This window comes from Thalia democratica, chromosome 8, assembly GCF_965202585.1.
Source record: "Thalia democratica chromosome 8, ktThaDemo2.hap1.1, whole genome shotgun sequence".
Taxonomy (NCBI): Eukaryota; Metazoa; Chordata; class Thaliacea; order Salpida; family Salpidae; genus Thalia; species Thalia democratica.
The window spans coordinates 17,350,574-17,422,662 of record NC_139172.1 but is presented as its reverse complement, the minus strand read 5'-3'; the positions used below and the strand labels follow the sequence as shown (position 1 = coordinate 17,422,662).

Here is a 72,089-nt window from a genome sequence, read left to right as displayed (position 1 = left end):
AGTTTTTACAATAAAATTACTCTGTTTAAGTTTAAATAAAAAGCAAAATCTCTTTTTTTTTTGGTAATACAACTTTTTTGTGAGCGTGACTATTACATCTTATCAAAGTATTTAAAACTTTTATTTTATATTTGATATTTTATTTTTAAAAACTATTAATCATAATTATATGTGATTAGGGGGAGGAAGTGTATGATGTCGACCTCTCGGGTCCCGAATTTCCGCCCCAATTTCTCCGGCCCTTATCAAAATACGGCAGGGCCAGCCTTAGCGATGACGTCACTTCCGATGATGACGAAGAAGACGATGACGCCACAACTCGAAAGAGAAACGTCGCTACCACGTCCGGATGAGAAAAAAAAATACTATTATGTAAAATTTACTCAGTACTAGTACGAATGCTTAGCCAATCCTTCAATTTTTACTTTAGTATTATTTTTACTTTTTAAGGTTGTTTTAATATTCAGGTTTTTGGATTTTGTTGCTTTTAATGACACATAAATTTATAATTTGTAATTCTTAAACTTGTTTTTATGCTAACCACTACCTCGTTTGTTTTGCTGTGTAACAATATACTAATAAAATACACTATAAAAAAAAATTTATTAATTATTAAACAACTTTATTACGTTTTTTTAAGTCACGTTGTATCAGAACTTAAACAGTAACTTTATTGGAAGTTATTTATTGAATAAAGTAAGCAACTTTTAATGGAAATATTAAGGTACATTTTAATTCAAATATCTTTCTTAGTTATTATTGGAGCTTCAACCAAAAATGGTTTTTTATTGACCGTAGTTCGTTTTTAATTTCTTCCATGACAAACAAAACTGCAATACAAAATTAAGTAGCACAAAATAACAATTTGGGTTTTAATTGAAATATTTTTAATTTAAGAAAACCTATGTGATTTTATTTTGTTAAGAGCCTGTTTTATTTTTTAATTGGTACAAAGTTATGATGCTTGGTAAAATCTCTTTGTTTTTTACCTTTTACAAAGTTTTCAGATTGATCTTTTAGAAGGTAAATGCCTTAACATATATCAAGATAAAAGATGTATTTTAAAATAGTTTTGGTTGTTATTTTTTTAATATGTGTCTGTTTTTTTATATATTGCTTATAGCTAGTTGCTGTTTTACTTTTTAACATTTGTTTTTTTAATAAACTATGATTATCATGTTGATTACAATTATATAAAACTTTACTTTTAAGAAGTTCTATATGTTATTACGTATGTGATAATAAAATAGTAGTTACAGTATACATAATTAAATCAAATCTATTTTTAATTAGCTGTTAAATAGTTTTCGAAAATTAAATTAAAGTAAATTATTAAAGTACTTTAGTTATAGTGATAGTTAATGCTTGCATCCGATAAATTGATCTAAGCATTGGAATGATTTTTATAATCCTAATTTTAAAGACTTATTTTTAAAACTCAATTTGTGGTGCTTGTTGTTAATAGAAGTTGTCAATATATAATCTAATTAGGTTTTAATCAGAGGTAAATAGTCTTTTTTTATTCTTATGAAACGTTTTAACTGAAAAGTATTTATACTTCTATTATATAAGAGTTATTAGAGTATAAAATTAGAACATATATTTAGTTTTGTTTCTATAAACATATCATCTTCTTAAAAATTATATTGTATTAAATTTATGTTTAAGGTAATTTTTTGTATCAATTTTGAAAACTGTGGTAATAAACTTAGTTAGAGAAAACATTTCCGATAAGTCAGAAGCTTTTAAGTACAGCATTTTTTTAAAAGCAAGCATATTTTTTTTACTGTTTACCTTTTTCATTCAAATGAAAATACTTTTTTTACTCAAAAGTTAAAACCAAAATAAAAAAACAGTCTTTAATTAAGTGACAGTTTTTGATAGAAACATTTTTTCCCAGGAATCCTTACTAAATAATATATTTGTTGCTGAATTTTAAACACGCTTTAAACAATTTCGGTTACAAAAATAAACCGATATTTTTCAAAAATTCATATAAAAGTGATAATATACGTCCTTAATAAAATTAAATGAATAATACATAAAAATATCTGCTATTTAAAGTTGTTTTAAATATATGTTGTTGAAAAATTAAAATGGAACTGCTATTGTTAGAAATGAATACAAAAGCATTAATAATGAAAATCCTATCTAGCACAGGTTTCATTTATTTAAAAACTTTTTTTCAATTAACTAATTATTCAGTTTTGATTGGGAAAATTTATGTCTTAAGTCTCTAACACTTCTTTTTTATGATTATGAGCTTTTATATAAAACAAATCTGTATACAATAAAAGTTTTGAAAACAGTTAGCAAGTTGATTTTCTATATTTATAATTCAAATAGAGAATTTTTAAACAACTTTTTAATTTAACTTCTTGCTTTGTTTAAGCAAATGTGTCCTAAATTTCATAGCTTTTTGAGTTTATTAACCTGGTCTTTAAACAATTTATTTTCATAAAAATCAAGTTAGTAGCAGATTAATATTTTTAAACAAAAGGTTTACATTTCTAATTACTCTTTTAAATTTTTCGATTACTCTTTCAAATTTTTCAATTACTTTGATTAAGATTACTGCTTTTAACTAACGATTTACAATAAAAAGGAAAAACTTTTAAATAACTCAAATTCATATAAACTTAAAATCTTTTTTGTGCTTTGTTTTTATGGATTTTAAAGTCTTTACTCATACGCAATTTTTATAGTAACCTTTAGAAGTTATTTAAGATAGAAAACGTATGTTTAATTTAGTAATCCAAATCATAACTTAAAAAATGGATGCGGTTCCGGCCGGAATTTAATTTCAAAAGATCTAAATCCGTTAGATGACTAGTTTTGGCATATGATATCTATTTATGTAAAACGAACAATAATTATTTTCTATGTTTAAAAACATTGTTATATAAAGAAAATATCACACTAAATTTCTAATAAAACGTTCTATAAAAAGACATAAGTAAACTATCGAGCGTAAACAAATTCACAACATCAATACTTTTGAAAATTTTAGTTGATGTGTATTATAGGTTTGCAAATATTTGTTTGTGGTTTCTTGTTGCTTCAAATAAAAATGTTTGATTAATTAAAACATAGGTAAACAAACTTTCTCTTTATTGACAAACTAAAGCATACCTGTAAAAGTAAAGCATGTCAATTGAATGAATTTTATTCCTTACATGGCAAATTAATACTTTTTATTTGTTATGTTTAAATATATGTTTTTTATATGTTGTCTTCTGAACTTAAATTAGTTTTTTTCCTAAAAATGCAAGTTTTATTAAACTTTTTAAATGTTCTAAATAAGGTTAGGCCATTTATTCAGTCGGTATGGCAGTTAAATCCAAAGAAAGTTTCAATAATAGGATCCAAAAGTTAGAGAAGTTCTACTATTAAAGTTTATTAAAACACACACTGTTTTGAGCCTTAGGCACTGTTCAAAATAAAAAACTATACAAAACACAGTAGACAAAACTATTCAACTTATAACATAACTAGATTAAATAATAACGGTTCTGGATCGGGTTCCGGCTAGTTACCGTAGTTCACTATGTTTATTCTATACAGCTGCTCAGTTTATAAGTAAGTTTTTTTTTTCTTCTTGAAAACTTTGTTAGTCTAGCAATTAATGTGAACAACATCTTAAATTTACTAGATTATAATCAGCAAAATAATAAATTAATAAACTAAATCTAAAACAAAAATTACAGAAATGTTGTTCGCACTAGGTTTTGTTCATCAATCTAATTAAAATATTCAAAAAATTAAAACTCAAGCTAATTACTAAAACTTGATACGTTAAAAAGTTTTATAATAAAAAAAATTGTTTGCTGGTTTCGTCACTGATTTTTCTCTTTAAAAATCATTAAAATAAATTTATTCACTATTACTTTTTGTGTCTAATATTGTAATTAAGTTCATTTTTCTGGTATATAAAATATTCTCATTTCTAATAGAGTTTTAAAGAATGTTTTAAAAGATACTAAAACATATAACTTTTTTGTTAATTTTTACTCAGAGAGCTTTAAACGAGTTTCAATGTTTACCATTACTCCAGTTTTTTGTATTTAAACTATATTTGTTTTTCCTCTAGAAGTTAAGATTATTTGTTTTAGAAAAATCAAAATTATAATAGTATTTATACTATTATAAACATATTTTAAACTTTAACTAAATCTTTACAAAAGTTTTAAATAATTAAGAAATGAGTATGTTTTTTTAATAAAAGCCAAAAGGTGTCTAAACAGCACCTTTTTTATATTAAAACTTTTTTATGTTGTACTATTTTATAAAGTATTCGAAAGTTATGGTACACTTAGTGTTTAAAGCTAAAAGTTCGCATAAAAAAGTAAAATATTATTAAACAAATTTTGGTTTTTTTTTTTGCATTCTTTTTTTTGATTCAGTCATGAACTTTGGAAGAATGAACAAATTCTGGCCAGGAAATCAAACCATCGTTATTCTTATCTGCTTCTTCAAGAACTTTGTCTGTAGCTTCTAAAAACTTATGAAGTGTTAGAAATCAAAAACAAAAAAAAAATTCATATCAAACTAGTTTTGTTTTTTAACAATATGAATTAATTAAACCAAAAAAGTTAAAATGTTTATTAAAGCCTTTAGAAAGTCTAAACTGTTGTTAACTTTGATGACAAATAAAAAAATATTTAATTGTTAATTCAAACATCTCGGTAATTAAATTAAGTACATCTGTAACTATTTTTATTTTCAATAAAAACTATAAATGTTACTTTTTATTTAAAACAAGCTATGGTTATAACAAAAACTTTAATATAAATTACCGAAAAACCCGAAACCGCCGTTTTTTTCAATTATGTTATTTAGCTTAACTGACATTTTTATACCTTCTTAAATTATATTACATTCAAAATATAAAGCAAAAATAAAAGTAAAAATGTTTTACATAGTTTGCTGAAACCTTATAATACCAATCAGTTTTTTCGACCTCTCATATTTTGCATTGTAAAACTGAAGAAGAATTTTCTGAATGCCAAAATTTAATAATTCTTAACATTGAATAAACGTTTGTTTGTTTGTTTTAACTTAAAATTCCAAACTCGAGTAATTTTTAGCTATACGATCATCAACAACTATGGGCTGAGGTTAGTCACAGATAATTAGTATCTTGTAACTTGTTATGTTATATAGCATTAATTTTCAAACAACTAAAAATTAAGTAAGCGAAGGAAAAGTACTTGGAAATTAGAAATTTAGAGAAATCAAAATAAAATATACATCTCTTTCAAAAAACTTTTTTTTTAGTACTTGGACAATGCATAAAACATTGTTATCAAAGTTTTGTCAATAGTATACATAACACTTCTATAAGTAGAATGAAACTTGTTCAACACAATTAACGAAAATATTACAAAAGGATATATTTACATACAAAGTGCTTTAAAATAATTAAACTTTACAAAAGCATATCAAAGTAAAATTTAAAATTGTTCAAAGAAATATTTTTAAGTATATATGATAGTATATTTAAAACAGTTTTAAGAATTTTTAGTAGTTTTTAGGTGTTAAAATAGTTTAAATAATAATACACAGCTACTTATAATAGCAATAAACTAAAAATTAACTTACATTATGACCGTTGATAACTTAAAACAATGTTATTTAGTAAAATAACTATCTAGGTTGTAAACTTAATTTTGCAATAGCTTATGAACAAAAGAGACGCAAGTGTTTTTAAACTTCGCAAAAGTGTTAAACAAGTTATATTGTTTACTGTGTCTGAAAAGAAACAAGGACAACTACCTTGGTTGTACTTTTCAAAAACTTTTCTTTATTTTGTAACTTTTTGAGTCGCAGGATAGCTACCTTAAGCTTTTTGTTCAAAATAAGTACAAAATATAGTGTAGTTTTTCAAAAGACAAAAAGCTCCACTAAAAAATGTTTTGAATGCATTACGCAAATTAAAAAGCAATATACAACTTATAAGACTCAACTATAATAAATTTAACGTCGAATTTTTTTCTGTAAGGTTTAAGTTTTGTGATGTTTTTTAGATAGAGAGAGCAAAATGAAGTATTGAATAGAAATTCTTCAGCGTTTTAACTCTAAAATTATTTTTTTGTTCTTAGCAAAAAAAACTTATGCAACTTTGAATGCGTACTTAGTGCTATCATTCCATTTAAATTTAAAGAATTAAAGAATTTATATCTAATAAAACTATCTTATTAAAAACTAAGAATTCTTAACTAAACTTATTTTAACAAACCAATTAAAGCAGCTTCAATTGTTTCCCAGTCCATATTATTGCTCCTTATCAAATTTTTAGGATCAGATCGCAGTAAAGCATCAAACATTTCGTTTCCGTCCAAAAACTTATCCGAATTCAAATCATGAAGTCTATAAAAAAAAAGATTTTATACCTTTTAACAAACATTTTAATTAAAAAATAATTTAGTAATAAACATTCATTGCGGTTCAACTTAAAAGACGAGTAATATATTTTCTCCTTTTGAAAAACATTATTTTTTGTTTTATTTTAAACTTTTACAGTGATTTTCGTTAGTTTTTCTAACATTAATATTATACAAAAAATTTAAGAATGTTAATGGAATTCAAGTTAAAGTTGTATTTAAACAAGATTTTTTTTTATAAAACATTAAAAGACTAATTTTGTATAAAAAAAAAGAATATTTTGACTTATTTAATAACTTTAGAAAAAAATATTTAGTTTTGTAAAAAAAGTTAAGAGTTTTAACAAAGCAGTACTTTAAACTATAGACAAGTATTATATTTTCAAAACTATGTTCCCTTCAAAAACTAATAATAGTTTTAAAAACGAGTTCTTTGTTAGATTATATATAATTATAAAATAATTTTGTGTCAGCAAAACCTAACTTTTTTCATCAGTATTTGAATGCTTCTAAAAAGTACATTAACAACACAGCTTTATTTTACTAAAAAATAATGTATTTAAAACGGTATACTATTAAAATCCACCCGATCAAAACCCACCCGATTTTTTTATTTTTATTAATTTATTTCATATATTTTTTGCATTTTGATTTATTTATTTTTTATTTATTTTTAACTATCACTGTTACCCCTAACCCTTACCCTCGATCGGTAAGCTGGGTGGATTTTGAACGTGTCCCATTTAAAACACCTATAATTAAAAATAGTTTTTAAATATGTAGAAGGTTAAAGTGCTTCATATATAAAATCAACTTAAAAAGGTTTATGAAACAAGCATAATCACAATTTAAACTTTAGATTTATAAATTTAAGTACAACTAATAAAAAATAATAATAATATTTAAACTGGTATAAAAATTACTTGAAATAGTAGAATTCTAAATGGTCACTATCGATAATTTCTTCGTTCAAATCAAATATTCCTTCAAGATCGTGTTTCAGTAAACTGTTTATTTTTTTTCATTTGCTTTAAACATGAAACAAAAAGTAAAAAATTGTAAATTAAATACGATCAGTCAGTTATCTAGGTTTTATTATCCAAGTTTATCACGACTAAGCTTTGAAAATTGATATGATAACCTTTACTTCAAATTGCTTTTAAAAATGTTTTTAAATACTCAATAAATCAAATAAAAAACTAAAAACTATTAAACATACCTAAATATTTTAAATGTGTCACTTAAATGTAAACTGTTATAAATACTTTTTACTCAATACAAAAAAACTATAAAAAATTTTTGTTTTAACAATTCATTACTTTTATATAAATTTAACAAATTTACTTTATTATATAGCAACAAAATAAAACCAAAAACAAGAACAAACAAAGCAAAAAATAAGTTAACTTGTGCATAAGTTGTTTTTAAGATATGCTAACTAAAATTATTCAATCTTATTTGAATCGTCATGATGTGTTTTTTTTTTGTGATTCTTTAAAAACTTTGCTATGTGCTTTATATTGTTCTGATGAAACGTGTTAAACGTTGAAACTTCGTAAACAATACGAAAATTAGTTGTTTTTTTGTATTATAAATACTGTATTATATAAATATTTTATAAAATGTACTAGTAAGTGCATGTACTGCTTACTGTTTACTATTTATAAAACTAAAGACAATTCTAATAAAAGTGCAGTTTGGTATTGTTGTAATAGGAAACCATTTTGTTTACTTTGAATTACATTTATCATTATTTATGTTTGAAAACAAAAGACCTTAAAAGTTTAAATGATCTAATATTTAATTAAATATAATTTTAAAGTATTCTTTAGTCATCTTTATCTAATTTTTAATATTTGGTAATTCATTAAGTTCGGTAATAGTTTTTTTGGACTTTTTTTTATTGTTTAAAAGTTCTTCAACCTTAACATTTTTTCTTAAAATAACTGTAACGAATACTGAATATTAAATCTAAGAGTAAACTAAATAAAGTAAAACTTACTCTACATCATTTACTAAATTATCATTTTTCAGGGTTTTTTGAAAGTTATACCTTCCAGACCCGGTACTTTTTGCAGTAGAAAATAAGCAAACAGCAACTAGAAAAAATAATCTAAAGTTCATGACAGTATTCAAAGCAACAGTTAAGATACTATTTAATGAAGTAAAATTTTTACTTGAAGTATATCATGTGAAAACAACCAACTGCTAAAACGGGGAGAAAACGTTCATAGTATTAACCTCTTAATGAGGTTGCAAACACAAACAAATAAGTTAAATTTTTTCACTTTTTTATTTTTAACAATAAACTAGTAGTGTATGCTTAGTGTAATTATAAATATTTTTTTTTTCAAAATATACTTTTATTTAATTTTCTGTATATTGATTCAATTTTAACTTTCTTGATTACAAGGAAAACATTAAAAAAATCTAGCTTTATAAAACCGTTTTTTGTAACATTATGTGAAACTTTATAGTTAAATTTAACTTGTTAAATTTAGTCTAAACTGGTTTATTTTTCGAAAAACAAAAGTAACAAACAAAATAACTATAAATATTTTTCAATAATAAACTATTTTAGACTTATATACAGTTATGTAGCTCATTGTATCGTATTTCATCATCATTACAGATAATACATTACTTCTAGATAAAGGTAGTTTAGTTTAGTAAACTCTCATGCTAACTCTCGTCTGTAATTACCTTGTAAATAAACTAATAAATTCTAACTTTTATAAAAGGCAACAATCAATAATGGTTAGTTTTTAAATTTAATAAACATACTGTTAAATACACAAAAAATTTACTTACACTAATCAAATACATAGTTTTGAAGATACAAACAAAATAATAGATATGAAGACATTCACTTTTGAAGACATCCAACATAAAATTATAAACATGGATTAACAGTCAGGGCCTACCTTAGCGTTAATTTTTGTGGGATTTTTAGTGACAAAGGTCATTCCTAAGTCTATGATAAACTTAGCTACTTTAGGCATGTTAATCAACATAATCTCTATTGCTTACATTAAATTAAACAAAAACAAATAAAACTTATGCTTTTTTATAAAATATTTTTTTAAGAACCCATTAGCAAACACTCTATCTAAATAAATTTTTAATCTGCACAATGTATTGCTAAACAGGTGTTCATAAACAAATGACTGCTTTTATTTAAAAGTTTCTTCGCTTTTAAAAAAGATCTTTTTTTTAATTTAACCAGAGCTAGCAATACGTAACACGTTGCACTTCTGATATTCATTGAAATCACGAGCCAAACATTTGAAAAACGTGATGTCTAACTTATTAAGAAAGCTTTGACATGGTTATGTCTTTTTAATGTTTAAATATTTCAATTTTTTGCTTAGATAATGTATTTTTCATCCACTTACAAAGTTTTTATTTCAATTTTATTTCTAACTTTCTTCTAATTTTAACTAAACTTTAATTAAAACGAGATGTAATGAATCTTTATTTTAATTAGACTTTAAACTTTTTATACTAAAGCAGACAGCTTTTTACAAGTGTTTCTTTATCATGATGTAATATTTAAAAAAAAAACTTAAGAATATTTTCAATGTAGATAAGTTTTAAGAAAATGATTATTAAAAAACAAAATTCAATTAAAAAAAAGGCTATGAAATAAGGCATAATATAACTAAGAGTTATTAGTTTTTAACTTTTAAAGCCTAAGTATATGTTATTAAAACACAAACTTTTTTCAACACTTTAGAAAAGTACATTTTAACTGGAAAGTATTGATGTACCAGACCCGGATCCGGACTTTTTTCTCATATCAAGATCCGGCCGGATCCGGATATCAGACAAAATGGCAATATCCGGCCGGATCCGGACCCGGATAGTAAGTCCGGTACATCACTAGTTTTCACATAAAAAGTAGAGCTTACATTTGTAGATTCAAAATTTCATTTCTATAAAAGCCAAAAAAAAAACTTTGAATAACTTTAAATTTAGTATAAGGAAAATTGATAGAAAGATAAAGTACATCACAAAAAAATTTCTGGTAGCTAAGATTAAAATCTATTAAATAAGATCAACTTGTAAAAACCAAGGAGAACCCCCCTATAGTACTACCAATCTAAAATCAATTAAAATCAAGTTCTTGAAGAAAATTAACTAGAAAATCACAAAATATTGAAAACTGGATCAGCTTAAACTCATTCAAAATCTTAAAGAAAACTAGCCTGAGTTTTTCAAAAAATCTTAAAACTAGCTTAACAATTTGGTAGTAAAGTTTTTAATTTTACAACATAGGTAAAGAGTTGCATTTCTGAAATGTTTATTTCATAGTTTAAATGTAAACAAATGTAAATTAGTCACGTGTAGCGAATCACGGTTGGTGTCTAATTTTAACTGACGAAAACGACTCTTTTTAATTTACAAAGGGTTTGTTTTTGAAAAAATACTTTTCTGTATGCTCTTTTTTACTAACTAGATCCGAATCGGCCGGATCTCTGTTAGGATCCGGCCGGAACCGGATATCAGTCAAAAACGGCAATATCCGGCCGGATCCGGACCCGGATAGTGAGTCCGGTACATCACTACTGGAAAGTACATGGCGGGACGCTGTTTACTGACACCCCTAAACTATACGAAACTAATCTGAACAAATTCTTATTATTTTACAATAAGACTGTTTTTATTCAAATTTTTTGATCAATATTAGTAGAAAACGAAGATTTTCGATAATAGTAGATTATAAGTTACGTATATTACGTCATAATAGTTGGGCTACATTTACAAAAATTGAAACAATTTAATTACAAAAAGTGTGAATAAGCCTAATCTAAAGATGATTTTTTGCAATCAAAAGAACGCCAATAATCTTCAAAAGTCTTACGAAAATTTTACTAAAGAACTTAAATTAAACCCAAATAATGGAGTAGCTTATAGTAATCGAGCATTAGTTTGTTTTTTTTCTAAATAAACCAATTCAAGGTTAGATTAAAGTATCTCTTTACAAAGTAAGACTTTTTATAACTAGTATTGGCTAGCTAATTATCGTTCAGTGGAAACAATTAATAAATACTTTTTTATTCCACTAAGCATAATATAAAAAACACATTTCTTACAAAAAAACCAGCATAGAATTATTACACTTGATAGTAACTAAACAACAAATCGAAAATTAGTATTCTTTTTATTTAATCTTTTTAGGAGTTTTAGATGCCAATAGAGCGATCAAACTTTTACCACGCTGGTCTAAGGGTTATTATAGAAAAGCTCGACTGTATCAGCTCATGAATGATTACCAAACAGCACTCACAATTTACGAAGAGGGATTGAAAAACTGCTTAGGCGGCGAAAGTGTACTGAGAGACTACATGCTTAAATGCATAAAAAGTCATAGTAACTACAAAGACAAAAAGTTTTATTTTTTGATGTTTTCACAATTGCTTGTTTTATCAGTGCTTGGTGGATTGTAATTACTGATTCAAATAATGTTTTTCCTTGTTTTGAAAATTGTGGGCAGCGATGGCTTTTTGTTATGTACTTTGGTTTTGTTGGCTTTTGTGTTGTAAAGTTGTACTATTATTATAAAAACTCAACAATGCTGAGACTTAAATTTGAAATAAAAAAGAAAACTGATGATGAAGCTTCTGGTACAGAAGATTTTCCACATAACAAAAAATGTATTTAGTAAATAAAATAAAGTTATCTTATTGATAAATTTAATAACTGATTGAAAGTTTTTATACCATTGCTAAATAGGCGGTTAGTATATATTTCATTTTGAGAAATATTTGGTTTTCAAATAGAATTTTTTAAGTCATGCAACATTTGTATTTGTTTATAAGCTGACGCTATCGCCACCCTGTAATAAACTATAAACTATGACCTCGGGTTTGTAAAACCTTTAATTTTTAAGTAAGCAAAACTTTTACTTGGATTTGTGATAAAAAATGAACGATTGCAACTTATTTAAGATTTAATAAAATCTATTAGAACTTTTCTTGAGTTGAAGTATAGATGTAAATATATAGTAAATTAAACAGAAATCTAAACACCAAAAAAAAAGATCATTAACAGAATTACCGTTTATTAATATTTCAAAAAAATAGTTTAGAAATTAAAACTTATTTAAAACAACAAAGTGTTTGTAAAATCCGTAAGAGATAAACAAAAAGATAAACATATTAGAATGGGAAATTTTAGATATACACAATAAACTTCATCATAAGCTTATTTTTTGCAGCTTTAATCATATAGTGAGCTCAACTGTTGACAAATTTAGCCTTAAAACTAAATAATTCTTTTTAAAATCACAATTCTGGTATTTGCATAGATTTAAAGAATTATAAAAATTAAATTACCTCTCTACCCAAACAAGCTCATCTATCAACATGAATTATTATTTCAATCCAATTAATAACAACATGATATTGGACTGATTAAAATGTAACCAGTTTCAACCTTGGTCAACAGAAAGGCTAAAAAAAATTATATGAACCTTTTTTTTTTAAACAAGTTTGTTATTGTGTTTTTTTAATCTGTTTAAAATGACAGCGTTTTCTAAATCATATCTCGTAACTTTTGACAAAAGCTTTTTGTTTTATTGCAAAAAAAAATAAATTATTAACGTAAAGAAAGATGTATAATAAGATATTTGAGTGTTTTATTATATTATTGTTGGTTATTGTGCAACGTTTGACTCAGGAATCAAAATCTAAGCCGCTTAAACAGAGAAAACACGAAGAGTAAAAACAAAAGCAAATTTTAAGTGAAATATAAAAATATTTTAAATAAATACTTTTGGGTTCAAAAAAATTAAGAAAATAAACTCAAATGATAATAAAAATAAATCAAAAAAATTATTAGTACATAAAATGTGTGTTATATTTTAAGTAAAAAACATTATAAGATAATATGATACTTATAAAAGTACTAAAAGTTAACACAGCAAAATCTTTCAAGTTATATAGTCGGAAGCATTATTGAAAGATATAAATTTTGACAATAAATAATACGTTTAAACATTTTCTAAGTGATAGAACAAGTAAAATATTTTTATTAACAACTTGTATTCATTATTAGTAAACATATGGAAAAAGTTAAATTCTTTTGGAGGTTATGCTTTCTTTTGTGGATGTTAAGAGTTTGATACATATTAGGATTAATTATTTTTTTGTGTTTAACCATTGGTAAGAATTATCAAGAATTGTTTGTAAGTTTAATTATTCAGAAACATTTTTTTTTGTTAAAAAATTTCAACTAACTTTATAAAAGTAATTAGCTTTAAAGTATTAGTTTTGGCACAAAGTTTATTTTCATAAATTATTAAAATTTACTTCATAAAGCATGATATATAAGTTTTTACGTTAATTTCCTAATTAGTTTCTTATCATTTGCATAAAAATTTATTTCAATTTGAAAATTTCTACCTTTTAACAAGTTTCAAACAATCTGAGTTAAAATTGTAACCTATTTAAAACATTCATTTATGTGAAGCCTATATAAAAAACTAGTGAAAACCCTAATAAATTATATATAAGCTGATTTTGATGACAAAAGTAAGGTCTGTATATTGTATGTATATGCTTTAACAACTATACTCTCATCTTAATATTAACAATATATTTTCTAAGATCTTTAAATATAATAAAACGAATGTTTATGCACTGCTTTGGTTTATTACCTGGTTTCGGTGAGCGTTAGCCGACCTTGTCAAATAATTTCTCAACAGTAAATAACATCTAGACATTGGCAGTAATGTGAATCTGGACTCATTGATGCGTAAAAACATAAACTTTAAGTATTCAAATTTTAATTAAGATCTTTAAATAGAATATTAGATTTTTATATTTCTATTTAAAAATCTTAGAAGAATTTTTTGTTAGCATGATAACTATTCTCTATTGAATTACACATAGTCAACTAACTAACCTTGTTTTTAAAAGGTTTTTATTTACTGTTCGTTTACATAGACATCAGGAACACTTTAAAACATCAAGTGTATATATACATATTATTACGTGGCAATAATAACACATATCATAAACAATGATAAATAGCTTCTGAATTCAAATTGCACTTTATAAAAAAGTATTATTACTAACCAACTAGTTTATTTTATTTAATAATTTTACTCAAGTTTTGTCTCATTTAAAATCACATAAACTTAATCTTTATTTTTGGTTTATCTTATTATAATTTAAACAATTAATTTACAAAACAATGCTTATTAACTCAAATTGTCAAGCTTTAGTCTTGACGAACTAAGGTCGAAAAGGTATAATTTTTCAAACTACTACACTTAATATTAATTCACTTAAAACACCTCTACTTGAAATAAAGAGTTAAAACAAGTTTCAAGAATTAAGTAAAAATAGTTTTTTCTGGTAAGTATGCTTGTAGTTATTTATAGTGATTAAACAATGCTTTTTTAAAGTGAATTTTATTGATTGAACATTTTTATTTTAACAACAATTGAATTAAGCTAGTCTGTTTTATAAAATTTAGTTTAAACAAAATAGTCCGTAGTCCGTACTTCTAATTAAAATTGTCACCTTAGTCAGATTAAAAATAAACTAACAAAAATTACTCGAGCAAGAAATTTTAAATAAGAAAAAACAAACTTTTATTTTTTATTCAGTGTTAAAATCTATTTTTCTATGGCAGTTTTACACATAATTTTCGATATCTTAATAAAAGTTAAAAGTTTTTAAAGTTTATTGATGGTAATTACCTCATTATTTTCATAAATGATATCTAAAGTTAAACTTAAATGAAAATAGATTAAAAACTGTAATTCATTTGTTATTAAACATGTTTTAGTGAATTTTAAAAATTAGGTTTTATTTTTTGGATATTTTACATTATTTTTATTCATGATAACTTTTATGAGTAATTTAAGTTGTAGTACTTCAAAATTAATAAAATTATATTTTATTTTTATATATAGTATTTTTGAAGTTCTACTATAAATAGTAGGATTAAGAATAACATCAAACATTTTTTATTGCCATATAACTTAAATCTCGCGCTAATTTGTTTGTATGATTTAAATGTTTTTTTCAAACTTTCTCCCTGATCAAACATTTTAATGTTTTAACAAAAGGGCTTTTTGTATCATCATTCTATTTTTTTGCTACAATCAAACTAGGATCTTTTCTATTGAGGTTCTTGATAAGTTAGTGAAAATTTCACCTAGAATTTTTACATAGAGTTTTATATATCAATTATTTCTTGATAAAGTTAACAATTAGATCAGTATAAATACTGTGGTATTACGAAACTTTTATATTTTTGTTATTTATTTAATAACTGTAAATTGATTTATATATAGCTTCAATTTAGGATATTTCATTACAGCCAAGTTAATTTTGTAATTGACAAAACAATGATGCTGTCAAATTACTAAAATTTTTATATATTTGTTTTCAACTTCTTAATGTTATAATTTATTATGTACTATTAGCAATGGCAAGTTTATTACCTATTTGACTCAGAAACCTAGATTACCAAAAATATCTTCTTGCTTTATTTATTTCTGGCATAGATATTTAAGAATAATTTTGCATAATTAAAATTTATGCAAATTTAATTACTATGTGGTTTGGTTTTGAGTTAGCTAAGTTTAGAACAAATATTAACTGCACTCAAACTTGTACAGTTATTCTTTGTGTCAAAGATTATTAATACTCTTTCTATGGGTTGATGATATCAGAAATTACACTAGTTTTTGTGCTTAACTGTGGAAATATCATTCAAATATTCTTCATTATTTTATTAAACCAACATACCTAACATAGCTTTTAGTTTTTAATTAGGAAGTTCATTTTGAATCAATCTTTTGAAACTTTTGATAGACAATTTATAAAGTTGCTCTCATATTTTTCTCTTGAATAATTGTTGAAAGTTTTATTGTCATAAAAAGCTCATTTTACATGTCCACTAGAAAAAATCTTTACTGCTAAAATATAAACTATCACAACATAGCTAAAAAGCAACATTTCTAATTTTAATATATCATAAATTTGTGACTGTAAATTTTAAAAGACAGTTATAAACTTCCAGAGGCAATCTCTTGTAAATTTATTATGGTGGCAATTCAATGTAACTCAATTTCAAATATAAATAACTTTTTTCCCAGATTTAGTCTTATTTCAATGGGGTTTTATAAAGCTATAAGTTGCCTATTACAGAATAAAAAATAAGAAATAATTTTAGAGATAAAATTTGTTGTATGTCAAAGTTGGAGACTACAACCAGTTCTTGTCTACATTTTTTGAGATAACTATTTTAAATTTTCTGAAAATGTACCTTGCAATAATAAGAAAATTCTGTTGGAACAGAGTTAAAAAAAGTTTTATGACAAAAAAACTTTTATTTTTGTAGAAATAAAATTTGTATCATACAACTTTCTAATCATTGCAACAAACATTGCCTAACAGTTTGAGGAGTTTATCTCAAAAAACAAGAAAATATATTTTTTAGTTGTCATTTTTCTCACGTTTTAGTTTGCGCCTACCATAAGTAACCCTTTGTTGCCCCCGACTCTGACCTTTTATATTTTAAAAGTTTTTGGGAACTTTTTAAATCTGTATATAGCATCTTGTAGCTTCATTAAAAAACTCAATAAAATAAGATCAAATTGTAAAAAAGAAAGAATAACCCCCTATGCCCTATTGCCAATCTAAACAAAATTTTTCTGTGCCTAATTTTAACTTTAATGGTGACTCAATATAAAAATATATTTTAAAAATTAGTAAATAAAGCAAAATATCAATATGTTTGCTTTTTAAAAAAAGATTCATCAAATATGGTTATTTAATATTAACAAATATTGTTGAAATGTAATTATGCTCTCAAATATGTAAATATTTTACAGAAAAATGAAATTTAACAAGAACAAGACTTCTTCCAGGAGAAAGAACAGGAAGGCATACTTCAATGCCCCTTCCCATGTCAGAAGAACTCTCATGAGTGCTCCATTGTCTAAAGATCTCCGCCAAAAATACGGAGTCAGGTCTATGCCTATCCGCAAAGACGATGAAGTACAGGTATTAAAAAATTTTAATTTAAGCATTATTGCTTGTATATCATAATGTTAATTTCATTAACTAAATAGCTTGCAGAAAATATTTAATAACAAAAAGTTTTCTTACAAGTCTAAAATAGCTTATATTACAGAAGATATTTAATTTTAATTATTAGAATTTGACTCAACCTTTTCACTTGAAAATTTGAGTTAGCATTTTTATATGTGCAATATTGAAGCAACCAATAGAGCTGACGAACCAACCAAATTCATAGTCCACTTTAAAACAATACTTAACATTTTTCTAATAAAATTATCTTTTTATACCCAGGATTGGTTGAATTTTCAATTTTTAGCAAATATCTGGGAAACTCAAGAATTTTTTTTCATTTTTTTTAAACTCAGGGAATCTCAGGGCAGTTTTGTTTTTTTCTAAATATTTCAGGAAATTTTAAGATTTTAAAAAATTTCAGAGAAATTTTTTTCTAGATCTAGAATGAGATTTAGTTGATCCAGTTTCAATATTTCGCTCAAAACAGTTAATTTTATTTATTTTTTATTGCTAATTAAGAAATTTTTTAGCCTTGTGGCTAGTTCTTCAATATTCTTAAAATTAACGTTGTAATTTTTTAATGTAAAATAAAATTTTTAATTAATTTAAAAAAATTCTAGGAAACTCAAGATTAAGGTTACTTAAGGAAGTTTTTGGTCACTTAAAGAAATATTTTTTGACCCACTAAGTGGCAACACTAAATACCTTATAACCGATGTAATTTATATTTTGTAAATTTGCTTTTTTTAATGAATAATCATTTATCTCAAAATTTTTTGCACTTGAATCAAAACTTTTTTATTATTTGTGTGAAAACATCTAGCAAAGTAGAACATTCAGAAATACAATTTTTAGCACTGAATGCATTGTATTAAAAAAAAAATCATTTGACCTTATTAAAATAGTTTTTAATTTATGAAAAAGGAGTCTTTTTGTTTAAATATTAGTTTAAATTCATTTGGTTATTTAAAAACATGTAGACTTTTGAACTAGAGTTGAAAACAACAATATTGAACGCTGAAATTAAAAGTTTAAGAAATCTTTTCATTAAATAAGAACTATTTTACAATACTAAGCAAAATTTTAGTTAAACAATTTGAAAAAAAAAATCAGTGTTTTAATTATTTAATTGAGTTTAAAAATTGTTATTATACTGTTTGCCATCATAAGATGTCCCGGACTAGTTTTGTATGTTGAACAAAAGTTTTATTTAATTGAATTTGTGGAATGTTTGAATGGTTGTTAAAAAATATGTAAATAATTTGATGTTATTTATATTGTTTGAATGAATTTAAATGTTATGAATTTTTTAACTCTGCTACTGTTTTATACAATAATGCACATTATTAATCAACACTAAGTCAAATTCCAAAAACGTGTTTGAAATTATATTCATACTTGCTCTAATAGATTGTCAGGGGACACTTCAAAAGTCAACAAGTTGGCAAAGTACTCCAGGCTTACAGGAAAAAATATGTTGTACATATTGAAAGAATCCAACGCGAAAAGGCCAATGGAGCAACTGTACATGTAGGCATCCACCCTTCAAAAGTAAGATTTTACTTTTATTAAGTTGAACTACCATTTACTTAATTATAAGTTTTAAAGTTTTTATGAGCTGTATAGTTAAATTTTTTATAGTGGAGTTCAATTTCAATATTTAGCCTAAAAACTGTTGATGTTAAGTAAAAGTTTAGTTATAGTATCAGCTTGAATTTACCTACTTCTACTAGAAAGTGAATGCTAGTTTTTTTAAATTATTTTACAAGTTAATTATGTAATTTTTGTAAATAAGTTTGTAGTTTTTCCTGAGAAGGCAATATCACCTATTAATGGTTTAAAACCTTTTATTGTAACCCTTTTATTGGTTTAAAACTTTTATTATATGTAAAATAAACCTTTTATTAAAATTGAATTGTTTTCTAGAATGTCCCTTCTTGATCACAACTTAATTGAATATATATAACTAATATTCAAAAAAAAAAAATGGTCCAGAAGTTTTCAGTTCCATTTATTTTTTTAAAGAAAACAATTTGTTACTTTTTTAGGAGCCATATAGGGACTTTTTTTTTAATGGTATAATTACAATATCTTTTCTTACCTTAAACTTGATTAAAACTATAAATAGACCCAAAAAGAGTACTTTAAAAAACCTAATAAAAATTGCCACATACATTTGGCAACCATGTGTTTACTTAGAAAAATCAGTTTTGTTAAAGGTTTTGGTACCATGGTTAAGAAGTATAGTCTTGTTTCTTGGAATATTGAAACATTCACAAACTATATATCCTGCATTTTTACAGCAGTTTCTCCAAATTATCGGAAATATTTATGATATGGGAAAGTTGAATCATAAATACAACTTATCCAAAAAAAATTACGTTGAAAATATTCTATAAGTTTCAATATTTGTTTCTATAAAAGAATAATACTAGTCATAAAGTACAACTTCTGTCTCGTTTAATAGATGCCTGATTTATAGGGATTTAATTTATATAAATGCTGTTTATATAGTATGGTAGAAAATATATTTTAACTAGTATTTTTATGTTGGGCCATGTGTAAAGGAATTTGTTTTATAACTTTTAATTGAGAATATGTTTTATGTTTTGACTCAAATAATCTTCTTTAATTCCAAAAAAAAACTGTCATGCATAATATTTTAAAACTTATTTTGATACCTCATGTTTTAAAATATAAAAAAAGGTAAACCTGATTTAATTCTGTAAGAAGTGAACTACTAAATTATTGTAATAATCTCGTCTCTATCTTACTCGTCTCAAATCTTTTTGAAACTTTAGATTTCGTTTTAAAATTAAGAAGTTCTAACATTTTTATTAGATGTTAAAGGTCCACTTTTACGCTAATTTAATTTGTAGGGTATTTAAATCCTTAACAACACATTAATTGTTAGGCTCTATTATTGATTGTTAATTGTTATAAAGTTTTGTATCTGAAGCTTCTTGTGAAAAATATGAAATTAAATAATTAATGTCAATTTTTAAATGATTATTTGTTAGCCACTTTTTAGCGCCATGTCATGTAGATACGAATATTTAGTCTTTGGAAAAACTATTGGTAACTTAAGTTTAAAATTAAATTGCAAAATTATAACTTATGAAACTCGGATAAATTACGAGTTAAATTGAATAAATGACAAAAAGATTGCACTTGTTTTTGTGTTTATGAATAAAACCTACGTATTGAAATAATATTTTTTGATATACTGAACTGATGCCATTTAAGTTATGTTTTTTATTTTATTACATTTTTTCTGTTTTTATCACCGGCTAGTTTTCTATAAACAAAAATATTGTGACAAGGCCCTTTAAACAATGTTGTTAAAATTACCTGGAGGTAGGGTAAGGATTAATATGAATTTTGATAATAAGTTAAAAATATCATATCTAATTGTATCAGATTAGTTGAGCGAAAGTTTTTGTAAACTGGGAACCTTCAATTAACTTAAAAACTTGCATCGACTCATAAAATAACAATAAGCCAAAATTTAAATCTTAAACTATTTATAAGTATCTTTTAAGAATGCCACTATCACACGATTGCTAATTTTAATATAAAATATTTAAAAATAGGTTGTCATCATGAAATTGAAGCTTGACAAGGACAGGAAGAGGATCTTGGAGCACCGCGCTGCAGGAAGGAAGACCGAAGACAAGGGCAAGATCACCGAGGCTGAAGCCATGGAGGCTTAAACTTTATTCAATAAACTTAGATAATTTTTTAATAAACACTTGTTTTGTTATTCAGCGTGTCTGGTTTTAAAATTTTTATGATTTGAGACAACACTTGATTTCAGTTTCTGTCAAGATAAGGGAATTATAAAGTTTGTCTGTTTATGATATTAGTTAAATTTACTAAATGTTAAATTAAAACGTAACTTTACATATATCTTAATAATTTAAAAAAGTTTTTACCATGTGTTTCACAAAAATAGGGATTTATGTTTTGCAGCAATTTGAATATTTAAGTCAATCGGCAAAAATGCCTTTTAATTTGTAACATTTTGTAGCGTTTGTAAAAATTTAAGCCGATATAAAGTTTAATTCTTTTAGAAAATTAAACGAGATTTCCACAATCATAGATTCCAGCAACTTTTGATTTAAAAAATGCACATTTACTCTACCTGGGTATTAAACCCCGGTATTTATATTACCACCTAGAAAACCTAAAATTCTCCACGATTGATATTAACTATTTTAATTAAGCTATGTAGTAAGAGGGTACGTTAATTTTGATTACGATCCCCTGAAAGGTTCCCACTTTTGCACTAAAATATATTTGGGTTGGGTCTGAAATTTTTTACATTATGATAGTAAGGCGTAAGTAAAGATACATATCTAAAATTACCCTAAAGTTGCAACATTTTTCAGTAATTATCATAAGTTCCAAGCTTAATAAAATTATTTAAGTAATGAGTTCTTTAACAATGTTCACAGAAAACAAACGTAACCTTTAAGTGGACCCTATCAAAGCTGTAACACATTGATTTAACATTTCCATAAACTATCAATGTTTTACATTAAGAGCTACCGAATATTATAATTGCTAGTAAGTGGAGCTCTTTTTAAAGCAATTAAACTTCAAAGTAGCCATTTTATACCAGGGCTTAATTTTTATTACATCAAGGTTTCTTCAACTATCTTTCAAACGCCCCCTAACTCAAGGGGCCAGTTTAGGAAATCCTGATCTATATTAATTTTTATTTTTCGCACCGTCATAAATGTCTTAACTACATTTTCTTGGAAATCCGCTCACCTTAAATTAGTCTCTAAGTGGGTAAGGGAATGCACTTTGACAATTATAAATATAAGTTCGCAGCAGTGCTATCACAAGTTAATTTTTAATTATTTCTTTAACAGAATCTTTAAAACTCACTGCAGTTGATAATATTTTAGTTTTACTAACTCGCTAGACTATTGGGAGAGATATTTAGTATGCTTAACATTTTAAGCTGTTGCAAACCATCAAATGTAGAAAAAATCGAACACCACTTAATTTAGATCTAAATGAAACTCAATAAACTACAAGTGAACGATTAGTTGATAATTTAAACTAGCATTTAAGAAAGTGTTTACACGGTTTCCGGCAAAAAATTCAATAAATAATAGATGACATCGCCAAAATTTTTCTTTAGACTGTTGAGGAAGCTTGATTACATAAAGTAGCAAGCTTTAAAATTATGACTTAATATTTAGTTTAGAAATTTGTCAACTCTGAACATTAGTGTTTGAAAGCTACAATACAACTCTGAACTTTTCAAAAATGCTTCATTATGATTCACAAACTTGCGGCCAAAATTATCACGACTTAATAAGTAAATTTAAGGATAACATCTCCAAGATATCGTTAAAAATAAATTCAATTACTCTAAATCAGTGCTTCTGAAATAGGGTTCCGCAACGCCTCTCAGGGGTTCCGCGAAGCCTTTCGAAACTTAAAAATGGTTTGAAAAAAAAAATCATAAAACTTCAAAAAAAAATTGAAAACATATATAGTGATAGCATTCATTGATCTGCTTAGTGTGTATCTAGCGGTAGGATTTTTAATGAGTATTCATTATTAATAGGTGTCCTGGTTGCGCAAACTTTTGCAAATTTTTAAATGAAGGATAAAGCAGTTGAAGCTAAATGGATACACTATTTTACATAGAGAAAATTTGGCAACAATACATCTTCTTTCTTGTTTACAAGAAGTTCTTTTAGCGTCGATTAAGACTGTTAATTTTATAAAGAAAAGTGACACAAAGGCAAGATGTTTCAAAGACCTATGTAAAAGTCTAGATGCTGACCATCTGCGACTTCTTTATCACAACAAAGTTCGCTGGCTGTCGAAATGGCGGACACTGCTTCGTCTATTTGAATTAAAGAAGCACCTTTCTTAAAGATTAAGGGTCAGAATTAGTGAAGTTCTTTGAAGATGATGTTTTTTTTGGCAAGGCTAGCTTATCTCACCGTTATTTTCGAAGAGTTGAACGCTTTGAACTTAAGCATACAAGGGAAGCAAAATTCCATTTTTATCATGACAGACAAGATTGAGGCGTTTAAAAACAGATTTAACTTTTGGAAGAAAAAGGTTAGCAATGGTAATGTTGCGATGTTTCACTGGTTTGATGAGGCCCATGAAAAATGCATAGAATTTAACTTCTTTGACGAAATATACAACCACCTTGATCTTTTGTCTATAAATTTTCAACATTATTTTCCTTAAGGTGTTCGCATCGGAAATTTATGGATTTTGAATCCTTTTATGTGTGATATTGCTTTAGATAAGTAAATCTTCCCACAGATACAGGAAACGAATTGCTGCAAATATCTGAAGATAGCAATTTAAAATTGAGTTTCAAAGGGAAGGAGATTTTAGATTTTTGGATATGTGCAATTTCAGAGTATCCCGTCTTAGCAAAGCGTGCAGTAAAATTTCTTTTACCATTCACCACCACTTATCTTTGCGAGTCCGGCTGTTCGCATGTAACAAAAATTAAAACGAAGCAAAGGAACTGTATGCTGACTCTAACCTTATCTACCTATCTCCGTCTCAGTCTATCCAAAATCCAGCCGCGCTTGACATGCTTGTTGCTAAGACACAAGTTCAAGTTTCGCACTAAATATTTTTTATTTACTTTTCGTTAGGCATCTTACCCGTTTTTTTTAGTAATCTATGAATTCGATTAGGTTCATGTTCATTTCGTTATTGTTTGTAGCTCTCATTTTGTTTTTATTATGCAAGGAAAGATTTTTATGACGTTGCGATTAATCATGTTTGTTTTCGTTTATTTATTATAGGATCATAAAATACCGATTGCCTTTGGCGCACTTTGAGTTTGACTCGACTTAATATTATTACAATTGGCATGATTTCTAATAATGATATAGTTTTGCTAAAAAATTCGTTTTTCACTGAAATTCTTTTGTTTTTCACAGGAAATATTATATTAAACATTTATGTAAAATTAAAATTAGGGGTTCCGCGGAAAAGTTGAACTTTTGAAAAGGGTTCCGCCACTAGAAAAAGGTTCAGAAGCACTGCTCTAAATTACATTTTCATTACAACTAGAAAATAACAGAATTCAAATTAATTCAGAATTTGTTAATAAAAATCATTAAGAACCAAGTTCGTTGGAATATACAAAAATAACAATTTTTACAGAATGTACTTTTCTTTATTTAACTGACAAATCTTTCTCTTTGTTGAACAATGTCTTAATTCTTTTTTGTAGTACTTATTTTATATAGATTCCGTGAAACTTGCATTCTATCTAATACAAAAAACATATGCCAAACAAAATAACTTTTGTAAACAGTTGTTGTTAATATAAGTTTATCTTATCAAACATATTTTGAATTGGAAAGTAATAAAATATATTTGTTAATTATTTGGTTTCTTTGTTTTTAGATCTAACTAGTAGAAACAATTTATTTCCATTGCAATAAGGAAGTTTAATCTGTTGCTTAAATTATAAATAATTTAAACATCTGTGTGATCAAGGAAAGACTAAATTTTATTTTAATGCAGTGCGCTAACGGACATTTACTATAGTTTATTAAACGACAAAACAAGCAATCATAATAATTGGTCCTAGGACCTGTGGTACGAAAAAACCTTTCGGTTATCGAGTCGCATACCACGGATAACTTTTAACGTCTATGACTAATAATAGACTTAACGGCTTTCCTATTTTTGATTATCTTATTCTGAAAAAAATTAACAACTAAATTATGAAATTAGCACCTTAATTTGGTGGCGGTTAAACGTTTAACTTATTTAAAGTTGTTGTTACAATAATTACAGAGATTTTAGTTTTAACTCTAAAACCAAAAGACAAATTTGGTTATTTACTTTTTTAATAGCGATTTAGCCAAAAACAGTTGTTTTCGACCCTGCAGTTTACTATAAACACCCTACAATCTAAAACTAATAAATAATTCTTAATCAATAAACATATGACAACTATAGTCTGTGTTATAATTGATAAATTTTTCAATTACTGTTTTGATTAATACAAAAAAAAAATAACAATCATGAAAAATTTTGAAAACAACTTTATACTACAACCTAGTTTAGAAAATTAAATTTATATGAACTAAGTCTTAATATGTACATAGGCTAACGCTCTACAATAAAATTTTGAAAACAGTAGAAAGTAAAAGTATCAAGTTTTGTCAAAAATTCTTACAGCATTATAATAAAAGTCTATGTTTAATAGATTTCATTTAAAAAGTAAAAGTTTATATAAAGAAGTTTAAAAGTTTTTATACTTTTAAACCGCACTCTTTAATCTATTTTAAATGCAACTGATAACAAAGAACAAATTTTGTAAGAAGACAACTAAATTGAAAAATCTTTGTATAGTAAACCGTACGCAGTAGAATTAATAAACTAAAAAGCATATTTATACCCTTTAAGGAATACTTTCATTCAAGTAAACACAAACTTTATCTAATATCATTAAAATTAGGAAACTTAAATATGAAAACAAACTAAGTTTTTTTGGTAAAATAGTTCTATTGTTATTAGAATTTTGAAATAGCATTTATTTTTTTTATACAATTTATTCAGAAAAAGTGATTTTGACAAGCAATTTTAACACAGGTCCTTTAATTATTTTCATTCACATTAATACAAAATGTAAATTGTTCTTATACAAGCAGCAAAAATGAATAAAGTTCCAAAAACTTAACTTTTAGTTATTTTTTAATGTTTTCAATAACTAAAAAGAAAATTTATGTTTGAATTATGGAAATTTACTTACAAAATATAAAAGTTTTTCTGATCATATAACTTATTGTATGTTTTTTTTATAAATATTGTACATTAAAACATAACTGACACGTATACATTAAGATATACAAGACACACAAACTCAGTAGACCAAATATATTTCGAGCCGTTCTCATCAATAAAGTACAAATCTAACAAGAGATAATATTTTACAACCTTATATAATAACAAAGTAATCATAAAGTAATCAAGAGAGTAGTAAAAGACAAATGCAATTAGGAAGAATTAAATCACATAAGCTTACTTACATTTTAATTTACTTATAGTAAAACTATACATTAATATAATGACAACAATACGCTTTATAGAGTATTACAAAAATTAAGAAACAGTATAATCAAAACATTTTTGCTTACATAAAACAGCTTTCCTAATAAAATACAAGTAGCTTCTAATTTAATTAAATCGAAAACATTACTAGAAATTTTAATTATTTTAAATCTTTTAAGACTATAACTGTTTGATCATGTTGAATTATTTACCAAATGTTTTGCAATGGACAAACGTGTTAGATGCATTTAGAACTTTAACCGTTATACCATTCTTATTTTCTCCATAGTAAAAATTCACTGCACTCTTTTATGCTTTTTTATCCTTTTTTTTAGATGTCTTGTTGTCAATCCAATATAGCTTCCTTTACAACAGCAGCTGAATTAATAAACTACGTCTCTTGATTACGTTATAATTACTTGGTTACTATATAAGTTTTTTAAATCTTGTCTCTTTTTAGCTTTGTGTTCTACTGATGAGAATTGCTTGAAACATGTTTAATATTACTGAGTTTGTGTGTTTTGTATATATTACTGTATAAATATTGTTTCACTTCTATACTTAGTTTCATTGCTTTAAAAATTATTAACCAAGTATGTAATTTTTGCTTACAACTATTTTCTGTAACTATAATTTGGTTAGAAATTAAAATAACTTGGTCATAAAAAAGATTTTTTTAAAGTTTAGAAACTATCTGCTTATTCATTCTAAAAACAATTTTCAGCTAAAATCTATAATCGTGGCGTACCCACATGATTAAGGGATATTTACAACAACTATGAATATAAAACAGACATTAAAAACGACAATACAAAAATAAGTAAAACAATTTTGATTTGTTCGTTATCTTTCTCAGCCTTTAGAATAAGACTACTTTTATCTATACAGAACATTTAAAACTAACAAGAAAGATTTAAATTTTGAGGTCATCGTTTACTCTTACCACTCCGGAATGTCGACATTTAAGCTCTGCAGGTAACGTTTGCAAACTTATCTGTATCGTAGCTTTTATCGGCCAAAGTTACAAACAGCTAATTTGCTGTACAAAATATTATATAAGATGATCTTTTATCTACAAATGCATGTGCTGCTTTTCAACGTAATATCAAAAACAACACAGAAGTATTGTTAGTGGAAAATGTTTACCTTTGCTTGCGAATTTGAGAGATCACTTTTAGCTGCCATACAGTACATAACTACAGATAAAAGACAATATAAATAGCCAAACTGTATTGTTTACAGGTACTTTGTTTTTAGATATCTAAAACCCTTGCAAAAATTAAGCTAAAGTCTCTGAAGCTTCTTCAAGTAGTAAGAATGCACTTGATCTATGCGTCCATTAATCTAATTAACGCATTTCAAAGGTAAAAAAAACATATAAATTTTTTTATGTAGTTGTCGTTAAACTTGAATTTAGGTTAAATACATAGTTTTTGGTGTCGTTATTGTTTTAAAGCTGATGATAAGGCAAAACTTTTGTAAACGCAGCTTTATTTTATCCTACATTCAATTGTAAATGAATCAAAATATTTATTACTTTTTTGTTGTTGTGAAAAGACTCATAACATAAGAGGCTTAAAGAATTATAAACCACAAACCTTCAACAATCTTGCAAAGTTTTATTCCTACTTACTAGGTAGAAAATTTCAGTAAGATGATAATAGCTGTATACAAAGACTTATTTTGGTTTTAGGATTTCTCTGGCAGTTTTTATACAGAAAAATTATGTCAGTGATGGAACGGGAATGTCTAAATAATTTTCTCCCAAAATTTCTTTCGTAAGGCCTCCTTTGAAAAAAATAAAAATGCTATGGCACCCTCGTATAAGATTTCTCAAAAAAACTTATCTTAAGTACGCCTAAAACCTAAAAACTTTTGGCCCCGTACTTTCTAAAATGATCCACTTTAGGAATCTCTGGTCGAGTATAACTTCAAAACTACCCTTAAGACCTTTTTTTGCTCTTTGTCATTAACTCTAGAATATCTAATATAGGTTTCTATTTATGGCCTTATGGCCCTCCTGTGACCCCTTTGCAACTTATGGCCATCTAAGTTTTTTTTTTTATTGGGGCATATGGCTAACTTTGGCAAACTCTGATCTAAATTACTAGCTAACTTTTGTAGGTGAACAATACACTGAAAAAAATTTGCCGAACAGAATAAATTGATTGAAGTTGGATGTGCAACTCGATCGCGAGATCTTTTTGTGCACCCAGGTTCCTCGACAAAAGTTTTTTGAGCATGTTTTCATTTGTTCAATTGACTATGTTAATTCTAACGTGTTATAAATGACTATTTTTCCCTGCGGTTAGGCCCTTGTTGTATTACAAGTTGATAATCTTAGTATTACGCACGTGTGATCATCAGCAAGAAGTAGAGTGTTACGTAGGAAGAGTATTGAGCAGGTTCTGCACAAAATTAAATTTATTTTCTACTTGGTCAATTTTTTATTTCTAATTTCTATTTTTTAGACTTTAAGTTTGTTTTATACTTAGAGTTAGCCTGCTGAATGATATTTTAAGAAACACTTTATGATTTAGAAGTTTATACGACGCTATTATCAATTAATTTTAGCTGAAGTAAGTAATCAAGGGGTCGATAATCATGCAGCCTGGGAACATGCAAATAAATCCCTTGAATGAAAATTTCGAAATTTACACTATATGTATTGAGGTTTGAAGAGAAGAGCAAAAAACTTAAGCCTCAGCTGCGGCCCACGAATATTTTTAGTTTCAAAAATTACTCACGATCACTATAGTCTGGTGTTCCTTGAAGTAAATACATGTACCTGTCATTTAGGACGCCTTTTGAACATATCGCAAAAGTTTGTGCTCAAACGGCAGTGCGTACTTAAGAAATTTTGGTATTTATTTACCGACATTAAACCTAATATAAACGTGTTATGAGCCAATTAAGTTTACAGATTAGTACTTTATCAAATTCCCAAAAGCAAAACAAAAACTTTCACCACAAGTATAAAATTATTTTTTAGCTAATGGGGTTTGTAAATGTCGTTTGCACTGTTGTTTTATTTCGTTTATTTAAGTTTTGTATAACCTTTCAAAAATATTTTTATTCTACTGTTTTGTCATGGGATATGCAAATTTTATGTGCACTTTTGTTTACTGTCGTTAAATAAATAAACTATAATGTGTTTGTTTCAAGTATTGGATTTAATATATTGTTTATTAAACGAAAAAAAAATCGCTAAAATATTTGGTTTTAAAACCTGGTGTACTAAGGAACTTTTTGGTTATGGAGTCGTACACTGTTTGGATACCTTTAAAGGCCATTGTCCAAAACAATGACAATTTATAAGTTTATAACATTTTTAAGGATTCTTATTATATATTTTTTGGTTTTAAGAAAACAAATAGAGAGATCTCAACTGCTGGAGGAGAAGTAATGTATTTATTCTTTCAAAAATTTGTTTTGCAAACTAAGTTTCGGTCATAGACCTCGTCAGTGCTTAAATAAATCTAAAAAAAGATATGTGACAGTCATGGAAAATAGCATTTAAACAATTAAATTAAAATAAAAACAAGTTATTACTGAAAATAACTGGATACCAGAATGCTTTAACCAACTCAAATTTCAAACTCATATACTCCAACCACCAAAACAACCAAAGCAAAAAGAAACCAGCACGAACAAGAAAAACAATCTACTTCAAACTACCCTACTGTCAGTCAGTAAGAACCAATTTAGGTAAAGCTTTTCTGCAACTAATAGATAAACATTTCAGAGAAGATCACAAGTTAAACAAAATAATAAACAGAAATAATTGTAAAATTTCATGTAGCTGCATGAGCAATATTAAGAAACTAATCCAATAACACAGTCGAAAATACTTAAAAACAAGAAACGATGATCCAAACGAAACACTTTGCAACTGCCGAACAAAAAACAAATGTCCCCTTAAGAATAAATGTTTAGTTGAAAATGTGGTATATAAAGCGACAATCAAATCGGAAAACGAAACAAAAAACTATTTGGGCTCAACGGGTGGAACTTTTAAAAAATGATGGTACAACCATATTAGTGAGAGTGACTTTAAAAACTATAAAGAGAACGGAACAGAAATATCGAAGTATATATGGAAGCTTAAAAATAAGAACATTGAATTAAAATAGATTGGGAAATTATCCACCACATTGGCAAAGCAAAAAACCCACAAAGCATTTGCAGTATTTGCATATTAGAAAAGGTCGCGATCGCTAAAGCAGACAAAAGGGATAATCTAAACAAACGGTACGAACTCTTTTATTCCTGCCCGCACTTCCGAAAACTCCACTTCAAAACTTAAATTACTCATTATACAGGTTTTATGCATGCTTTTTAATTTTTGTAACTATAATTTTCTTAAAGTTAAAAGTTTTTTTTTTTTTCTAAATTATTCAAGCAAAATTTTCAAATTTTGGTAACTATTAGAAGCACAAAATTACTTAAATTTACAATATTCAAGTCACAATAAAATTTAGCTTGATTAAAATGCATCTTAACTTAAGCCCACTTATTATTATTAACCCTATTCTTATTTATTTGTAATGTTCATTGATTTTTGAATTTAACTAGAATTTAAACTTTGCCAAAAATTCAAACTTAGTACCATAATTTAACTTGTTTTGTTCTTAGGTAAAATTTATTTTAACTATAAGCTTTCATATAAAGTATTTGAGCGGAATTTTAAATTTTAATAACGATTAAAAGCACAAGATTGTTCAAATTTTCAATAATTACGTCACAATTAAAATAAGCTACACCAAATTCAATTAAATTTTAAGCTCATTTCATTAATTACACTTTTGCTTAAGCAATGTTTACTCTGTAAATTATCTAGAAGAAAAAAGAAAGCTACATACAGCTTTGACTATTATTATTATTGTTGTTATATTGATTATAAAACTTAGCTAAAAATTTAAATTTCTACTAAAACTCAGTCTTAATATTTAAATTTGATTTGTTTAGTTTCTTAAGTAAAAATTTTCAATAATAATTTGTTTTTAATTTAATTGTTTAAATGCTATTTACCATGACTGTCACATATCTTTTTTTAGATTTATTTAAGCACTGACGAGGTCTTTGACCGAAACTTAGTTTGAAAAATAAATTTTTGAAAGAATAAGCATATTTTTAAGGATTCTTTATTTTTTGTTTTATTTATATATAATACGGTATAATTGGTTTTGAAAAATACTACTTTTGAACAATTTCTTTTAGATTTTTTTTAGCTTAAAATTAAAATAAAAAGCTTTATTTTGAATACAGCGTTTTTATGCTAAAAAGTGCGTACCAGAGAAAAGCATACCTATGTGCCAGGTTATTGTAGTTAATTTAACATAAGTTTTAAGTCAAAAAAATTATAATCACTGATTTAAGTCAAGTATAAATAACATTAACAAACTTTAATTTTTTGTTAATGTAGAGTGATTTATAACAAAAAATATGATATTTATAAACGTTTTATGTAATGTTATTATCAGTTTTAATTATTCTTTTATTAAGAACTTAATTTTATTTTTTCAAAATTTAAAAAATTTTTGCTAAAATAAATCTTTGTGGTAAGAAAAATTTATTAAGCATAGGCTTAAGAAATACCTGTCTAATAGAAAGTAACATATTTATGTACAATAAATATAGCTAGTTTTTTAAACTTAAAATCAAAAACTACTTAAAGAATTTTCTAACGATCAGATACAATAATACTTTTAATTTATTTTTCATTTTATTTTTACAATAATACCTTTTTGTTTAGTACTTTTAACGGTCTTAGTTATTGTATACAAAATCGTTGCATTTTAAAGTATTAAAAACACTGGCGACTTGTGGTATTTTTATTAAAGGTGCGGAAAATTTATAAGTATGTAAAAAACCCTTTAATTTAATAGTCATTTTAATAAGTTTACTTAGATGAATGAACTTACAACAAGTCGTTTGTAAACGTTGCTTATTTATAAATTAATAGTTTTAAAATTTTATAAATATTGTTATAAGTTATTTATTTCTTTTGGTGAAGCATCTGCTCCAATGCTTCACCTTGTATGACACCCCTAGTGGTAATAGTGGCAAATAAATCAATTCATACTTTACAACAATGATCTATACATTTTTTAAGTATATTTTTAATTAAATACAAAAATAAACAGGTAAAAGTTAGCTTTTTAATTTTTAGTAGCAACCGTAAAACTTAAGCATCGAGAATTTTTTTTAAACTTTGCCGTAATAAAAGACTAATTATATATATTACAAAACATATTACTAGAAAAATATATGTTATACAAATCTTTAAACCTAAAAATGTAAACAGGTTAAATAAAAAATTTTAAATTATTGATATTTTAAATATATTTTTTATTTGTTGAAACTGACTTGATTTTTTTTGCTTTGCGTTTATAAATTTTAACTTTTGCTAATTTGCACTGAAACGACCAATAACACGAGTCCATGTGAAGCTCGCTGTTTTCGTCCATCAGGCAAGTTAAGCTACGATAAAGCGTTAATTTATTAAAACCAAACGTGTTTAATTACATCTAGTATTTAAGTACATTAGCACTGAGTCATTACTTTATAAATAAAGTCAAAAAAGCTCACGTAATCAATTACTTCATAACTCAATGTCTACGATATTGTCAGTTTCAACCTGATACTATAACTATTTTTAAGTTGCACTTCGCAGAATTTAACACTAACTGTTATTGGTAGTTAGTCTTACGGTGCTATGTTGTGTAATTAATTGTAAAAGCATCTCAGCTTTGTTGATATTGATAAAATGTTGATATTTACAAAAAACTATTACTTAAGGGCAATTTTTTATATTATTTTGTTGAATTTGAATGTCTAACTTTAAACTATCTAAGTATAAAAATAACATGTTATTTTAAACTAGTAATGTTTTGCATAATCGTTTTAGTTATTAAAATCTTTTAGTTACTCTTAACTAGAGTTGCAATAATTTGAATTATTGTTAATTTCGAAGTTTTAGAAGCTGTGGTTTCCTATATGTACTTAAATTATTATGCAGTTTATAATAAATCAAGTACAAAGTATGTAAAAAAATCATGCCTAGATAAAAAAACTTTTAAAAGGGATTTGGTTTACAGTCAAATTTTATTTAGTCACGTAAGTTAAGCAAAAGTACCAATGTTGCTGTTATTTTTTTTATTGTTTAACTAAGCACTTTTTTTTATTTTTGTGTCAGTCATGGTTTTCGATCTTGCAACGTTCGACTTACAGCTTTTTCACAACCGTCATTAGGACCCTTATGCCATCAGACCATTTTTTAATACTTGCAATGAAGTTTGTAAACTCTCGACGAAGAAGTTGATAAGCATAGTCAGTCACATTTATAGACAAATAAATACTATATCGATTAGATTTTATACTAAAAATTAGTTTCAAAAATTTTATAAGTCCTTTTTTAAAATAAAATTTTATAATTAATTTTCTGAAAAATTTTTACTTTTGATATGATCTACTAATTTGTTTTTTCTAAAAAAATATTTTAATAAACACTCATGTTTATGTACTAAAAAACAAAAAAATCCTTTACAAATAATTTAATTGCTTATATACTAAAAGCTGTAAAAAAATATTTAAAATACGACTTTGTGCAAAGTTTCGAAAGTAATTCTAAAGATAAGGTATATTGCTTATAAAAGTTGCAAAAGTTTTAGTATAAAGAAAAGTTTGTGAACGAAAAAAAACACGCTTAAAATACTTGGTCCTAGGACCTGGTGCACGAAAAAACCTTTCGGTTAACGAGTCGCACACCACGGATACCTTTTAACGTCTCGTCTAGGACAGAATTACTGTTTTACTGTTTAAGTCAGTTTAATTTAAGTTTTTTTAATTACTATTAAAGTTAGGTTAATTTTAAACAACAGTAAAGTCAGTAATTTAATTTTAAATTATTTATTGAATGGCCAAAAAAAACGCTCAATGTATTTTGTCCTAGGATCTGGAGCACGAAAAACCATTTGGTTTTCAAGTTCTACACCACGGATACCTTTTAAAGTCTTGTCACTATGTATAAGATAATTATTATGACGGATAAACAAAAGTAACAAATACAAAGTCTAAGGAACAATTTTCATTTAAAATATTTACAACGTTATTTAAAACAGCATAGTCTACTTTTATAATTTTGTAAATCAATTTTACTATTGAAAATCGATAAATCATTGCAAAAAATTGCTATGCTGATTCAGCTTTTGTACTGCAATTTAAAAAAGTGTGTTTTACACATGTAAATTAAAAAAAATTCTATTTGAAACACTAACTTTAAACTTATTTTATCTGAATAAAATTTCATCAAGAGCTCAGCAAGAACCAAATGTACTGTGGAAACCTCAACATTTACCAAGGCATTTGCAGGTATTTGCGTATTGTATTTAAAAGTAAAAATGAAAATGTGTTAATTTAAATTAATTTTTACAATTTTACTGCCGGCTTGTGTATTTAATAAATTACAATTTATGTATTTTACTTTATTAGCTATATTACTACTGAGAAAAAATCTTTAACAGCCTATGAAGATTTAAATAAAAATATCTGTCAATTTTAAATATTTTTATTATTTCCTGTAATTTGCAATGAATACAATAAGAATGTCTTCAACTTTTGTTGGCTATCAATTATGATAGTTTCTAGTTAATTTAAGATATAAGATTAATTAAACAAGATTTTTAATTTCAAAACTAATATTCATCCTTTAAGGGATCTACAGTTTCAATTTAAATCTTATTCAATTAGAAATATTAATTTTGGATTATAAATACATTTTATTTTGAGAAAAATAGATGATCTCAAGCTCCAAATCTGAGTTTATTAAATAAGTTATCCAGTAAGATATATTATGAGTTATATTTATTTCACATTTTATTGAATTTTTTTATTGTATTCATAAACTAAAAATTACTGATAATTAATACATAATATGGTTTAATCCTATATTTATATATCTAAATTTTATGAAGGTTTTGATTTTAATAACTTAAAGGTAGTTTCTTAGTTAAAACTACTTTAGGAAAGTAACAATTGATTTATATTGTCAGATCAGAAATTTTAATGAGTTTACCAGGGAGATTGATTATTACTTTTCAGAACTTATAAAATACTTGAGTGATTTCCTGAATAGTTATATTTAATAATTCAATTTTACTTTTGATTCCTGCTAAATACTTATGCAATTATTTATCTAATGTTAAAGTGCTTTTAATGGTGGTTATAACTTGGTATCAGTAAAATTGTTAATGTATGTAAGTACAGGGTTGCCACTTTACCTGGAAACCTGGAAAAACCTTGGAAAACCTGGAATTTGACAATTTAGCCAAAAATAACCTGGAAAAACCTGGAATTTGAGAAATTTTGAAAAAAACCTGGAAAAACCTGGAATTTTTAATAATTTTAACATTTTCAGTAGTAAAGCGATTTGACACAAAATATCTATCTTTTGTTTAAGATTTTTTTGTAATCATCAAACATTTTTTTTATTAAAAAACACATTTAAAGTAACTTTTAAATATCTTTTCAATGTTTTTTTACTATTTAACATAGTTTCTTATGTATAAATTAACTTAAAACTTCAAATAGACCCAAAAATGTGTACTTTTGAAAAACCTGGAATAAATTTGGAAAACCTGGAAAAAATTTTGAAAAAACGTGTGGCAATCCTGGTAAGATCAATTTCTTTATATATTATTCCTGTATTTTGCTTGATTCTTAGTAAATTGAATTGATCAAATTAGGACAATTTTGTTTTATATTAAGGTGCTTAATTGACTCAGATTGCACAGGGAGTAAAATGTATATTTTAAAACTTTCTTAATTTTTATATTATTTATAATAAGGGTTGTCACAAACCTATAATCCTGGAAAAATCTGGAATGAAATTTTCAAAAAATAAACTTTGTTTCCTGAAGTGAACGAAAATCACTTAATAACATGGACAAACCTGGAAATTTAAACAGTTTTCTCACGTGAAGCATTGAACAGGGTTTCCAAAAAACCTAGAATCCTGGTAAAAACCTTGAAAAACCTGGAATTTGTGCAAAAATAATTTAAAACCTGGAATTTTGATCAGAAATTACTTAAAACAAATAAAGTTGTAAAATGTTGAGTTGTAAAATTTTGATTTGACACAAAAAATCTATATTTGTAATAATCAAAAAAATTTTATTAAAAAACACATTTAAAGAAGCTTTAATATATCTTTTCAAAGTTGTTAAATTATTTAACACAGTTTTTTACCTTTTACTTAATTTTATACTTTAAATTGACTAAAAACCTTGTACTTTTAAGAACCTGGAAGAAATTTAGCAAACTTAAAAAAAGTGTTCAAAAAATTTTGGACAACCCAAAGCTTCCAGTTATTCTTTACAGCATTTTAAAATTTGAAATAACCTTTGAGATATAAGGGTCAAAGTAAAAGAGTTGAGTAGGATCCTCATGGGGGAAGGGCAAATAAAAAATTAAATTGAACTATTTCACTTTAAATCTATTTCCTCATTTAGTTTTTGGATCAATTGCATATAAATTTTACAAGTTTTTTTTTGAAATTTCAAACAGTATAAAGTCAATTTTTTTAATTATAATCAATTAAAATTGAAGTTGATCGTTTTAAGTTTTGGTCGTAATTTTAATTTAGTAATTCACTTTCAACTAGTTTTTTGTAATATTTAAAATTATTTTCTAAAAATTTGAAGTAAATTACTTAAAAAATGAAGGATGAGACAGAATTTTAGTTGTTATTTCAAAATTCTGATGAAATCAGTCAAGAAAAATTTACATATGATAGATACAGTTGTATCAGGTTTTTAAAAAAACTGGTTATATCTCAGAAGTTAATTGAATCTAACTTTTTTTTTCTTTTGTCATTACAAATATTAAATATACACTTATAATTGCTATAATTGCATACTCTATTATTTATACTTTTCACAGAAAAAAAAAGTTGACAAATTACTTTCTGAGATATTGTCAATTGTGTAAAGAGTTTTCAACACAAACCTATGAAAAACTTTTTTACTAGCTGATTTTCTCAGAATTTTGGAAAACTTACCAAAAATCTATGCTTTCCTTCGTTTTTTAGTCAATTATTCTCAAATTTTATTTTAATGTTACTTACATTAAAAGGAAAAAGATCTTACTCCAATAAAAAAAAATTATAATAATTTTTCTTTTACTCTAAATTAAAAAAACTCCCACAAAGAAATGTTTATTATTTAGTTAAGATTAAACTGAGAAATTTTCAGAAAGTTTGCTTGAAAACTGTAGGAAAAGATAAATTTTTAATGAAATACTAGTCTTTTTAATTGCCTTTTTATCTTGGTCCTTCCATAAGGAACCTATTGCGCTTTCTGACTTTACCCTCATACCTCAAAATTAATCTTGAATTTTACAAAATGGTAAAAAAAAATAGTAGCTTAGTCAAAGATCTTTAAGATGAGGTCAACATGTAAAAAACGTGTATATCCCTATGTCCTTGTATATTTTGTTCTATTAAAAGTATCTTCTAGTTGCTTTATAAACTCCAGGCCACAGAGATCACTAGTTTTTTAATTAACTTTTTCTTGAATTGGTTTTTAGTTGGTTGAGTTTTATCAAAGCTACAAATTACTTTTTACATAGTTTTAATATTCTAGCTAATTTTTGAGATCGCCCATTAAATTTGGTGAGTACATTCCTAATGGATGGAGAATACTAAATTGGTAAATGAGTTAGAATCATTAGAAATTCATTTTCTACATTTTTTGGGGTAGATAGCTCTGCATATTGACATAATCTGACCCACCAAAAAAGTGGCCACCTCTATACAATTTTTTCTAGGTAATATAAAAATTCATAAAAATTTGGATATAAGTTAGTTTTGTAAAAATTTACTTAAAAATTCTATAAAAAGTGATTTTTATTATTGATTTTCTTCAAAGTTTGAAAAAACTAAAAACGTTTTTTCTCATATTTTACAATTTTTTAGCATGGTTGCCACACACCCAGGATACAATCAGACAAATCAGGCCAGTTAATAATTTTTTAATATAAAAAACTCATAATAGTTATCTTCTCGATTTTAAATGAGATTTTATTGATTTAGTTTCAATATTAAGTTAATTATTATTTGTTGATTTAAAGAACCTGAGTTTTATGTAATTTTGTAAGGTTTAAAAATTTATCTTGAATGATTCTATCAACTTAGGATGACTCAAGACTCTTTAAGGCAGACTTTCTCAAACTTTTTTTTCATAAAGTCTCCTTTAAAGAAAGTGAAGAAGCTATGACACCCTCTGACAAAATTACTTGAGAACTACCATTAAATATGTCTAAAACTTTTTTCTCTTCATCATCAGCTCCAAAATATCTAGAATAAGTTTCAAATCATGGCTTTTTGTCTCCCCTTTATACAGCTACGGTCCCCTAAATTTCTGAAATTTGACATAATATTCAGTATAATAACTTTCAAAACTGCTTTTTAGCTCTTCGTCATTAACTCGGAATATCTAGTGTAAGTGTCTAAGAAATTTTAATTAAATATGATTATTATATTCATGCTTTTAGTTATATCCAAAAGTTATGAGACAATCCAAACTTAATAATTAATCTTATTCTGTATATCTGTATTAATGCATGCGTTAAAAAAGGAAGGTTGTTCAAGTAAGAGGAGTGAATTCATATTGTTTTGTCGACATATGAAAAAGCTCCTCTTAAAATACAACAAATTTTGAAGTGTTTTATAGTCACTTAACTGTTGTTTTTGTAAATTTTAGTTGTTTGATTATTTAGATGGTAGATCAATTTTTGTACTGAATATTTGTAATGTACAATGTACAATGTTCAATTCTTACGTCATATTGTTTTTGTTTTTTTGTAAACTTTTGCATCTTTGTTTACCAAAGTGCTTTTTATTTTAGATTTGAACTGGCTGAAGATTAAAGACAATCTTTTTTGTCTTAATGAAACATATGTTCCAGTATTTTTAAAATCGTACATTTCAATGAATTATTTAAAAGCCCTTCAAGTAGGCTCAGTAGAAGGTGTTCAAATTTGAATAATAACCTTATTTTATAATCTATATATTATATATCTTTATATGTTCAGAAGTTAAACAAATAAATTGTGCAATGATTGATGTGTAAAAATGCTATTAAATTCAAGTAAAATCTACTTTTGTTTTGCCTTTTCCACCATCTTTCACCCTTTTCTAGCTTTTTATTATAATATTGGCCAAGGTACTTGAAGTTTCTTTAAACTGATAAAAAAGTTAGATTAAAGTATAATTTAGGTTAAGACAAAAATAAAGAAATCTTGAGTTTTAACCAATTTGTTGTCTTCCTTTTCATCAGCATTCTAACACTTAAAACAAAAACAATTATAAGCTGATAATATGAGTATTAGAATTTCACTTAATTTAGAAAAAATGAACTTATTTTATTTAACTACATATGTTCTAGCTCTACTTGAAAAACGTTATTGGTAAATTTTACATTTTACAAATCATTGGCTTGCAAAAAGTTTGTATGAACTTGAGTTTTACTAATATTAGTTTTATAGTTTTTTTCTTTATCAAAGTAGGAATATTAATTAAAATAAAGTACACACTTTCTTAATAAGTTTTTATTAATCAATACTTAGTTTTTCTACCTTTTAGTAAGTATTTGTTACTTTTTTATATTGCGCATATTTGATCAACAATTAATTTGTTTATAACATTGCTACCCTATGTGGGAAAACTAGAAATATTTTTCTATATATTAATTTTGCTGTTGTGTTATAACAAAATTTACTCTTAAAAATAGTTTCTATTGATTATTAGTTAAGTATAAAAGTTATTGATAAAAAATAAATTAAAGTTACAGGAAATGTTTTTAATGATATTAAGTGTTTGGAATGTTGTTTTAAAACTTATTGAATATTTTTATGCAAAGTTTTGACTAGTTGGGGCATTGTTCTTGAAGTACAAACTAGTGTTTACAACTTTGAAATCAAATTTTTTTATTTAAAAAATCTTTTTTATGTTAATATTATGATATTTTGGTATACTATCAAAATCCACCAGCATTCGAAATCAACCCAGTTTTTTAATAATTTTTTTATTTATTAGTTTATTTAATAAATTTTTTTAATAATTTAATTTATTTTTTATAAATTTTTCACTATCACTATTACCCTAGACCTTGCCTTTAATCTGTAAGTAGTTCTCAAATTTGACTGAGTGGGTTTTGATCGGGAGATTTTGATTGCAGGTTGATTTTAACGTGTCTTAATGTTTTTAAGTATTCATTCTTAATTAACAGAGTTTTTTAGTTTTAAAATGAAATTAATTTTTATAAAATATATCAATAACTCAGGCCGACTTCATCTAGTTAGATTTAACTCTGGTCGGTTTTTGGTCACTCTTGCTGTTTACTTTGTTTTTAATAGTGGCAACCTTGTCCAGTAAGTTGACCATTTTTAATGTTACAAAACCTCAACTTATCTATAACCTATAGTACAGTGTACCCTCGCTTATCTGGTCCTTGTCATTCTGATAATCTGACCGGTTTTAGTCAGAAATTGTATTAAATTTATTTAGTTAAATCAATGTTCAATTATTAAATTTAATGTTTCAAACTCTTTTCCTAAATTGATTTCAAACTGAATCAAAGTTTTGTATAATTTCTTTTTTCTATTTTAGTTATTTGGTATATTGATAAAAAATGTATGTTTTTTTATGCACTGCATGAAATAGAATAGGTGGATTATTAACAAAATCAAATTTTTGTTCTAATCTGGCCTAAGAACAAATTAGTTCAGCTATAATTAAAATGAAGCATACTCAACATGGCTAGATTAGTTAGGATGCACCGTATCATTCTTTTTTGGTTAGTTTCTTGAAAAAGTGTATGTCATTGCAGTAATCTAGAATCTAGATTGCTTGTAAATTCCAGTACTTGATAAAGACATTTTTCAAAAACAAATTTATAAGTCATATTTTATTTATTAAAGTTTTAGATTTTCTAAAAAACCTCATAGGTTGCCACAAACTCATTCTGCTTAGTATAACTCTTGCTAGTTTTGATATTAATGTTTTAGTGAAGACAGAAGAAATCAGTATAAGATGAAGATTATACTATACAAAAATATTTATTACTACATTTCATCGCTGAGAGGATTTTCAGCTGCAAAGCTATAATAAAAAAATGTAAAGAAAAAATTAAAAAATATTAAGGTAAATGCAATTAAATTTATGTAAAAATCAAGAAAATTTTGGAAAGTATGCTGTAAAATTTTTGTTATATATAATGTTAATTGGGTTGATGTACAAAAATAAATAAAAATTCAGGTGGAAATTCTGAAAATTATACAAATAAAACATTTAATTTAGATGTTGTTATAAAATAGGTTTTTATGGTTTAGTTTTGGATTATATTACTATGCAGTAGAAAATGGCTTTAAAAAAAAGGCTTATCAAAAAATTTAGTGTGGCTCTTACACAAAGGCTATTATCGTAAATGTTTAAGCTATTTTTTTACAAAATTTATATTCTTATTCAAATTTTTAAATAAATAATTATAATTATAAATTAAATACAATGTAGAAATTTTTGTACCCAATCATACATGCAGCATTGAATTGGAAACAAAAACATTTATGATAATAGTTTACAAGTAAGAAAGTAATTTTTTTTTCTAATTAGTAAAATGCTCACTCATAACATGTTTGGACCCTTTATATAATCAAATTTAATTTATTAAAAAAAATAAAATCAAAGTACAGTATCTTTCCTCTTGAGTACATACTTAGTTGGTCACTTGTCTTGATGAGTACACTTTTTTGGGGTGTGTTCAAAATTTAACATAAAGGGAAGATCAACGTGCATAAATTTTCTCAAAGTATGAGATTTTTTAAGAAATACTAACTAAATTGCCACACAGTATTTAAAAAATAAATTTAACGGTTAAACTATTAAATATAGCTTGTCAAATCCTTTATTTTCTGTTGATTTTCTGTTGTATTATAAAAATAACTATTAAGATGGAATTGAAGTTAACTTAATACAAAACCGTAAACAATTTAATGAGTTTTATTTTTCATTATTTATCCCTAAGTTATTGAAACATTCTTATGTTTCTTTGTTTTTCGTTCTAATAAGTTTCTTAGTTTATCAATAAGTAATAAAAAAAATATTTTGATTAAGCTACTTGTTGTATTTTACTACTTTACACAATTCGAAGTAACTATTGAGATGCAACAAATGCAAGGATTCTATAGGTTTTTGGCAACACTAAAAACATCATATGGTTTATGTAAATGTTTAAGCTACCTTAAATCCTCTGTACTTTGTATTGTACTAAAATATGCATTAATGTTAAAAAAGGAACGTTTGTATGGGATAACTGCATTAATAAATGATACTCCTCACACCATGTGACGTCAGTGTTGTACTGCTAGGTAAAGCAGAAAAACCTAAATTTAATGACTAAAAAGACTGTTTTATTAAATAACAATCATCTCTCATAGTTTGAGTAGTTGTTCAAATTTTATTTCTATTTTATGAAAAATTAAAATTATCATATGTTAACTAAAGTTTAAGAAAAGGGGATGTTTTGTTGAAATTTCTGACCAAAGTTTTCAAAAAGTTAACCAAGGAAATTAAAACCAAATGTATAACTTGTAAGAAAATTGGAAGAAGAAAAGTTTTTAATTACTTTTAAAGTAACAAAAAAAAATTGACAACAGAAAATTTGCCCTTGAGTTTTACACATAAAATTCAATTTAAATATTTTATTGTGCATGTAAGCTGTAAACAGGTTGCCACTTTACCTGGAACCCTGGAAACCTAGAATTTTTATCAAAAAACCTGGAAAAACCTGGAATTTTTAATAATTTTAACATTTTCAGTAGTAAAATTTCGATTTGACACAAAAATCTATCATATAATTAAGATTTTTTGTCATCATCAAAGTTTTTTTATTTAAAAACACATTTAAAGTAGTTTTACAGTATGTTTTCAATGTTTTTATACTATTTAGCACAGTTTCTTATACAGAAATTAAATTAAAATTAAAAATAGACCCAAAAATGTGTACTTTTAAAAACCTGGAAGAGATTTGGAAAACCTGGAAGAAATTTGGAAAACCTGGAAAAAATTTGGAAAAAACGAGTGGCAATTCTGGGTAAAGTACCTGCAAATTATTGTAGTCATCAAATAATTTCTCGTTTTTAAATTAGCTGTGAATGAATTATTATTTTTTGTTGTAGTTAAATTTTGAAATTTTGACTATTTTTAGTGACAGTGCCATAATTTTTTTTTTTTGTATAAAAACACTAATATATCCAATCATATTTATTTAAAAAGAATTTTTTCAGAAATGTAAAAAATATTGATATGGTTCACATCAATATATTAATACTTATAGGTTCAGTAAAAGAGATGGTTGAGTATTGAAATGGCAGTTGAAATTTCGATTATTTAAAATGTGCTTTTTGTGACAATTCCATAATTTTTTTTGTATATAAGTACTAATATATCCAATAATATTTATTCAAAATGAACTTGTTTAAAAATATTGATATGGTTCACATTAGTATAAAAATGTTTTTAGTTTCAGTAAAAAAGATTGTTGAGCTCTTTATTTTTCTATGTACATTATTAATAGAGCAATACATACTTGATTATATTATTTTATTTTATATAACTTAGTGTTTATTCTTTATTTGTTAACAATGTGTTTCATCACAATTGCATATATTTGAACAGCTTTTTTTCGGGTGCATAACTTATTTAAAAAATGTAACAGGATACATTTCATTTTTCTTAAATTTATTTTAGTACTTTCGTAGTAAGGCTCATCAGAAATTGTATCTTACTAAAATAGAATGGATACAAATTGAAATAAAATCATACTGTAGTTTAAAGTTTTGAAAGATAAAATGATGTAATAATCGAATGTTAAAAGTTAACTAAGTGCTAATGCTATATACATTTGGTATACATATGAAATTCGTAGAATTAAAACAAACTAAAATAAACAAGCGATAAAAAATAAAACTAAACTTAAAAATAAAATTTAACAAGAAACTAATTACTTTAAAATAACTTAAGATAAGGATTTAAAAAGTATAGTTTTAGTTTTTATCGCTTGTTTATTTTAGTTTGTTTTAATTCTAACGAGTTTCATAAGTATACCAAATGTATATAGTGTAATCACTTAGTTGATTTTTAACATTTGGTTATTACGTCATTGTACATTTCAAAACTTTAAACTACAGTATGATTTTATTTCAGTTTGTATTCATTCTATTTTAGTAAGATACAATTTCTGATGAGCCTTACTACGAAAGTACTAAAATAAATTTAAGGAAAATGAAATGTATTCTGTTATATTTTTTAAATTGCATATATGTAAAATATTTAAACTTAATTTTATACAAATCTATTAGATAACATGTCTACTGTCACAAATTTTTTAATTTGAAAATTGTACAACATAATAATGATTAATAATAATTTACATAGATATATTATTTTAATACCATTATGAGTGATTTTGATTGGGACAACATAGATAATGTCACAAACAATGCCACCTCTGGCGCCAATGATGAGTTTAGCATTGACAATGTGACTGAGGGCATGGGTTCCATGGAGTTCAATGATGGAAACCACAGAGGTAGAGGCAGAGGAAGGGGTCGAGGCAGGGGTAGAGGTAGAGGCGGCGGGAGAGGCCGCGGACGTGATAGGGGAGATGGGGATAATCCCAGATTAGAAGCAGGTGAACTTGACCCTAACAGGCCTCCACCTGTTACCTACGTACCTCCAGAGCTGCCAGAAGATGATCTGTATGCAACTGTCAACACTGGTGTTCATTTTGACAAGTATGATAAAATTCCTGTTGAAGTGAGTGGAGTTAACCCTCCTAAAAACATAAATACATTTGATGAAGCTGACCTCCCTGATGGCGTTAGAGCTAATGTGTCCAAAGCTGGTTATCAAAAGCCTACACCTGTACAAAAATACGGTATTCCCATAATAAATGCAGATCGTGATATTATGGCTTGTGCACAAACAGGTTCTGGAAAAACTGCAGCATTTTTGTTGCCAGTTTTGTCTAAGATTGTGAAGTCAGGCGTAGAATCTTCAGAGTTTGCTACAGAACAAACTCCTCAAGCCATCATTGTTGGACCAACAAGGGAACTGGTCCAACAAATTTATGTAGAGGCCAGGAAATTTTCCAGAGGTACAATCATTCGCCCTGTAGTTGCTTACGGAGGTGTTTCCACTGGTCACCAGCTTCGTGAACTTTCAAGAGGCTGTTCTGTTTTGATAGCAACTCCCGGTCGTCTAATGGACTTTATTAAGAGAGGAAAAGTTCTACTTCATAAGGTTCAATATGTTATTTTGGACGAAGCAGATCGTATGCTTGATATGGGTTTTGAGCCAGAAATTAGGAATTTGGTAAAATGTTCTGGCATGCCTGATAAGAACGATCGTCACACACTTATGTTTAGTGCTACTTTTCCGGACGATATCCAAAAGCTTGCTCATGAATTTCTCCAGGAAAATTTCATCTTTCTCACAGTTGGTGTTGTAGGAGGAGCTTGTACTGATGTAGAGCAAAGCATAGTTCAGGTGGAAGGCAGAGATAAGCGCAACAAGTTGGTCGAGATTCTGGAAGATGTTAAAGTTTCCAAATCGCGTACTTTAGTTTTTGTTGAAACAAAGAGAAACGCTGATTTTATTGCAAGTTTCTTATCACAAAACGACTTTCCAAGTACCAGTATTCACGGTGACAGGGTACAGCAGCAACGTGAGGAAGCCTTGAGAGATTTCAAGTCTGGAGAATGTCCCATACTTGTCGCAACTTCCGTGGCAGCGAGGGGCTTGGACATTCCCATGGTCGAACATGTGGTCAACTATGATATTCCAAAAAGCATTGACGAGTACGTACACAGAATTGGCCGCACAGGTCGATGCGGACATCAGGGCAAAGCGACTTCGTTCTTTGATGTGGCGCAAGACGAAGCAATATCAAAGTCGCTCATCAACGTGCTTTCGAACGCGCAGCAGGTCGTTCCTGATTGGCTTGTCGAGTGCAGCGGAAGTGCCATGGGAGGCGGCGGAGGTTTTGGAGGGTTCGCCAACCGCGACACCAGGAAGCACATGTCGAGCCACGTGGAGAGTTCGAACCGGGGAATGGGAGATTACGACTACGGCGATGGTGATGCTCAAAATCAGGCTGCGGGTTTCGCTGACAACGATGATGATTGTTGGGATTGAAAAGCTCCCAACCTCTATAGTAAATAGTTCCTAGAGTATTATTTCATTATTTTTTCGTTCATTATTATTTACACTGACTAGTATCAGTTAGCAATGGTTCATTTTAATAAATTGTTTTAATTAGCTTAGTATTATTTTAATGTTAGAACTAAAAAATGTTATGTTTCATCCTTAAATGATAAGATTACGATCAGGTTCAAATTAATATTTTCCAATTTAGTATAGTTAAACCAAAGTCACAATATTATCAGCTTTCCATTGATAAAAATTTTAATTTTGAAATTTCATGACATCCTTAGTTGAATTAAAAATTGTTTGTACAACATTAATATAAGAGTTGGATCAAAATTTCCAATGATTAAAAACAAATAAAATTTTGATGTAAACAACTTTAAGGCCAGTTTTTAATGACTAATCCATGAAAAGTTATTAAAAGTAAATTAGTTTTTATAAAAAAATTATTAAGTTTCAAACAGTTGACCTATTACTACGAACTTAAGCTTATATCAGAAAAAATAAATAAAAAAGCTAAAATATTAGAGTTACGTTGATTGTTTATTAAGCCTTAGATCTAACCGTTCTAATAAAAAAAGAGATTTTGTATTTATAGGATGAAGTAGATTATCTATTTAAAAATATATTTATTTATAAAATACATAGACTGAACAGGTTACATTAAGTTCATTCAAAAAATATAAATCAAATTTCAATTAAAAAAAAATGTTTGTTGGCATAGAAAAAAAAGCATCAGAGCAAATTAGTACTAGTTGACTAACAAATGTTATTTTTATCCCTGATAGCAGTGAAAGTTAAAGTGGTAATCAATATTGCCGTGAAATGAAGTTTTAAGGAGTTATACATTTTCTTAACGAGTATCAAAGCGAGATAGTTTTTGCAGAAAAGTATACATTTAAATATCCATAACAAAAGATTAAAAATTTGATAACGTTTGTAACGCTAGATGATAGTTCTTGACCGACTAATCTAGACCATTCGTACTTGTAATGTCTTTTTTTTCCATACTATTCACTTATTCTAGATAAATCCTTTGTTATTTAATAGTACGGTTCATAACGGGTGTCTGCAGCCTTATGTTATTCCCACAAATTTTCCTTACAAATAATTGCATTAGAACAGCACTGTATTATACAGGGTTGCCACAAGGCCAAGAAAATTAAAAGTCAAAAAATGAGAGATTTTGAAAAAAAGGGAAATTTCCAAAGCCTTAAATAGTAAAAAATTAATTAAAAGTCAGACTAATGTTGCAAAAAATACAAAAAACTTACAAAACTACCCAATTATCAATGTCTTCATCTGGTAAAATTAATAATTATTCTTTATTAAACTACAAATTGGTATATTAACATATTGAACAACTACCCTACTTTGAACAGGCAGTTTTTGTATGCATTAAGTATTGCATGCTCCTTGAATTTATAAAAAAAAATAAGATATTTATAAATTGTGTACTCACTAATTATAGTAAACTTTACGACATAAAAATTATACGTGGTTTGATGAAACTAGTAAGATCTAAATTTTAAAAAAGACACGAATGTATTTATTACAATATTCTGACGTGATTAGGCAAGCTAAGTCAGTCCGTTCAATGTTAATTATTTATTGACCGATTAAAGAGTCTGGTCGAAGGTACGAAAAATCCTTTCGGTAACCGAGTGTAAACTAAACTTATAAGGTACAATTATTCTATTCAAGCAATATGTAAACTATCTGCACTAAAAAAATTGAAATATTATTGAAACTAGCATCGTATCACATGAGTAGGTAACATTAAAATCAATTTTTGCTTCATTCAAAATCTAGTTATAGAACTATTTTTCTACAAGTATTCTTTTAAACTGTAAAATTTTTGTGTTTACTAAGAGAATGAATTAACGTTTTTTTAATTCTTGACAAGCTTTTATAAACTATTTATTTTAGAATGTGAGTTTATTTATTAATAAAACGTCAACAATGAGAATTGTCAAAAAGTCTTGGATTTGACAGCAAAAGCTTGAAAAATCTGAATTAAAAAAATTGAAAGAAAGTCTAGGATTCTGAACAAAATATACTTAAAAAACCTGAAATTTCTATAAGTAGAATCATTAAATTTTGATTCTATATACGAAAGATCTATCATATACGATCATTATTTTTGAACAACTTAAGTTTTGCTTATAATAAAACACATTTAATTAGTAGTACCTTTTAAATATTTTAAAGCTGTTTAAGATATTTATTAATACTAAAAATATAAAAAAAAAACTTTAAAAAACCTGGAAGAAATAAGGGAAGGAAATAGGAGGAAGTAAACCTGAATATTTTTTCAAAAAACCCTTAGCAACCCTGGATAATAAAAAGTTATACCAGTATTAAAAAAGCTACTCTTCTTTTTTTTGAACAAATAAAAAATTAGTATAAGTTGAGCTTTAAGATCCAGCAAACTATATTGAAACCAAAAATATTAAGATTATTGAAACTGATCTACAAAATTAAGACTTTTTTGAAATTTTATATTAGCCAGAATACTAAAAGTATTGTGCTTTACAGTTAAACTTTTGACAGTGGTATCAAAACCCGAGTCAAACAAAAAAAAAAGACATATGGAGAACAAATATATGTTGCCAAGCAGACACTTTACTTAAAAAGTACAAAAAAAATCATAAAATAAGTTGTAATTGCCGCTAAAAAGAAATAAAAAATTCTTCTAACAGAAAAAGAACAGAAAATTTTAAATAAATAAATATTTATAAAAACACCAATAAAACTTAACTAAGCAAAAGGACTTGAAAGCTTTTAATTTGAAACAATTAATTTTTCACAAAGTTGATAAGACGATTAAATACTTTAAGAAAAAAAAAAGCTATTAACAGTTTTAAATCATTGACTGTAGTAGGTATAGGTTAGATTTTTTGTATATTTTGGGATTTTATTGGTTTTTATCAATAACTACTTTTTCTGAAATGTGTTTTCTCTCTAATATAAAACTACATAATCCTGTAGTATAGTTATATTTAATTAGAAAGCATATAATTATTTTACAGTTTTAACTTAAAACTTTGTATTACAAAATTTTCCGAACATATTGAAAAATCTTATTTGTAAATATATTTTAACTAAATGTTGTTATTAACTGGTTTAAAAAATAACTTTAAATCCGCATCCTTTTATAAAAGAAGATAGGCCAAAATTATTGCAGGAAGTCTACGTTTGCAAACTTGTTAGAAACAAACTTTAGGGGCTACCGTAACTTTACAAAATGTTAAAAAAAAACACTCTTTGCGAGAAAAACTTTAATGAAGTAATATTTAAGTAAGAATAAGTAAGTGTTTACTCAAGATCAAGTTTGGAGCATATTTTTAAGTATTTATTTTAATAAAGCTTATTTTTGTATTTTTTCTAGTTTTCTAACTAAAAATTATATATTGAGCTGTATCTGGCCCGCAGGAAGTACTTTTTCGATCCAAGCTAACAAAATTGTCCAACAAGTTAGGTTTTTAATAAGATATTAAGAAGTCTTAAAAACTAGTTGAAAGGGTATACTGACAATTACCATCCGCGATCATTTCCCACCCGCGCACAACTTCCACTCTAATTTTTTTCTTTATTTATCCCTTTTATTTTTAATTTTTTTCTTTAAAAATTTTTTACTATCACTGTTACCCCTTACCCTTGGTCAGTAAGCGGTTCTAGGATTTGATCGCGGGTGGGAAATGATCGCGGGTTTGAAATGAGAAGCTCCCAGTTTATGCATTATAGGTTGTGATGACCAAACTTTAAAACAATCGAAGTAAAAAATTATTAAATAAAAATTCTACTTTTAAAAATAACTTATGTGTTTGAAAAATAAAGTGTCTAAACTCGATAAACTTGGAATGATGGATACTTATATATTTCAAATCAATTTACTAAATGGTTTTGATAACTAAAATAATTGCATTGGAGTAAGTAAATTTATCTAATTTATTTAAGATATACACAAAAAGTCAAATAAATCGTCATGGTTAATTAAACTATGATGTCCAAATTTCTTAACAAATTTATCAAGAACTTACTAAGTTCGCTTAAACAAAAGAAAAAATAACTTTTGATTCAAACGCTAACTTATAAAAACTATTAATTAAAAACATAATTACAACGAAAAATGTATAATTTGTTTCAATTTATACTTGACTAATGTTATTGAAACGTAATTTTCATACTCAATATTGATTTTTCAACAGAAAAAGTAATTTTCAGTATCAAGTCAAGTTACCAAACTTTATAGCAGAAAATTATCAAAGGCATTTAAAACATTGCATTTTTGTATTCTTGTAAATTACCCTTTTACTATGTAACTAAAAACTAACAGGAATTAGTAATAAGTGTATAAGGCAGAGGTCGGCAGCCTTTTATAAGTCTCGAGCCAATTTCCTTACAAAACTGCTTGCGGGCCGCATTATATAGAAGAAAGTATTCAGCGGGCTGCAGTTATTTAAAATAATTGTAGTAATCATTAAAAAGTACTATTTTAATCCAAAAATGTGATATAATATGCAATAATAAAGCACTAATACTTAGTAACTAAATTAAAAAACTAAATTTTAACTTTAACCATAAAAAAAAAACGTTTTTTTTTTGTTTAAAAGAAGTATGTTTATAGATGCAAACTTCATTATGAGCCTTGCGGGCCACGGTATTAAAGAAAAGCTTGGTTTTTTATTTATATGCTTTTTTCGATCATTATATTCAAAAATCAAAAGTAATTAATTTGAAACTAGATAAGTAAACTTTGCTGTAGAACAAACAACTAGCTCTTTTCGATAGATTTATTTGATTGTCACAAGTTATTATACTAAATGCTTAAAAATTAAATTGTGTAGTTAAGAAAAGTAAATTAGTGATTGTGTTTAATGAAAAGTATATCAAAAGTTCAGTGAACATAAGTAAATAATTTTAATTAATAAAGAAAGTTTAAACAATCATGTTCAAACTGAAATTTTCAACGCAGATTTTGTATAAAAAAATAAGTTCTCACAAAATATGTAGGCGTTAAATTCTAATATACAAAATACTAAGTTGTGAAATGCTAAACACATGTAAAAAATTATAATAACCAAATTTTGAGTTTATATTTTTAAGTTAGTAGTTATTTATATCAAACAGTATTTTTTTGTAAACAGTATCTATTTATTTGTAGTTGCTGAGACGAAATTTAAGCTAATGCATTTAGATAAAAAAAATGATTTTTAAATATAAAATTTGTGAAGTATTTATTTACAGAAAGCTAAATACAAGCTCCAAGAAAGTTTATTTATAAAGTTTAAAGTATTTCGATTTTTATTTATTTTTGTATTACAAATTTTATTTACTCAGCTCTTTTTTATTCTTCATAATATTATATAATACTTAAACTTGTTAACTTTAAGTTTTTTATGTTGTATTGCAAGTAAGTTTTATAAACAGTTTCAAGCTTAAGAAAATATTTTAAAAAATTTCTAAACGCAACAAGTTTCTTTAGTTTTAAAAGTTATAATTATCCAATAAATTTCAAACTTGATGATTTATATAAACATAAATTTCTTTGATAAGTTTTTTGTTAAAAATTATAAGCTATGAAATACTATATAATAGATATAAATTTTATTTTTTTACTCTTTAAATACATGCTATAAGGCTTAAGTTTATTAGCTAAATATTAGATAAGTTTTCTATGTTTACATGGTATTGTCATTAAAAATTTTCAGTTAGAAAATACATTTTATTACTAGTAATTCGTACTTATGATTTTCTTAAAAAAAGAAATGATAATATGCTTTTATACTTTTCTGTGGTTTTATTGAGTAAGTGACTAAATTAAAACTTTTCTTTTAACTTTAAAGCTTATAACAACTGTTTTAAGATAAGCTTTGGAATACTAATCAGCAACTGACAAAATTCTAAAGCTTATTAAGAGTCTAATTATAACTTTTTAATACTTATTTATTCGTTTTTTTTTTAATTTTAGAATTAATAAAGTAAAACACACTTTCTGAAAAATTAAACGAATAGAAGAGTATTAAAACTATTTTGAAATACCCTGAACAAAAAACGAAAAAAGCTATTAAATGCTTAAGATACATAAAAACAAATCTAATAATCCTTTTAAAATTATACGATGCTTTTATATCAAATATTGATTAAACGAACGTTAAATAATTAGATATAATCTTAAAGCCATGTATAGATTAAAGTGAGGATGGATCAAATATGCACAAAGGTTTGAATATTCACAAAGGATCATATTTGCACGAATACATTTTTGCACGAATACACTTTTGCACGAAGGAACACTTTTACACGGCGTCACTTTTGTACGAAGGGTCACTTAAGCACGAGCAGTCAATTTTACACGAAGTATTTTTACACAACGGGTCATTTTTGCACGGAAGTAAAAAGACTAAAGTAAAAAGACAAAAAAAAAAAATAAAGGTCGACCAAGGTTAAGTGTTAAGGGTAAAAGTGATTGTAAAAAATTAAAAAGATAATAATAATTAAATAAACAAACTAATAGAAAAATATAATGAATTATTTTTCAACCAGTGCAAAATGTTCTTCTTGCAAAAATGTCCCTTTGTGCATATTTGACACCTACCAAAAACGACCAGCGTTATTTTTATACGGCTTTATAATTAAACAATGTTGTAACATGTAGCCTTAAATTTTAGATTTAATACAGAATTCAGGTAAAAGAACGAAATTATTTGAAAGGTAATATAAATTTATTTTTTCCTTATCATTAAATCTTATTCATTGCTTGCAAAATTATAATAAAGATATATCAAAATGTTTTTCATACTATTCTGAAACTTATGAAGTAAATTAACAAATATACACAGTACTATTTTTTTATTAAACTAAGACATGTTTCTGTGTGTTAACAAGTTAACACACTTCAACGGAGATCTTTAAAAAAATAAATATTGTAAGGAATGAATAGAAGCTAAAGTAGGTGTGCATGTATTTTTATTTAAAATGATAGACAATTTCTGTATGTAAATTGTATGTAAATTGAATGTAAATTGTATGTAAATTGTATGTAAATTTGTTGTTATTACATATTTCGGTGAACTTGTTTCGCTAGGATCTCTATTACCAAACTTTAAATTTTGAAAAGAAATAAATTAACTCAAATTTATTTTGTGAAGTAACATTAGTAGAAATAAGCTCGATAAACAAAAAAAAAGAATTTTTATATTTACTATATGTCAGCTGTTAATTTAAAACTCAAAATTTTTTGATATACTAAACTTTAAAAATGCAAAACGTGTAACTTAATATCTAAAATAGTTTTCGTTTTATTAAGGTTGTAAGCTGTAATTGTGGTACTTTATAAATATTTGATGATCTTAAATTGAAAAAACTTAAGAATCAATTCATTAAATAATCTTCTAGTCTGAATTCGAGCATTTAAAACTCTATAATGATATTTTTTGACCGCTTGGAGCAGCTCCTAAAGTTTTTAACATATGATGCGTGTTTCTGTAATTCAGAAAAGAAAAGCTTTGCAGAAGCTACATACAATCAAACCACAATGCGCCGAGTACACGACACTAGCTTGGACGACCTGAAAAGAACTTTCTCCTACTTTGACCGAAACGGGGATGGGAGCATTGAAACAGAGGAACTTGACTTAGTAATGAAAAGTTTAGGCTACCAAGTCAGTTTTGAAACAGTTTCTTATTTTGTTTATCGTTATAGCATTTTAAAAGCAAAATTAACAAGAAAATGCGTCTAATTTAAAATATTTCTTTTTTAATAATTGAACCCTTGATTTTATATCAATGAAAAAACTCAAAAAATAATTTAAGCAATTTAAGCAACATTTGCAATAAATTATCTTTTTTTAATAACTAAAAAACAAAAGACTAGCAAAAGTGAGGTAGAAGAAATGATAAATTTTGCGGATATAGACGGTAATCACAAAGTTGAATTCGACGAATTTGTTAGCTTGATGGAAAATCAACAAACTTTATCGAAACAAAAAAGTCACAAGTCATTTTTGAACGATGAAATAATGCACATAGCTTTTAAGGTAAGACCTATAAATAAGAATAAACTTTTTTATGTTTTAATTAGTTTTATTAGTATGTTTCTTGTCTATAAGTTTAGCCATTATAGTTTTAAATAAAGTCAGTGACATTGAAAAAAAAACAAAAAAAAACAATAAGCTTAATTTTATACAAAAAACATTTATAATACAAAGATAATATGGAGAAAAGCTTATGGTGTATACAGTAAAACTTCATTCTAAAAATCTAAAGAAAGAGTTGCTACAAAGTTTGTAAATTTATAGACAAAGAACATCTAAAAGCTAAAATAGTATATTTTTCCAATAAAATATAAACAAATTTTCTTATTAAGTTTTAAACATAGAATGTAAAAAAAAAATTACTAAGACTAGTCTAGAGTTTAAATATCCGTCTAGAGTTTAATTATAAATAAGAGAATAAATTTAAATGTTTACTTTTAGATCTTGATTGAAAAATTTTTAGACATAAAAAACGTTCAAATATAAATAGTACTATATTTTTCAGCGTAAACTGTACTATTGAAACTTTTTGTTTAAAAAAGTTGTGTAATAAATTTATGGTACTTTTTATAACAAAATTAGAGTAAATATTTAACAAAAAATAATCTTTTTAATTTAATAAGACGACCAGCTAAAATAAAACCTAAAGTTTTTTAGTGGATTTGTTATCAATTGATAACAAGTTATATTCTAGCTTTCAAAAGTTTTAATAATGATTAATTAAATTCTAATAAAAGTTTTAAATTTTTAAAAGCTAACTTACTTTAAATTAATATAACCAACAAAAATTTTTCATTTACTTTTCAGAAATGCTTATTGTTTCAAACTTAACTTCAAAAAGTATTTTTTTTTAAATGTTTTTTTTTTGTAAAATTAAACTTATTTTTTTTAACACTTTAAAGTATTTAAAATTGTGAGAACTTAAGAAAAAAAAAAAAGTTGTAAGTTTTTACGTAAAAAATAACTTCGATTAAGGATTAAAATTTTTTTCATAAACTTTTTTTAAAACTAGGTTCAATCTAAAACGTATTAAATTATGATTTAATTTAGAATATTGCTTGTTATCAACTCAGCACCTTCTAATTAAAGTTTTATATAACTATAGTGTATATATGTTTTTTGATATTTATTTTAAGTTACTGTGTTATCCACAAAAAAAGCTAGTTAAATTTATTGAACACCAGATATTTACTAAAATTAAAAATAAAATAAAAACGTCGAAAATGAATTAGTTGTTTGTTATTTTTGTTTGCATACTTGTTGATTAAATACGTTAAAATAATCAACTCAATATAAATGATACTGATAATAATTTTTTGTTTAAGCTTCTACTATTAGTATTATTACACTATCAACATTTCAATTTGAAAAGAAAAATATTAAATTGCTTTAAGTTATCACCTGATTCGACATAAAACCAAAAGGAAATCGTATGGTTTTCAGTATTTAGAATAACTTATCTTAAAACCTTTTAAAAAAATTTATAATTGTAAGGAACCATCTTATTGATAAGATACAAAGATTTATGTTATTCAATTATTGAAAAAAAAACATTCTATAGTTTTATTTTGAAAGTAGGTGTTAAAAGTGTTGAAAAAGTATAGTTTAGTTTGATTAAAAGTACACGTTGTTAATAGAAGCTAGCTAGTTATAAAAAAAAAAAAACTTAGCTGATTTATCTTAGTTGCAAATAATCATACTTTTTCAAATTTGACTTTTTAATGCTGATTTAATAAAAAGCAAAACATTAAACAAATGTGCGTTTCTTCCTTTAAAAGGGTCGCAGCTCGCTCGCTACTAAAGGTCACTTCAATTTGCTACTGACAAGCGTTTCATTAAAAAAAGCATCTACTAATTTAAGAAAGCATTCATTTGTAATACGGTTTTGTATGTAGAACTTATACTGGTAAGCTTATTTATTTCTGACGTTAACGTCTCGTATAAAAACGATTTGGTAGGTTTTTATATAAAAGTATTGAAATAGTGTTTATGACGTTTAAAGGAAAATCAAGAACACTTATAACTGCTGCTTAGAATTTGTTTTTCTATAAAAAAATTTAAATGAACTAAAAAAAACTTTCTAAAAAAATATTTAATACTTTTGTTTTAAATAAGAATAGTTGTATTTGGTTTTAAACTTAAAAATATAAACAAGTACGTAATAAAAAAGTCTATAAAACTGTAAAACTCTGTTGCAAGAAGTGAAACTAAAGGTAACGGTAGCTTCATGCAATATTGTAGCAGTAAACTTTTACGTGCTAAAAAACTATTTAGAAAAATTATATATTCTTTTTGTATAGTTTTCTTTTACTTTAGATTTTAGTTTTTTTCAAAGCTAAACTAATAAAATACCTACATGATCTAAATCATAACTTATAAAATGTAGCAACGCAAAAATTAAAGTTAATGCTTTATTTCAGAAAATAGGTGTTTACAACAGTTTTTAAACTAATTGATTCCTAAATTGTTTTATCAAGTTGGTAATTGAAATAGTTGCATTAAAGTTAAAAGTATACAAAATTGAAAATCCGATAAGAAAATGTTTGTCTTTTATTTTAAACTTTACGTTGATTAAAAAAACAGTAATGTTTAAGATAACTACTGACTTAATTGTTTCTTTCTAAAAGCTGTAGATACGTTTAAGCAGATACAGTTCTGATTCTTATTCGAAAAATTGTTATGTAGCACTATTTAAACTTTGTATATTAGGAAAGTAAATTTTTTCCGAAAATCTAATTGCTTGCACTTATATTAAAGCTAATTGTACTTTATATAGTATTCATTATACTGTCTGCTGATGGTTTAAAACGCCATTAAAATGCTGTATCAGTACTGTAATGTCACAATTATGGTAGGTCGAAGTGTCCAATTAGCATCGCAATTAAGACAAGCAAAATTAAAGTTCAAAATAAACTATTATGGCTCAAACTGAGTTTGAAGTAGATTTATAAAATTTTACAAAAATTTTATTTTTTGTAAACTGTATTAAGAAAACGTATTAATAATATTGAAATTCATTTTAAGTCCAAGAACTTTTGTAAAACTATTTTATAAAAAAAGATTCTTTGACTTAAATCATGTTTTTTAGGCAATTGTAATCTTACAAAATGTTCTTACTTTTTTTATCATCTACTAATTTTTAAAAATGTTTCAAACTTTTTATTATAGTTTTAAAATGTATAAGGCTTTTTTCTAAGTTTTTAAGGTTTTAATTTACACAATTGTAGTATAAATTTTCTCACATCACTATAAAAGAGTTACTATATTAGTTATTAAAACTAACATAGCTCATTTATGAAGTAATTTAACATTTTAATTAAAAAAAGTTTTACTAGATTTTATCATGTCTGTCTTTTACTTTTTACTTAAGTTTAAAAGAGTAATCAAGCACATATTTTTAAAAACTGTCAGACATTAGAAAATTAACACCGTTTTTTACTTTAACTTCAAAACAAAAAATGAAAGTACTAATTTTATTAATACTTTCATCGATTAATAAAACAAAGTGATGTTAAAAAAAGATATAAATTAACTTAATTCTGATGTGTTCTGATTTAAAAAAAATTTAATCTTCAAACAAAGATAACAGACAAAATACTCAAACAACTAAATGAATAATGCATAAATCAAAATATATCAAAAATATTATTCTAATGTAGTTAATTTTTATCTTTGTACATCATTTAATTCCTTTGAGATTGACGAAATTTTACTTAATTTCAAATAAAGGTCTTTAGTTTTATAATTTCGACTATTGAATAATATTTTTGAACGTTACAAAAACTATAATTGTTTACTTTTTGTAAGAATATATTATACTGCATTATAATATATAGAAATATATTTTGTTTTACAATTATTTTTTAAAGATATATTTTGCGACAAACTATTAATAAACTATAAACTTAAGTTTGCTTCTAAGCAAAAACAATACTTTTCATGTTCTTTTAAACTGTTTTTTTTTATAATTGCCGTTTTCACGGTAATTGGAATATTTTTTTTGTATTATGAAATTAAATTACATGCTTACTTTGATCACAACAAAATATGTCCATCCAACTATATGAGATTAAAAAACAAATACTTTAAAAATTGTAAACTTTGATACTAGTAAATTTAAGTTGTTTTAAAAATTATCAAAACTTGTGTAAACACACATAAAAACTGTTTTTTATCTTCTTATATCAAAGTTATATACTAAGATTTTATTATTTATCTAGTTATAAGAGATCATACATCAAGGGTCAATCGCAGAGACAAAGATTATGACACTAATTTAAAAAAATTATAAGAAGAAAAGCTTATAAGATGACCGGTGTAATTTTATTTCACACATAAGTCTCAAACATGTCGTTGTGCTTTAATGAGGTCAATTAATGTACTGTTTTGATATACACAACAATAAACATTCATTCATTTAAGTATGTGACAAATTATCAAAATTTTCAATATTAAGCTTAAAGAGTTTTCTGATACTTAACTGTTTGTTGTTACAGAGATCTGTGGAACGAAAAATATTTTTCTTTAGTTTTTGAAAAAAAAGCTTTCTTTTATATGTTATATAGTTTTATAACCCTTTATTAAAGTGTATATTAGAAATATTTTAAATCATTTAATTTGTTATTAAAAAATATATACGGTTATTTTGTCATAAGTAATTAAACAAAACTAAAGAAAATGTTATATTTATTTCTCTTAGTTCTGAACTTTTAACTCAAACAAACGTATAAAGTTATTCATTTATTAACAATTCAAAAGTAAAATGTATGATAAATACTGTCATAAAATTTTAATATTGTTGGAATCTCTTTATAATTTATCATAGTTAAGAAAAACTTGCTATAAAAGTTTTAAAACGTATTTAATAAAAAAATCTCTATAAGAACACCAGGCAACTTACAGCCATAAAAGGAATTAATCATCTAGACTTATTTTTTGTGTGGTAATTCAATCGCAAACGTGTTACAGGTCTTTGATAGAACCAACTCGGGTTTTATTTCGAGGAGTGACTTGAAACGGGTGATGCTGGAAATAGTGGGCGAGGACGTTTCTGATGAGGAGGTAGATCTGATGATGCTGGAAGCTGATAAAGACCAAAACGGAAAAATTGACTATGAGGAGTTTAAAATGTTGCAGCAAGTAAAATTTTTATATATTTTTGTTTTTTAAAATAGTTTCGATGAAGTTAAATGATAAATATCGATAACTTTCTATAAACTTTGTGTGAAACTATGTAAAAATACTTGACTAATAACCGATGGATAGAATAAACTAAAAGTTATTGCATATTCAGTTGCTTTAATATTTTTGATATTTTTACTAGACAGAAAGTTGTATCATTGTATAAAAAGTATTTTTAGTTAAGCAATCTAAAAAAAAATTTTCTACAAATTTAGGTCCGTTTATAAATATCATTGTTATTTTGACAGAAACTGCATTAGAGAAAAAAAAGTACACTCGAACTATATGAATAAGCTTAAAAGTATCTATATTTATTAACACAAACAAATATTGATATTTTAAATACATTACCTTTCTTTTTAGTGAGTTTAAAACTGCAATCGTGAATTTTTGAAGACACTTTAGAAATGTAAAACTGTTTATTTTTCAGATTGAAAATAGAGTGTTAAAATCAAGAAAACAAAAATAACTTAGCTATGGGAGAAAAATGGAATGTACTAATTTATTTGAAGTTTGCCAATGTATTTTGCATGTTTGTGTAAAACTGTATTGAGATAATGTTTTATTTTACTTTAAAAAACTAACTATAATGTTTAATCCTCTTTTAAACTGTTTGATTTAATTAATAAAAAAGAAATTTAAAATCAGCAGAAAAAGTTAAATGTTGTCTAAATATGTATCTTGCATTTTAATGTAGTATTGTAGTTTAAGAACATCCAAAAATACATTTATTTTTTATAAAATTTAAATAAATATCGTAAAAATTAAAAATGTGGTTTCTAAACATTCTGCTTTAAATATAACTTTTTTGTATTTCGAGTTTCTTTGTATTGAAAATTAAATTACATTTTTGCAAAGTTTTCCAAGTGTTAATAGACAAGTACCGTATCAAATAATGCGTTAAAAAATAGTCAAAATGAGTTATTTTAATGCTTAATTATTTTTGAATATTTATTAAGCTAAAGTTTTTAGTAAGTTTAAAATAAGTTCTAAGAAATAAATTGTTTTAATTTCGTATACTATAAACTAAAAGTGTTTTATCTTAGCAGTATAAAAAAGTATAATATTAAAGTTTAGTACACTGTTGACATTATAAACATTAACAAGATTTAAACGAACCTATTATTCAGTTATTAATTGTTATTTATTAAATAAAATTTGTATATTTATTACTTACTGATATAATATTTTGATTTTTTTTTAAGCACTTATTGTTGTTTTTTAGTATGTACTTCTCAAAATATAACATTGAAGGAAGTATTTAAAGAAACTACATAGTATTATCAAAATTAAAAAAGAAATAATAATAATTTTATACTTGAATATCAAATTTAATCTAATTCAATTATTTAGAATAAGTAAATGAATGTTTTCATATTTTATAACACACATTAATAAATTATAAAAAAAAATTGATATATGCAGCAGAACTTGTACAAAAAAAAACGTTTTACACAAAATGTTTTAAGAAAGAGAAAAAAATCAGTGATTTAAAGTTGAAAAATATAGTTCAATTTTAATGATTAATCAACAATGGTAAGTATAACAAAAACTTGATTGTAAAAAACTCAATAAATCTTAATATTATCAAAACTTTTAGAACACTAAACAAACAAAAAAATCATTAACTCATTATAAACTTAATAGTTTTAATTTAAGCAGGCATAGCAAAACTTTAGAATTTTTTTTAATGGTTACAAATGTATGAAAAATGTTGAAAATCTTTAGACGGTAACAAGCTAAGTTTGATTTTAGCGTTTGAAACAAAGACAATCTAATAGTACTAGGCTAATACATTATATATCAGTACTATTTAAAGCTTTTTATCTTTCACATACTAATTGTTATAAACTCATAACGTATAAGAAAACTTACTGATAGGGTATAGTTACTCATAGATTGAACAGTAAACAAATAACTAAATAATGAGAAATAATTCTTTTTGATAGCTGTTTTTCTAAACTTAAAACAGATTTTATCTTAAAAAAGTTAAACTTTTTGATTTTTTTGATTGGTAATGTTAAATTATATGACTCAAAAATTTTTCAATGAAAAGCATTGATAATTTTAAGTTAATAAATTCAAAATTAATAACATAAAAAACTATACTAAAATTGGTCAAGTTAAATTTAAGATATATGGCAATAAAACAGATATGCATGTATTTCTTTATAAAATAAATGAGTTTAATGTAGTGATTTTTCTAAGAGTTTAAAAATGAATTATGAAAATTTAAATAGATAAAGCTGGCAAGAACTCCGTTTATCAAATTAAAACAGTTTACAACTTTTTAAAAATGGTCATTTAAACTGTTAATGCATGCCATAAAATTAACTAAGTACCAAAAAAAAAGCTGAAATACTGGTTAAAAACTGTGTTGAAATAATAAATGGTGCTAAAAAGTAAATTTTAAACACAGTTAGAAATTGTAAAAAAATGAAAATGTTGTCCTGAACATCGAAGTGGTGTGCGACTCGATAACCGAAAGGTTTTTCCTACACCAGTTCCTACGACTAATTATTTTCAGCGCATTTTTGTCGTTCAATAAACAATATCTCTGAACTAGGATTTGATTTGTACAAAAGTTGCTATGGTTTTCAACAAAAAAAAATCGAAAAAATTAGTTGTCCTACGGTGTAAAACGGTTTCAGTAGCTAACCTGCTGCACAATCTCTCTTGTTATATGAATTTATTTTTCTGTAAAAGATTTTTTGTAAGCTTTAAAGTGTATAACCTCTTTAAAACATTTAATTTTTTTTTCTTGCTTATATTTGAAAATAATATGGAGATAAAATGCAGAGGTTCTTCAAAACAAATCTCACTAATTTAAAATAATAGTTGTTTAAAATATCCTCTTCTTAGTTTTAACTTTTTTAGAAAAATATAACTTCTAGAACTTCTTCTATTCGTTGTAAAAACCTTAATATAAACGTACTTTTAATTTTTATAGTATTTGCTTATAGGTCAAAATTACAAAGTTTTTACAAACGTAACGTCGAATAGTTTTGTGTGACTTAAACTTAAAGCTCCCATTTAAAATTAAATGCAAGGAAAAAGTTATTAAAAAGTTAAGTATTTAGAAATGTTAATCAAACACAAAAAATCAGTTCATTCTTTTATAAACATAGTTCAAAAAAGTAAAATTAGCAATAATTCAAAAATACCTTTGAATATAGATAAAGTTACAAATATAATATTATTAGAAAAAAAAGTTTAATAATCTATTTTGTAAACTGCAGTAACAGTTTCAATTTACTTTAAATACATTTACTTATGAGAAAAGTCGTAATCGTAAGTCGTAAGTCGTAACAATTTAAAACACTAATGATTGAAACTATGCAATTTTTAGTATTAAGAACCGTTTAAAAGGTTTTTTATAATAGTTTTTATATGTTCTTTTCTTTCATATCGTCTAATAAGTTTAAACATGTTAAATTGTAATAAAATGTTTTTTTAATCCTAAATATTTATTATATCATTAATATACAAAAAATAGAGTTTGAGTAATTACAAAAGTAAAAGCTTATACAACTTTTATAGTTTGTCATAAAAAATACAAACACGTTATGTACAAAGAGTCTTTTGAATTCAAGCTTGATAAAATTTTTAGTATCTACAAACAAAATCTGTTTAGTCTCCTTTGTCTTAAATCTTAAAAACTTTTTTTAAACAGACTTTTTCGAAAAATAAAACTGTTAAAAAAATCTTGTTAAATATACGTTTCAATGAAATTAAAAAAAAAAATATACGTATATATATTTTTAACAATAGCGACTTACTAAATAAATATTTGTACACATAATTTTTTTTTCACTTTTTAGAGAAAACAGTTTTACTTATAAATGTACTTATTCTCAAAGTTGTTCAGATTATAACTGTTACTTATTTTATAAAACCCAAAAAAGGTCAAAAAAGCATAGTTATTAAGAAGCTATCAGATTTCAATAAAGCTATCTAAATAAGTATAAGTTTGATATGAACTTTCCAGTTTCCTTGAATGATTTTGAAAAACATGCAAAGCATAATTTACCAAAATTTGTTTATGACTACTTCAGTAGTGGTTCAACCGAAGAACAAACATTAAAAGATAACTGTGATGCATTTAAAAGGTCTGAAGTTTTAAAGAATTTTATACATAACTTACAAGTAATATAAATTGAAATTTCTTACTAAAAACTAAAAAATATAAATATTTAAAGTTAGCTTTTAAATTAATTCTTACCTTATGAGTGTTGTGGAGGAAAATCTAGTAGTTAAAAACTTACAGTCTGTTGTTTGTTTTTTACTATTTTATGCTATTTTGGTTTATACTTATTTTATTATTGTTTTCTGTTATATTTATATTTTTAATAAAGAATTTTATTAGCCTTTATAAAATTATTTACTTGTTTTAAATAAGACAATTTTTTTTGATTTTTTTAATAATAATAAAAACTTTTAATATAAGCTGTTTATTGCATCATAGACAATATTTCTAAAATGACTTGTTTGTATGAGAATATTTGGTTAATAACTTAGCTTAGGAATAGAGGTTTTAACAAACATTTTTTTAAGCTTAAACTAATCTACATTATATATTTATAACATTACTTAATGTTATCAAAACTAAGTATTTTAACTGGACTACATACATGATTCCTACTTTACTAGATTTCCCTAATTTTTTCTTGATAACTGAATTCTTACAAAACAAACCCGAGTTTTCCTATATGAAGTTGAAACAACAATACAACATTCTAGTGCTTGACTAAATTATATTTATATATTCACCTTTTTGATGGAATTTAAAGAACTTTTGAGAGACTAAAACAATACTAAGCTTTTCAAAAGTATTAAGGGGACCTATGATTTTTTATCCTATTATATTTATCTACTACAATGCTACTCCTGCATTTTATAGCAAATATTTTTCATTATGTAGTTGTATATACTACAAAATATATAAAATGTCAACAAAAAGTTTTAATGTATAATTACTTAATAAGTATGATAAATAAAGTATAATAACAGCAATTAAAAAACTGCAATAAAAACATGTGAAAGAAAACTATGAACAGTAGCTTAAGTCAGTGGTTATCTAACTCCTATAAATCTGTACATAGTAGACTGTTAAAAGAAAAGTCTTATGCCAGATTGTCAAGTGTATAGATTTAATTTAAAAGTGTAATTCTTAATGGCTACTTTAATAAATTAAATAATAGTTTAACATCTATCAGAAATAAAAAAAAGAGATAAAAATATAATGTAAAAACAAAATGAGGGCTTTCAAGCAGGAAAATTTTGTTTCAAAAAGTTTCTCTGGATTTTTATTTTGAAGAACCCTATACATAATGATTTACTACTAAATGAATTTAAAAAATAAACCTTAAGACTTACAAATTTACTTTAAAAATTAAATTAATTGAAATGTTTTTAGCTAAATATTTGTTAAAAACTTTTAACTATAAAATTATTATTTTAATGTAATTTTTTTATTCTTAAAATATTTGTATAATTACAAGAACACTACATAACCAATTGTCATAGTAAATAAAAAAGGTACTTTGGTTGTAATTTTACTAATGCTTTAGAATAAAAAAAAGCTTTCTTTAATACCACATTTTAGCTTAACAAATGTAGTCTTGATATCAATTCTTTAAAACTGTTATTGCTAGGTAAAACAAAATCAAAGTTGAAATTCTAAAAAGATTGAATCACACCTATAAAAGAAATTCTTTAAAATTATGTATTTATAAAAAATATGTTTATTACCAATATCTGTTCTACCTTTCAAAAAAAACATTGTATAAATTGTAATAAAAAGTTGTTTAACACTTATAGTAATTGTTTTGAGCTAAAAGATAATTTTTTTTCAGGCGAAATGCTTTAATTGTTTTATAAGTAATTAAAATTAAAATTTATCATTTTATTTGAAGTCTTGCACAAAATCTATTACATAAACTTAAACTGATTGAAAAGTAATAACTTACCTATAATTAAAAAAAAAATAAATAAATAACCACATTAATAATAAAATAGAGAATAAAAGAAGGTTGAAGTCGAAAAAATCATTAAACTTTTTATTATCGAATAGTAAACTGTTAACTTTTAGTTTAAATTGCCCTGAGCTACTATTTAGCTTCTCTAAAGTGTATAATGTGAGTTAGGTTTAAAACAATTAACAGCTAATTTAAGCAAAATACATTCAATTAGGGATAAAAAGGAATAAAAAATTAAAAAGTTTAGAGTGAAACAGACTCTTTAAGTTTATTACTCTTTTTTAGTTCACTGTTCTGATACTTAAGTTTTATATTTTAAGCAGTTTTCAGCTCAAATTACTTAAATTTATGCAACATGTTTATCAAAACACAAATGTAGATTTTCTAATAATAAACCTGCATTTGAATTTATAATAAAATTTATCGATTTTTTTTAAAATCTTTAAGTAAACTATATATATGAGAAGTTTTGTAATTAACATTTAGTATCCTTGTACAAATTTCCAACATACAACAACTATAGTGCGAAGTTAATTTATTAAAAAAAAGTTTCAAGTACTAAAATACATTTTCAGTCAAAATAGAGACATTTTTCTAGGTTAAAACAAATGTATTTAAATATTTATTTTAAATATTTTCATAAGGCTAAATTGACTTAGTTGATTTACTTGCTAATAATGCAAGCACTACATGCTTATATACAATGTTTTTTTACATAAAATTATATAGTAATTATAATATTTAGTCGTATATGTAATAGTAAACTAGGTATGAGTTCTTTAATTTTTTAGTTTAACTACATTTATTATTTTCGTTACTATTATTTATTTCGATAACTTCCAAAATAATACCAATTTTTTGTTACAATCTTTATCAGTATTTTCTAAGAATCTAGGTAGTCTTAGAATTTGTTATCAAAAATTCTGTAAAAACCCTAGAGTACTTTGTTTAAAAAAGTATTTTATTAAAGTATGGCTCTACTTATGGTTTTTAGGTACAATTTTTTTGAGTTTTAAATTACAAGTAAAATTACCTACATGTTAATTGTATCTTTAAAGCTAGTAAAAAAAAAGGTATCGTTTACGCCCTAAAGTTTTCCAAGATGTTTCCACCATTGAAACTTGTCAAAATGTGTTGGGAAATGAACTGAGTATTCCTCTTTGTGTTGCTGCAACTGCAATGAACAGAATGGCCCACCAGGATGGTGAAGTTGCTGTTTTTAAAGGTTTAATTTACTTGGAGCTTGATATAATAATATTTTTAAAACAAACTACTTAATAGTTTTTATGAGGTCATGTTTTAAAGGTTTAAAATGATAATGGAAGCATTTTAAACTAATTTTTTTGTTAATAAATTAATACAGGAAAATGTATTATGGTTTTATGTCAGTTTGAAAATATTTACTTTTTAGATACTTGAAAAATTTATCAGACATAAATTTTAGCCAAAATAAGTTTCTAAATAAAACTTATTTTTATTTTATACAGCACTCTTAGTTATTTTAAAAACCGTTTTAAAGAGATGCACATAAAAATTTCATAGTTTACTTTACTTTGACCGAGTTTTGACTTTACCTTAGTCATTATCGAAAAAAAAAACTGTAAAATAACTAAAATTAGTGTTAAAAAACTAGATATATAAGACAGATTAAGTAAAACAAAAATATATTAAAGTTATGTAGTAGAGTAAAATTACAAGATTAATAATAAAAATAAACATTTATACACAGCATAAATATACATATAACACTGTTAAAGTAAAAATAAACTATGAAATTGTTATGTGTATCTCTTTAAAATGGTTTTTAAAAGTTCTATCCCCTCCTGTATTTAGTAATGTAGTTATTTAGACTTGTATTTATGGTTAATTTTGCTGTTAGAGCTGAAAAAATGTTAAAAATATTTTATTGTTTTTAAACTTTAACAAAATTAATCTTTTTCTTAAATATAACCTAAATCAAATGATAATAAAACTTAGTAAAAAAGTAAAAACTAATTTGAAACAAATACAAAATTAGCAAGCAGCAAAATGAATATTGGCTTCATGTTAAGTACTTGGGCCACATCAAGCATCGAAGAAATTGCTTCTTCTGCTGCAAATGATTCTCCAAAATGGCTGCAGTTATACATTTACAAAGTTAGTTCATACCTTCTATATTTAAAGTATATACTATTTTAATACTTATTCTGTTAGCTATGTATAGCTAAGTTTGTGTTTACTTAAAGTATGTAACCTAGTATCTAAAATAATTTTATTTTTTATTAGTACTTTTTTTAAATGAACTGTTGGATTAAAAGTTTTTTATAAAATTTTAAAGTTCTTATGTTGATAATGTCTTTAGTTGAAATCTTATGATGTAAACTTTTTAATTTTTAATATATTTGCTGTCATCTTTCATTTTTTTAGATGAAAATTAATAAAATAAAAGTCCTTATATTTAATGAACTATTGTTAAAATTAATAAGTAGGTATAACTAATTTTTATTTTCGTTTATATTAGTAATATTTTTTTAAAATCATTATAAATAGATCTATGAAAATTGTATATTTTATTCGCGACCGGTTTCGGTGGCAAGAGATTGCGGCCTTTTCAAGCATTATAAATCATTATAAAAATAGGTTTTAATTAAGCCTATAATTTTATTTGTTTCAATCATACAACTTTTGTAAATTAACCTTTTTAAATGACCATTTCTGTTTTCTAAAAATCCCATTATAAATCTTAATATTTACATTTTTTCAAAGCTTAATATATAAAATGCTTAGTAAATAGATTATTCAAATATATAAAATCTATAGTTAATAGATTATTTAAACTAAATTTAACTATATTTCATTTTAAACTAATTTAACTTTTGTTAACAACATATTAATTATAACTCATATTTAAAATTTTATTTTTATTTTTATTTTATGTGTACTTTTATTTTCCAATTAATCGCTCTGTATACTTTTGTTTTCTGCTTTTTTTAGCGTCTGATGAACTGCTTTGCAGGGAAACGGCGTAACGCAATAAAAGTTTAACAATAATTTTTTATAATTAACCTTTTTTTTACATTTTACTGTGTAATTTAATTTAAAAGTCAGCTAAGAAACTTTTACAGTTTTTCCAATTAATTGACTCAGTTTATTTAAAAAACAACAATGCATAAAATTTAAAAACTATTAGTATCTGATTTTTAAAGTACATATAATATATATTTTTTGTTATTTTAATTTTCTTGTTTTATTATAGTTTATCATCAAATAAATATTGTTAATAAAAAAAAATTAGCCATGTCTAAATTAAATTTTCACCACATTAAGTTGTATATAACAGTTTGCGAAATCCAGTTTCAAAAATGTTTTAGCTTTAGTTGTGCAAATACTATTTCAAAGTTTTAAGTTATTTACAAAAGTTTGTTTATCATATAAATTTTTTAATAAAAGTGACAAACTAGACTATCTAAAGATTTTTTATATTAAACTTTATGTTCATTGAAAATAATTGTTTGTACCAGCAATAATTTTTATTATCAGGATCGAAATTTGACAAAAAGTCTTGTTAAAAGAGCAGAAAGTTGCGGGTATCGTGGTTTGTTTCTTACTGTTGACACTCCTATCCTTGGAAAACGGTATAATGACATTAGAAACAATTTTAGTCTCCCTCAACATTTGACGTTAGTTTTAGATAGTTTGAAAAACTAGTTCTTTCAAAAACAAACTAAGAGTTTTCAATCGACATAAGTTGTATATTAGTCAAATGTCTTTATCCTTTTTGTAAAAATAGTTTCTATTAGTTTATAAGTTTTGTTTTATGCAAGTTTAAAATATATTATACAACTAACGGGTTTGCCACATTCTGGGCTCTCAGGTGTTTTTACCATTTATTTTTGATTTTTCTTAGGACTCGGTTTAGTTTTTAAGACTTTTTTTTATGAATATTTATTTTCTTGATGTTTAGTCCCTTTGTTAAAGTTTTGATTTTATTTAGTACATCAAGCTTGAAAAGTAATTCTTTTTACTTTATCTTTTCAAATATATTGTAAAATCTAGGATACTCAGGCTAGTTTTTAATTACTCAGGCTTTTTCATTTAAAAGAGTGTAAACAATTAACTTTTTTTTTTTGATTTCTAACTGACTTTAAAATATAGTAAATGCTGCGTTTTAACAAAAAATTTAAATAATGCAACCAGTATTAAAAACTAGTTTTTCTTTATAGTTTTAGTAAAATATTGTCTTTTAAGCAGTTCTTTATTCGTTTATTAGTATGGAGGTTTGTAAAGTTTTTTTTGTAATCTATATTTTAAAGTCTTTGTTTTGTTTTCTGTTTAAGATTTATTTCTTATTTTATATATGTATAATTTTAACACCAAACTCAATTTATTTTTTTTCGGATATATTTAATCTCCTTTTTGTAGAAAAAGATACTAAAAGTTTTTTAATTGGCTTAATGACTTAATTAATTGGTTTGTAAAACAGGTTGTATATTGAAAAAATATCTTACTTGGGTTTTAATAAATATGTTAATAATAAACATAACTTTAAAACACAAATTAAACTTACATTAATGGGACAAGTTTGTTTACTGAATTTAAAAAGAAGCTTTGCAGTAAAAACTTTACCCCACATAGTATTGCATTTGTAAAAAAAAACTCCTTTAAACTACTAAGTGCATTCTATTTTAATATATACTATTATAACTTTAACTGAATTTATTTTTAAACATGCATATTTATACTTTTAACTAATAATATTTTCAACTAAAAATTTGTATTTGTCTTATCTTTATACTATTTTTCTAATGTTTGTCTACACGAGCTATTTTTGAATTAGCATAGTGGTTTTATATTTTGTCTAGTTTCTAGCAAAAAGAAAAACAATATCTTTAAGAATAAATTAAACTAAAAAGAACTATAAAATAATTCTTTGAGCAGAAAGTAATTTTATTTGTATTCTATTACTTTGTTGTGGTTGTTTTTTTTTTAGAAAATACAAAAGTTTTATTGGATTTTTTCAGTCTTTTGAAAAGTTTTACTGATTATTATTTTATATAAAGTAAAGTTGAAGCGTTTACTTGATAAATTATTTTTTGGTACTAATTTTTGGTTGGAAACTTATGACCAATTAACATTCTCAATTTGTACATGATTTTAGTTGACTGTCTGTACTACTTGAAAACTTTTCTTTTTTTAAATCTTTTTTTCTTTATGTTAAGTATTGATTTTTAAAATTCCTTCTAGTTGATTATGATTTCTAGCGGTCAAGTTTATTTAAAAAATTAATAAGTTACTCAATATTTTTAATAATTACTAAAATATATTTTCAGCTTAAAAATTTGTGTATTTATCTTTAAATCTTTATCTTTTTTAAAACAAAATATCCGAAGGAAGGAAGTTCGTTTGAATATGGCAACAAAAATTTGAAAAGAACTAAAAACAAATGAATTTTCTCTATGATAAAATAATACCACATGTCTACGGAGTTCTGGAAAAGTACAATACGTACTAGTTCTAAAACACTCTATACTTGTGCTAATATAACTCTTGTTTTCTTAGAAGTAGTTATTTTCAAGTATATAGATAGTTTTAATACTATAGTGGAATTTCGTTATGAACGTTAGTTATGATACTCTACATGATTAACATTTATTTTATATTTTATATGTTATTAGTTATTATGTTTTTTTACTCAAACATACTGTTTATATTTATTGTTTTTATTTATAAAACGCACATATTTATCTTTTACTCTTTATTTTCTGTTCGTTTAAGTACTTATTTTCTTTAAGATGTCCGTTAAACTGTTGCTAAATCAAGTTAGAAAAGCGTCGTTTGTTTTTTATAAATTAAGTATTTTTTATATTACACTGTTGTTTTTTTTCTGCTTCTTTGACTAAAAAATTACTCTAAAAATCTAACTTTAGTTTGTTAAGGTGCTTTTTTTGTTAGTTAAACTTCTTGTAAAACAAATTCCATTTTAAAACAGCTGAGTCTTTAACAAATTGATAATGAATTTTTCAAAAAAAAAAGTTGGATTTTTTTAAAGATAAACAATTTATTTGTTTTAAAATGTCGAAAGGTGTAGACATACTATTTTAAAACAAGCTTAATTGAATTTTAATATGGTGTATTGGT

The 72,089-nt window shown here is 25.0% G+C and overlaps 5 protein-coding genes across 5 annotated transcripts in view; all 5 read left to right on the top strand.

Moving 5' to 3' along the window:
* Positions 1–1,171, top strand: part of LOC145843339 (phosphatidylserine synthase 1-like) — an 8,438-nt gene extending 7,267 nt beyond the window's left edge. The window contains exon 11 of the mRNA XM_082950805.1: positions 180–1,171. Within this exon, the coding sequence (XP_082806931.1) occupies positions 180–353 (174 nt within the window). The 3' untranslated portion in view covers positions 354–1,171. The remainder of the gene's footprint in view (positions 1–179) is intronic.
* A 16,066-nt stretch (positions 1,172–17,237) lies between these two features.
* LOC145842048 (large ribosomal subunit protein uL24-like) lies at positions 17,238–21,203 on the top strand. The gene is made up of 3 exons (XM_082949407.1): positions 17,238–17,410; positions 18,851–18,991; positions 21,034–21,203. The coding sequence occupies exons 1-3, from the start codon at positions 17,243–17,245 to the stop codon at positions 21,151–21,153; spliced, it is 429 nt and encodes a 142-aa protein (XP_082805533.1). The 5' UTR covers positions 17,238–17,242; the 3' UTR covers positions 21,154–21,203.
* Positions 21,204–45,023: 23,820 nt separating this feature from the next.
* LOC145842939 (putative ATP-dependent RNA helicase DDX4) lies at positions 45,024–46,763 on the top strand. Its single transcript, XM_082950413.1, has one exon. It carries the CDS (start codon positions 45,024–45,026, stop codon positions 46,761–46,763), a length of 1,740 nt encoding a protein of 579 aa, XP_082806539.1.
* Positions 46,764–54,315: 7,552 nt separating this feature from the next.
* Positions 54,316–60,254, top strand: LOC145842938 (neo-calmodulin-like). The gene is made up of 4 exons (XM_082950412.1): positions 54,316–54,441; positions 54,649–54,816; positions 59,782–59,952; positions 60,243–60,254. Exons 1-4 carry the CDS (start codon positions 54,316–54,318, stop codon positions 60,252–60,254), a joined length of 477 nt encoding a protein of 158 aa, XP_082806538.1.
* A 3,714-nt stretch (positions 60,255–63,968) lies between these two features.
* The window catches only part of LOC145843383 (2-Hydroxyacid oxidase 1-like), an 18,558-nt gene continuing 10,437 nt past the window's right edge, over positions 63,969–72,089 (top strand). The window contains exons 1-4 of the mRNA XM_082950848.1: positions 63,969–64,103; positions 67,046–67,197; positions 67,990–68,108; positions 69,492–69,631. Coding sequence (XP_082806974.1) covers positions 63,970–64,103; positions 67,046–67,197; positions 67,990–68,108; positions 69,492–69,631 — 545 coding nt within the window. The 5' untranslated portion in view covers position 63,969. The remainder of the gene's footprint in view (positions 64,104–67,045; positions 67,198–67,989; positions 68,109–69,491; positions 69,632–72,089) is intronic.

What these genes read in the sequence shown, in the direction of transcription:
- LOC145842939 (XM_082950413.1), top strand. Translation starts at nt 45,024, where the DNA reads ATGAGTGATTTTGATTGGGACAACATAGATAATGTCACAAACAATGCC.
- LOC145842048 (XM_082949407.1), top strand. Translation starts at nt 17,243, where the DNA reads ATGAAATTTAACAAGAACAAGACTTCTTCCAGGAGAAAGAACAGGAAG. An exon ending in GCAAAGACGATGAAGTACAG is followed by an intron (nt 17,411 to 18,850) that starts GTATTAAAAAAT and finishes TTGCTCTAATAG; the next exon opens with ATTGTCAGGGGACACTTCAA. An exon ending in TAGGCATCCACCCTTCAAAA is followed by an intron (nt 18,992 to 21,033) that starts GTAAGATTTTAC and finishes ATTTAAAAATAG; the next exon opens with GTTGTCATCATGAAATTGAA.
- LOC145842938 (XM_082950412.1), top strand. Translation starts at nt 54,316, where the DNA reads ATGCGCCGAGTACACGACACTAGCTTGGACGACCTGAAAAGAACTTTC. An exon ending in TGAAAAGTTTAGGCTACCAA is followed by an intron (nt 54,442 to 54,648) that starts GTCAGTTTTGAA and finishes AAAAAACAAAAG; the next exon opens with ACTAGCAAAAGTGAGGTAGA. An exon ending in TAATGCACATAGCTTTTAAG is followed by an intron (nt 54,817 to 59,781) that starts GTAAGACCTATA and finishes AACGTGTTACAG; the next exon opens with GTCTTTGATAGAACCAACTC.